At 45.4% G+C, this 72,089-nt stretch overlaps 1 long non-coding RNA gene across 1 annotated transcript; it reads right to left on the minus strand.

Moving 5' to 3' along the window:
* Positions 1 to 12,515: 12,515 nt before the first annotated feature.
* LOC147711241 (uncharacterized) lies at positions 12,516 to 38,238 on the minus strand. Its single transcript, XR_015295672.1, has 4 exons — positions 38,051 to 38,238; positions 27,906 to 27,962; positions 23,029 to 23,371; positions 12,516 to 12,830 (listed from the first exon to the last, which is right to left on the minus strand). It is a non-coding gene; the product is annotated as an uncharacterized LOC147711241 (long non-coding RNA).
* Positions 38,239 to 72,089: the final 33,851 nt, after the last annotated feature.

A 72,089-nucleotide genomic window follows, 5' to 3' on the forward strand; every position in this document is an offset into this window, starting at 1 on the left:
TCCCGATTGACACAATCAAAAGCGGAGGAAAGATCCATGAACGCCATGTAGATCGTCCACCGGCGGGCAACCGTGTACTTCCCGAGGATCAAGTATAGGTTGAGGCATTGTGCTAGGGTAGAGTGCCCTGGTCGGAACCCATATTGAATATCAGAAAACATGGCTTTTATGGACCGCTCCTCTGCTTTTGATTTAGTGAATAGGTCAAAGCTGTGGAAGGTCCTTTTAGAAATAGGCATCGATCCTCCTCTAGTTGGTTTTTAGCCGACCTTCAGCGTGGTCTCCTAGCCTCAGTTAGAGTCACCCAAGCGGGGAGGTGCACAAGTCACTTTAAGTCAGAGAGGGGGGTCAGACAAGGATGTATCCTGGCCCCCCTTCTCTTTACATTATATATAAACGCCTTAGAGCCAGCACTAGCAGAGGCCACTGTGGACGTACCGCTTGCAGGAGTAACCAATATCCCGGTCCTCCTATACGCGGACGACGCAGTCCTTTTAGCCCGATCGGGGGTTGCCCTGAATAGACTGCTAGCCTCTTTTGGTGACTTTATGTCATCAGTAGATTTGAAAATTAACACCGCTAAATCCCAGGTAATGGTGGTGGGAGCCTGTAGTAGGAAAAGGAGATGTAGATCTTTCTTTTGTGAGTGGGAAGAAGTAAAGAGGGTTCCCAATTTCTCTTATGTGGGTGTCATCTTTGATGACAAAGGAACCTGGGGTCCCCAACAGACGTCTAAAAGCAACGCAGTCGCCAGGTCGTCTGCGGCCTTGCTGGGATTCGCCAAACGGCTGGGAGCCAGACCAATGGAGGCTATACTTAAAGTTTACAAAGCCAGATGCCTGGCAATAGCCACCTACGGCTCCGCTATTTGGGGATATATAAATCAAGATAACATCCAGAAGGTGGAGAATAAATTCTTAAGATCTCTCCTCTCTGTTCCACAGTCCTCCCCCACCTTCTCAACTCATTCAGAGTTAGGGCTGGGCTTTGTCACAGATCTACTGAAATCCGCCCCTGTAAACTGCTGGATTAAAACCTGGCTTAACCAGGAAATCTCCCTAAACCACCTGATTCTCAAGGATTGCCTTGCTCTGGATAAAGCTCATAAGATCCCACGGTTGGCCTATATTAAGGTTATGCTCATGAAATTAGGCAGACCAGAGCTTTTTCACTCTCCAGGATGTATTAAAAGAGAAGATGTGAGGGAGATTAAAATTGCTCTGTTAAATGTATTTACTGTTGAGCGGGAGGCAACGGAGGTGGAGAAACTACTTGTAAGAAGAAACTATGCACTATTAACTGCCCCTGGTCTCGAACCCTATCTTAGTCTGGTAACGAGACCGTTTCACCGGTTTCTTTTAACTAGATTTCGTTTTACCTAATACATTTTATGCTTGGCTCCATCCCTACATAGGTCAATCCAGATAAGGCTAAACCCTGTGACTGTGACAATTTGTCAACACAGGACACACTACATTTTATGATGTTTTGTGACCACTACGCAGAAATTAGGAAAAAATACCTCTTGCCAATTTTGAGGGAGGCGGGTTTCATCCAGGTGAGGCCCGCTCTATTGTTTTTGCAACTCCTATCTAGCGCACGAGTCACTTTTCATGTAGCAAGTTACTTGGTAGCGGGTGTCCGTGTTAATAACAGCCGCCGCAGGTTTCAGGGCATTCTCCCCTAGCACATGAATTAATTGTCTGTTTTTAAATGTAACGCTGAGAAATATTTTAACTGTGTTTTAATTAAGTGTTATTTATATTAATGTCATATTTGTTCCCATTGGACTGGTGCAGTTTATTCCCTGTGATGTATCTGTATTCATGTCTTTTTTTTATTTTTATTAATCGAATAAAAGTATTTTGACTGACTGACTGAATATCAGAAAAGAACTTATTATCTTCGGCCCAGGCGGCCAATCTGTTCAATACAACTCCCCCCACAACCATAACTTCGGAATCAATAAGGGAAAATCAGTATGTAGCACGAGATGCAATTGCGGTTGCCCTTCTTGAATACCGGTACGATTGTTAAGGTGCCCCAGGACTCCTGGCACCCGGCCTTTGCCGCCGCATTAAGCACGGCCACCAAAACCGGAGCCCAGAGGGAAAGGCTTGATTTTAAAAGGTCCAGCGGAATACCATCCGGACCTGGAGTCTTATCACACGACAGCCCGAGGTTACTTTTCTCCACCTCATTCTGGGTTAATAGAACCATGGTATCATTTTGAGCTCTAGCTTGAGGTGGATGTTGAATTGTGGCACTCTTAAATATAGAACAGAAATGAGACACCCATTCATCTTCGGTTATGTTGGCACCTATATCTTCTGCCCCATCCCGCTCAAATAAGGGTCTATTAATGATTCCCCAAAATCTTGTGCTACTACCTAACGTGCTTGGATCTAGTAGTTCCCTCCATGTCGCTTCCTTCAATTCCATCTTACCCCTTGCCAAGAAAGCTACATTGAATTCATCCTTGAGGTAGCATAGATTTGCTTCTCCTTAGATAGATGATATAAAATATTAAAAGGGTTCACAGTTTATGAATGATTGGTATCAGACTCACCCGAAGATGTGATGTTTTCACATAAGGTAGGCGATAAGTGATGGATTTTGCAATTTTAATATGGATTGGCCCCACCAATTTGCTGGGGATTACCTACTCTTCATATTTTTGCAAAACTATATTTAAAAAAAAAAAAATCTTTATTAACATGAAGGCAGAAGATGAATTCACAATTTCACAATCAGAGGTCATTTTCGCATTTCTTACAGGTGTTATCAATTGTATTGTAGAAGGGCAATTCCCACTCTGGCGTGCTATAGTCATCAAGTTAACAAGGCATGAAGGAATGCTGTTAGCGGCCGTTCGACACGGAATGTACAGTACAATACAATTAAGCCGCTGTGAACCCTAAGACTCGTCTACCTTCAGTACAGTTATCTGTTCCCACTAAAGTTAACTAAATTACAATAAACCCAAAAAAAGTCATCGCTTAACGATAGGTATCACTTGCACAAATCTAGTCTATCGCCACTACATCTGTCTAGAATGTCAACATTGGTATCGCTGCGTTCATGCACCATTTCACCACCCTCATGTTCCCATCACCTATGCTCGCTCCCCCTAGTCTTCCTCCCCCTCAGAGTCCAATTCCTCGTCTTCCGGTAGAGGGTCACATGGTTCTCCCCTGTAGATGTTCCATGGTGTCCAAATCTTATTCCATTTACGGGGACAGGCCCTTAATACTAAGACCGCCCTTTCCTTCACCATTAGCATATCCATATTCCCAGTCCACCTAGCCACCGTAGGAAGTTCTGGGACACCCCATTTTTGTGCAATGTCTCGCTTGGCCACTGTCACAGCCAACGTGACCCAAAGCAATCCGTATCTGTCCAGGTCATTAGGGTCCCAAATGTTCAACAAGAATTTACGGGGTTCAGGCAGCACTGAAAGTTTAAGGGCCTGAGAGATCGTGCGCATAACTTGCTTCCAAAATTCTTGGATCCGTGGGCATTCCCATAATGTGTGGAACAGTGTCCCTTCCTCCCCGCAGCCTCTGAGGCAGAATGGGTGTGGGGCCCTCTGAATTCTGTGAAGTAGTGTTCTGGTGTAGTAAGTGCGATGCAGAATCTTGAGTTGCACTAACCTGAACCTAGCCGAGATGCCTACTTCCCTTGGTGATGCAAGCGCCTCGTTCCACTCCGATTCATCCACTTCTCCTAGGTCCCCTACCCATTTCTCTCTAAGCTTCCGTGTGGGGTCTGTTAGGTTGTTAACCAGCTTTTTGTACGTGAGAGAGGTTGCCTTCTGTTCCATAAATTCCGTCAGTAGTCTGTCTTCTAGTGGTGATGACTCGGAGTGTGGTGTTAGGCGGGATTGCTTGTAGTAGCGCGTGACGGATCTGTACATATCTAAATGTGTCGGTGGGGCCCAGACCATATTGTTGCTGGAGCTGTGGAAATGCAAGTACCGTGCCGTTGTCCCAAAGGTCCCCCACCGTGGAAATACCTATGCTGTCCCATTGTGCAAAACCCTTACATGCCCGTAGGTTTCCCAGTGATTTCGTGTCCCACAACGGGGTCATTCTAGTAATTTTCCCCCTCCAACCCAGCCGAGATTGTACTGCATGCCATAGGGCCGCCGTATGATGCGTCGGACCGAGCAGGTTTTTAACCTGCGAAAAATTATACAGCACGGAGAGCATACCATCCATTCCCAACTGTGACCAGTCCGCTTTGTACGCGGGGTCTCCTCTGGGGACGTGGATCCAATGCTTAATCACTTTGAGTTGGGACGCCCAGTAATACAATTGGATATTAGGTAGTGCGATCCCCCCTTCATACCAGCTTTTAACTAATTTATCATGTGCTATACGAGCCGGACCGTTGTTCCACAGCAGGTTGGAGACCAATGCTGCGACTTGCCTGAAGTAACGCGGCGCCACCATGTAAGGGGTATTTTCAAGCACATAGAGAAACCTGGGGAGGGCCATCATTTTAAACAATGCCGCCCGCCCAAGGAGGGTCAGTGGCAGAGTTGCCCAGTGCTTAACATCTGCACGTAGGCGAGCCAAAGGCGGTACCAAATTTTCGGCATAGAAGTCTACGGCATTATCCGTGATGAAAATACCCAGGTATTTAAAGGAGGTAGTTGCCAGCGTCAGGGGGCAGTCATCTCGTAGTAGTGGCTCTCGGCCATTTAGCACGTAAATTATCGATTTTGACCAGTTGAGGGTGTAACCGGACGATTTCCCATGTTCATCACAAAGTCTCAATAGTGCAGGGATTCTGTCGTTAGGGTTAACCATGTATATCAGCATATCATCTGCATAAAGGGAGATTTTATCCTCCCATCCTGCCTCCCAAGTGATGCCCCGGAACAGTGGCGTTGTTCTGAGCAATATGGCCAGCGGCTCTAGTACTAGCGCAAAGAGTAGGGGCGACAGGGGGCACCCTTGTCTAGTACCGCGTCCCATTGGGAACGTCGGTGAAATATGTCCATTTGCAACCACCTGCGCCACCGGCGACGCATACAGTAACCGCACCCATGCCATATATTTCGGCCCAAAGCCCATACGAGCAAGGACCGCAAACATGTATTCCCACTCCACTAGGTCGAAAGCCATTTTGGCATCAAGGGACAGTATCACCTCTTGTTCTGAGAGGAGATGTCTACGTGCCAGCACGCCATGGACCCTCCGTAGATTCAATGCCGTACTTCTATGTGGCATAAACCCCGACTGATCAGGGTGTATCAGGGTTTGTAGGTGGTGGGTCAGACGTGTGGCCAGGAGTTTTGCCAGGATTTTTGCTTCAACGTTCAGCAAAGAAATGGGTCGGTATGAGGAGCACGCAGTCAGTGGCTTATTTGGTTTAGGAATGGCCACGATTGTGGCTGTTTGCTGGTCAAGTGGGAGCTCCGCCCGTTCCACACTCTCAGTGTACATCTGTAGCAAGGGTTTACTCAATACAGAGGCCATTGCTTTGTACCATTCCACGGGAAGGCCGTTGGGTCCAAGCGCCTTGCCGGACTGCAGCGCTTGTATATTCAATTGGATTTCGTCCTCCGTCAGGTCAATGTCTAGGTCCTGCTGCGCCTCTTGCATAGGCACAGGGATGGCAATGTGTTCGAGTGAAGCCGCCGCTTCTTGTGCAGTAACTGCGCGCCCCGGGGTATATATCTCCTGATAGTGACGTGCCAGGGTGCGCACTATTTGTTCAGGGTGTGTTTGCAGCTGGCCATCATGCGTGTAAAGTCTTTGTATTCCCCTGTGGCTTCCGACCCTTCTATCTAGCCAGGCCAGCATCCTCCCAGCTTTGTCACCCACGTCATAGATTCTATGTGCGGTGTTTGCCAAATGTCCCCTAACCGTCGTCGTGAGGTGAGCCTGGTGTTGCTGCTGCCGGAGCTGCAGTGAATGTGCTGTTTCAGGGGTGGGGTTTGACATGTGGGCGGTGTTAGCGTTGTGTAGTGCCAGTTCTAATTCTGTAAGTTCACGTCTGGAGTCCCGTTTATGCCCTGTGATCGCCGCAATAGCTGCGCCACGTAGGACTACTTTATATGCCTCCCAAAGCACCGAGGGTGAGGACACCGTCCCTTCATTCTCGTTAAAGTAATGTGTTGTCGCTACTTTGAGTTTCTTTCTGATCCCAGGGACTGTTAAATAGTTGGGGTACAATGGATATACTCTAGCGCGTTTTCTCTCTTTGGTAGTAAGGAGGAGTGACACTGGGGAGTGGTCAGATATGCCTCTGGGCAGGATTTCCAGATTGTCCACTGATCCCAGTCCCACCCCTAAAAATAAAAAATAGTCTATACGTGAAAGGCTGTTATGCGTAGCGGAGTAGTACGTATATTGTGTCGCTGTTGGATTTAACTGACGCCACACATCCGTGAGGCCCATTGCGTCCAGAAAACCAGGAAGTGTGGCAGATCCTCCCGGGCGTGCTCGCACGGGAAAGGTGTCCAGTGTGGGGTCCACTATTGCATTGCAGTCCCCCCCAATGATCATGTCACCCTCTGGGAGGTCAAGGAGAAACTGCCCAAGCGCTGGCAAAGCCGTAGAGTGGAGTGCCGGGGGAATGTACACGGACACCACATTGAGGGGCTTTCCCTCCCATTGGCCGTGTATCGCAGCGAATCAGCCCTGGTCGTCCGTCCTACGGCTTTCTACCATGAAGGACGAACTCTTCTTAACAAGTATCCCAGTGCCTCTGGAGCCCGTAGTGAATTCTGCATGAACCGCCATGACATACCCACGTCTGTCAAGCGCTTTACATGTATTGCCTGCTAGGTGTGTTTCTTGAAGCAGCACTAGGTCAGGCCCATGGCGTTTAATGGACTGCATGACCAGACCTCTTTTAATTTTGTCCCCCAGGCCTCTAACGTTCCAAGTGAGCATTTTCAGAGGGGGCACTACCGCCTCGGCAAAGGTGCCCTCAGCGGGTGTATCGTATATCTGCTGTGCCATTAGGGTGTGTTAATACAGGTATCAATGAGTGGCGTTGGGGAACAGCGCATACGCAGCGTTGTGTGCAAGGGTACCAGTACCATATGCCCTGTGTAAGGACCATGTGCCATGTGAAATGAGCGATGACTAAGAACAAAAACTGCAACAATACAATTTTCTCCCCCCACCCCCTCCCTGCTCCCCTGCGCCACGGACCAACTCCCGCCCGCATCCCCAACTTGGCAGAGTGCTTAATCCCATCCCCAACTATCTTACTTGCTCGTGGGGTTGGTAAGCCCCCCATAGGCACCGGCCCGTGCCCACCCTACTCAGCTTCATCAGCTTCAAGGTCCCGAAGCTGCAGGTGTGTTGTCGTACACGCAGCTTAGCAATCAAGTCTTGGCCTGCTTTCCCGAATCAGGTGGGTCCCTTTCAAGATCAGATTCCAGTCCCGCATTGTCTTCTCCGTGCGGGGGATCACTAGACGATTGTTCCGCTGGGCCGCCGTTGCGATGGCTCTGCCGTTCTCTGTGTGGGCGCTGGGGCTTGCCCACCTGTCTCCATCCGTCAAGCCACTCCCGCGCCACCTCCGGCATATCAAAAAACCACGTTTTTCCTTCGACAACAACACGCAGTTTGGCGGGGAACAGCATCGAGTATGGTAGGCCTCTGTCGCGTAACGTCTTTTTTACCTCGGTGAAGGACTTCCGGCGCCTGGCCACCTCCGCTGTGTAGTCCGGGAAGAAGGCTAAGGTTGAGTTCTGGATTTTGACAGGTGGTGAGACCCTTGCCGCCTGCAGGATTGCGTCCCTGTCCCTAAAGTTAAATAGTCTAGCCAGCACAGGTCGTGGCGCTGCTCCCGGCTTGGGTACTCCTCCAGGCACCCGGTGTGCCCTCTCAATGGAGAAGAAGTGTGACAATCCTTTAGGTTGCAGCTTAGTTTTGATGAGGTCCTCGACATGCAAGCCCATCGCCCCCTTTCCTTCCGTTTCCGGCAGGCCAAGGATGCGCACGTTGTTTCTTCGGGAGCGCCCTTCCTGGTCGTCGAGCTTTTCTTGTAGTTGCTTGGTGACTTTCTCCATTCGTTCCATCGCTACCTGCAGGTCTGAGGTGTCCTCAATGAGCGATTTTGTGACCACCTCCACCTGAGACACCCTTTCTGACATTTTCTGAAAATCCGCCCGCAGCAGAGTGACCTCGGAAGAGATGGAGCCCACCGTTTTCTGTACCTCAGAGAGGGTTTTCATAATGTCCTCCAGGGTCACTTTTTTGGTTCCCTCTGTGTCTGGAGCTGCGCCTGTGGAGTTACGGCCACTGCCCTGAGAGTGCCCATGTTGGCTATAGGCAAATTTGTCAAGTTTGGCCTGCGTTGCAGCACTCCTATTACCCTTGCCTGCCATGGTGTCGTGCTCGTGGGTGTATAGCTTGTTCCTAGCGGTATCCCCAGTACCACGCCACAGGGAGCTGTGAGGTTTCTGTAAATGTCAGGGGGATCGCAGGCGGGCAAGTGCCCCACTGATTCAAGGATCCTAGTTCACTGGGCCCTAGCGCGTTTCAAGTGACGGTGGAGTGGCAGTCACCGCGGTCACTGCAATGTTCTGCACTTCGGATCCAGCGCAGCTACCCCAGCTCCTCCTCTGCCTTTCCAGTCGTAGGGCTCCTCACCTGCGTGTAGTTGAGCGGCCAACCACGTGGCCACCTCGCCTCCTCGTGGCCAGTTCACTGCGCCCCGTCTCTATGCCCCACGGCCCCTCCTTCGGACCGCCAGCAGGGCTCACTCCGGTCACCGGTGTTCAGGCCCCCGCTTTGTTGCAGGGGGGGCACCCCTCGGCCGCAGCGCTGTGGTGATACCGCTCGGGTATATGGCGCGCCTCCTGTCAGGATGTGCTCTGCGATGTCTTCCCCCTGTGTGCTCAGAGCCTTCAAGACGGCCCCTCTGGGCTATGCCTCCTCGCTGTGTGACACTTGGTCAGGATTTAGCGGTATAGTACTGTTCCCCCCCGAGACTCACAAGCGGAGGTCCTCGATATTAGCGTCAGTGCAGGGGGCCGCCAGGAATCCCAGCGCGATCGATCTCATCCCGCGATGCGCGCTGCAGCCATCCCTTCCTTCCAACATGGCGCCACACTGAGTCCCCGGGGTACCTCCGATCGCGCCGGAGCCCGCAATGCAGACCACTGTTCTGTGCCTCCAGCACCGACACAACAGGTCTTCCCGTCTCCCCGGGGGCACGCACCTGCAGCGCGCAGCGTCCAATCAGGCCCCGCATCCGGGCCCCGAAGGGGTCGGCTGATGTTGCTGCGGGAGAGCCGGGCCGGTTGCACTTCCGGCGGGGTCCAGCAGTTACGCAAGGCCGGTGCGGCCAGGCAGTTGTAGGCCTCAGTTCGTCGCCCCAGGATAGGTCAGCTCCCGGTTTCCAATCACCGCCGGGACCGGATCAGAAGGTGCCGCTCGGGTCCCCGAGCTGATTCCGCTACTTCGAGCGGGCGATGTAACGGATGGGTATACGGATTTTCACTACAGGCCGATGTGCCTGGAGGAGCTCCCTCTTCAAGCTGCCGCCATACTCGGCAGTCGGCCACGCCCCCCCCGCAAAACTATATTTTTGAATACATTGAATTTACTCACAAACACTGGTGGACAGGTTAGAATAGAGCATTTACTACTAGTAACATGTTTCAAGAACTGTTTAAATACAGCACTGATATTAAGAGTGACTTGGTCACTCATTTAGTACAGTTGACACTAGAACCTGACCCGTACACTGTACTGTAGAATTTTTTACAGGGCCAGTGCCTGAATGGTACGCCTGCATGGCAGACCAACATTTGTACTGGACAATGGAGTTGCTCAAGGACACATTGTATGTAGGAAAAGAAGGTTGTGCCGTGGGCATCAAACTAGGCCCACTAGAAGAGAGATTATTTTAGTGCCAGCTTCAGAAAAACACGTCTATAGCTGAAGAAATAGGTTTTATCCAAAAAATGTGCGCCTCATGATCAATTGCCTTCAGAACTGACAAAGAACTAAGGATATTACATTTCCATTAGGACTTTTGTATGTGTTGAGAGATGACCAATGATGGTGTTAGTCTGCAGTTTGATAAACATATAGGGAATATAGCTTTACAGATGACTAAAAAACACAAGGTTCTAGAACTAGTGAACTGAGAAGTTTGGGGAAAACAAAAAATGCCCTTCCCATAAACTGATATTTGAAAAAAGAGAGGATTGGTAAAAACATGCTGTCCTCATAAAGTGATTACCTTATGAAATTGTGGTTCCCCTAGAGCCTGTTGCGCCTGAGGCCAATACTATATTATCATCTATTACTGTAGAGCAGAGTATTTTTCTCTCCTCAGTGGTTTTTAGCATTAAAGTCTATCCATGGAGTGAGGACCTTTTTGCCATTGTCATAAAAGATACCCCATACACCTCCTTCACTGAGAGTCCCAAGGTCAATGCACAGGTACTAATGAGAGACTTTGACCCCCTATGCCTCGAAGGTGGGAACATCATCTTGCAGTATGCTCCTTGTGGCATATCCATCGCTTGAGTCCTATGAAAAAAAGACACTATCCCTGCTGATCTACCTCCAGGAGAGAGGACACAAAGCTTCATTGTCAAAATTCCAGCGCTGCCAAAAAGAGGTGCCTTTCCTGGGTTATGTGAAACCCCGAGGTACACGCTGCCTGTCACCTGGTAGAATACAATTGATTCAGGGCATGCTGCCCCTTGTCCACCAAGAAAGGAATAATGTCCTTCCTGGGGATGATGAACTATTGCTGCGAGTGGTTACCTAAATACAGACCATGTCGTATTGGACACTGTACACTAAAAGATACCCCAAACAACATTCTATGGACTAATGAACTTGCAAACTGTTTCAAGAAATTGAAAGAGACAATATGTACTGGGAGTGCCTGACTACAAACTGCCCTTCCATCTCTGTTTCAGAGCAAAATGGCATTGCAAATGATGGGGTCTTGAAATGGTGCGCTGACACAGCTACAGAAAACCCCTGTAGGATACTACTGTGTGATTTTGCCTTCAGCAATGACTTGGTGTCGGCACCTGTGACGGTAGAGAGGACGGTTCCCATTGTGTTGGACTATACTTGTATTGTCTAGGTGCCACATTTGGTACAATTGTCATCTGGAGCAGCACAACATTTTTCTGCTGGCAGGCACACAGGTTATGAAGGTACCTAGGGGCATATTAGCAAGAACCTCGTTAAAGTTATCGCTGTTTTAGCGGCAGTTTCCTGCAGCTAAAATGGCAATAATTTTAACAAGGTTCTTGCTAATATGCCACCTTGTGTCTAAATATAATATCATAAAAAGATGCTCACCTGTAAATTTGGCAACAGTATTACCTTCAATAGGTTATTCTGATGAAACCCCTAAGCATGTTGGTGTTGAGACTATAGAAACTGGCACCACACCAAGATCAGACACCATTAGACTAGGCAGTAGACTGTTAGACAGTAATTATAGAGCAGAGTATGCTATAACAATAGCAGACACCATAGTTGAAAGTGCAGCTCTGCTCCCTGGCACATCTACCCAATAAGATGAGCGGTATGCAGTAACAAGAACATTCATCCTACCTGAGTTGATAACTGTTAACATTTACACTGACTCACAGCAAGCCTTTAGAGTGGCCCATAATTTTGGTCAGCTGTGGCATAATCATGATTACATAACAGCATAGTGATAATAAAATGTGATGCCCACACAGGAGCTCATACTAAGATAGCCAGAGGTATCGCCATGGCTGACACCGCAGCAAAAATTGAGCATGTTACAGTCGTACACATGGAGTCTCTAATGAATAAAAGCTTTCCAAAAACGCAGCTCCTTCAGGCACAATTGTTACAAGCTAATGGGAAGAAAGCACAATGTTCTGCAACACCAGATGAAGAGAAAGCGTAGATTGATGCTGGATGTGAGCCGATTGATGAGGGAATTGTGGGTTTACTGGGATAAGAGGCCTATGGCCAAGCAGTATATTCCTTTTTCCTTACATGGCTTGAGCATGGACCCTCTCCTATTGCAGAAGGGGGATCAATGCAGAGATGCATGTTGCTTCCCTGTGAATACTTTGAAATATTGTTAGTGTGTGGGATGAGTTTTCAAAATAGGTGGAAGAGTTTCCAACAAGGAAGAATGATGTAGCAATGGTCGTGCAATGCTTCATGAAAGCGATTTCTCGTAGGTTTGGGGTCCACCAGGGCATAAATAGTGATAAAGGGGGGTGACTTGCTGGCTGCAGTTATGCAAAAGATGGCGTGTTTGGGAATAAAGTGAAAACGGCATGTCCCATACCCCCCACCAAAATTAATGCCAAGGTGAGAGGATGAACTCCAAAACAAAAAATAGATTATTAAAGACAACTGACACAACATTTCTTCCCCCCCCCCCATTTAAATCACTTACTTAGCTAACAGAAAGATGAGATAGAGCAGGATAATCTATTGAGTCTATGTTGTAAAGAGACCACCATGCAATAGCTGATTTGCCTCACAGATTACCTACATAAAAAAACTACGATGGAAACGTGAATTTCATCAGTAAGTTTAATATATTAGAAACAGCAGCAGACAAACCATTTTTTGCAGTGGGGATTTGCTCAGCAATGGTTAATGAGGGGCGTAGACGGCTTGGGTAAGGTGTTTCTATTTCAGGAAAACTGCAGCATAAATTGGTTTCAGTTATCAACTTTTCATTTCCAAACACCTGGAATAGCACGTGCGAGCGGGTGTGCACATTGCTGGTACCAGCCCAGTGTGGAGAGTCTCACTTCTTACACCCACCACCACCGTGAGTGCATTTCCCATGGTCCTGATGCTGAGGAGGGCAGGGATGGCAAGGATCTACAGGTAAGGGAAGGGAAAGAGAACATTAGTCTGCAGGTGCTTACGTGTTATATACAGATTTACACAGAAGTATGCATATTCTAAATAAAACCACCCAATTGGATTCAGACCTAGCATTGATTTGTCCATACGTCAGGAAGGTACACCTCAGCCTAGCAACAGGGCGATGTTTAGTAGACAATCCCAAAGTCTGTGCAAATTATGCTGGTGTAATCTCATGTACATAACTACGTTCACTTATACAAAATATGCAAAATTTGTGGAATTTCAAATCACGTAAAGTTGTATGGGATTTTTTGTGTGCTGGATTGAGACTGGTTCTTGAAATTAATCTTTCTCCAGAACCTGTCTCTTTCTGACATCTGGAATGACTTATCTATGCAAGGTATGTGTTTGCTGAGATTAGTTATGTGAGATACCAGTGAAATATATGTAGTGTAAAACACATAATTTTGCAAAAACTAGGTGTATTTCACAAAATGTGTTTTTGCATATTTCTAACAACCCTGGTTCTTCCTGGCCATGTTAAAACTCTTGTTTGTCCTAACAAATCTGGAGTCCATACAGTTTCTGGTCCTCAATGAAGATTTCAGGAAATCAACCACAAATGGGCTACATTCTGGCTTCAACATTTGTAAAAAGCAAATGGCTGGGCGGAGCTGGATAAAATTCAACTTTTTTAAAAGCAGTTTTTAAAAAGAACCTCCGGGGAGCATCATGGAGGTTACAGAAGAACATAAAGTGCAGCAAATCCTGTGGAGACACTCCGTCGCAGCCACAGGGTGCTAGCGCCTGACCTCTATGGATCCCCTTCGGAACAGCAAGTAAAAAATGGAAATAATCCATACGGAACCTGGTCAATAAAAACCCCTCGTGGGGCGAGAGAGGCCACAAAATATATGGCTCGGTGGATGGAGTAGTTTTGAGCATCACAAATTTAGGGACACTAGTTTTACACAGATCTACCCCATCTCTATTAAGTATTTTGAGCGAAATAAAAGACTTCTTTACAAACTCCATGTCTGCTGCGGTAATAAGATCAGGTCTTAAAAAAAAGTACGGGCGCCCCAGCTCACCAAAACAGACCTTTATATATTTTAGCCATGGTATGTTAATCATGTGATCCAGGCTCAAAACATCTCTCAGTAAGTGTTGATTAAGGCCTAGGTCTTTATTTAACCAACATCCAAAAGAGAAATGGACTCATTGCCAGAATGTCACAGATGAATGTTAACCCTGTTTCTTCATGTACTATTAAGTTAGATGTTTCTCTAGGTACTCCCAGGAGCTGTTTTAGAAAAGTGCTCTCTGCCACCTGGGTACCCTCAGATGCTGAATATCCAAATAATTCACTACCATAACTGGCAATCGCAACGCTTTTTGCCTGCTATATTTTAAGCATTGCCGCAATAGGACGATTAACATGGCTTTTATGGACCTCTCCTCTGCTTTTGATTTAGTCAATAGGTCAAAGCTGTGGAAGGTCCTTTTAGAAATAGGCATCGATCCTCCTCTAGTTGGTTTTTTAGCCGACCTTCACCGTGGTCTCCTAGCCTCAGTTAGAGTCACCCAAGCGGGGAGGTGCACAAGTCACTTTAAGTCAGAGAGGCGGGTCAGACAAGGATGTATCCTGGCCCCCCTTCTCTTTACATTATATATAAACGCCTTAGAGCCAGCACTAGCAGAGGCCACTGTGGACGTACCGCGTGCAGGAGTAACCAATATCCCGGTCCTCCTATACGCGGACAACGCAGTTCTTTTAGCCCGATCGGGGGTTGCCCTGAATAGACTGCTAGCCTCTTTTGGTGACTTTATGTCATCATTAGATTTGAAAATTAACACCGCTAAATCCCAGGTAATGGTGGTGGGAGCCTGTAGTAGGAAAAGGAGATGTAGATCTTTCATTTGTGAGGGTGAAGAAGTAAAGAGGGTTCCCAATTTCTCTTATTTGGGTGTCATCTTTGATGACAAAGGAACCTGGGGTCCCCATCAGGCGTCCAAAAGCAACGCAGTCGCCAGGTCGTCTGCGGCCTTGCTGGGATTCCCCAAAAGGCTGGGAGCCAGACCAATGGAGGCTATACTTAAAGTTTACAAAGCCAGATGCCTGGCAATAGCCACCTACGGCTCCGCTATTTGGGGATATATAAATCAAGATAACATCCAGAAGGTGGAGAATAAATTCTTAAGATCTCTCCTCTCTGTTCCACAGTCCACCCCCACCTTCTCAAATCATTCAGAGTTAAGGCTGGGCTTTGTCACAGATCTACTGAAATCCGCCCCTCTAAACTGCTGGATTAAAACCTGGCTTAACCAGGAAATCTCCCTAAACCACCTGATTCTCAAGGATTGCCTTGCTCTGGATAAAGCTCATAAGATCCCACGGTTGGCCTATATTATATTATATTATATTAAGGTTATGCTCATGAAATTAGGCAGACCAGAGCTTTTTCACTCTCCAGGATGTATTAAAAGAGAAGATGTGAAGGAGATTAAAATTGCTCTGTTAAATGTATTTACTGTTGAGCGGGAGGCAACGGAGATGGAGAAACTACTTGTAAGAAGAAACTATGCACTATTAACTGCCCCCGGTCTCGAACCCTATCTTATTCTGGTAACGAGACCGTTTCACCGGTTTCTTTTAACTAGATTTCGTTTTAACCTAATACATTTTATGCTTGGCTCCATCCCTACATGGGTCAATCCAGATAAGGCTAAACCCTGTGACTGTGACAATTTGTCAACACAGGACACACTACATTTTATGATGTTTTGTGACCACTACGCAGAAATTAGGAAAAAATACCTCTTGCCAATTTTGAGGGAGGCGGGTTTCATCCAGGTGAGGCCCGCTCTATTGTTTTTGCAACTCCTATCTAGCGCACGAGTCACTTTTCATGTAGCAAGTTACTTGGTAGCGTGTGTCTGTGTTAATAACAGCCGCTGCAGGTTTCAGGGCATTCTCCCCTAGCACATGAATTAATTGTCTGTTTTTAAATGTAACGCTGAGAAATATTTTAACTGTGTTTTAATTAAGTGTTATTTATATTAATGTCATATTTGTTCCCATTGGACTGCTGCTGTTTATTCCCTGTGATGTATATGTATTCATGTCTTTTTTTGATTTTTATTAATCGAATAAAAGTATTTTGTCTGACTGACTGAATATCAGAAAAGATCTTATTATCTTCGGCCCAGGCGGCCAATCTGTTCAATACAACTCCCCCCACAACCTTAACTTCGGAATCAATAAGGGAAAATCAGTATGTAGCACGAGATGCAATTGCGGTTGTCCTTCTTGAATACCGGTACGATTGTTAAGGTGCCCCAGGACTCCTGGCACCCGGCCTTTGCCGCCGCATTAAGCACGGCCACCAAAACCGGAGCCCAGAGGGAAAGGTTTGATTTTAAAAGGTCCAGAGGAATACCATCCGGACCTGGAGCCTTATCACACGACAGCCCGAGGTTACCTTTCTCCACCTCATTCTGTGTTAATAAACCATGGTATCGTTTTGAGCTCTAGCTTGAGGTGGATGTTGAATTGTGGCACTCTTAAATATAGAACAGAAATGAGACACCCATTCATCTTCGGTTATGTTGGCACCTATATCTTCTGCCCCATCCCTCTCAAATAAGGGTCTATTAATGATTCCCCAAAATATTGTGCTACTACCTAACGTGCTTGGATCTAGTAGTTCCCTCCATGTCGCTTCCTTCAATTCCATCTTACGCCTTGCCAAGAAAGCTACATTGAATTTATCCTTGAGGTAGCATAGATTTGCTTCTCCTTAGATAGAGGATATAAAATATTAAAAGGGTTCACAGTTTATGAATGATTGGTATCAGACTCACCCGAAGATGTGATGTTTTCACATAAGGTAGGCGATAAGTGATGGATTTAACAATTTTAATATGGATTGGCCCCACCAATTTGCTGGGGATTACCTACTCTTCATATTTTTGCAAAACTATATTTTTGAATAAATTGAATTTACTCACAAACACTGGTGGACAGGTTAGAATAGAGCATTTACTACTAGTAACATGTTTCAAGAACTGTTTAAATACAGCACTGATATTAAGAGTGACTTGGTCACTCATTTAGTACAGTTGACACTAGAACCTGACCCGTACACTGTACTGTAGCATTTTTTACAGGGCCAGTGCCTGAATGGTATGCCTGCATGGCAGACCAACATTTGTACTGGACAATGGAGTTGCTCAAGGACACATTGTATGTAGGAAAAGAAGGTTATGCCGTGGGCATCAAACTAGGCCCACTTGAAGAGAGATTATTTTAGTGCCAGCTTCAGAACAACACATGTCTATAGCTGAAAAAATAGGTTTTATCCAAAAAATGTGCGCCTCATGATCAATTGCCTTCAGAACTGACAAAGAACTAAGGATATTACATTTCCATTAGGACTTTTGTATGTGTTGAGAGATGACCAATGATGGTGTTAGTCTGCAGTTTGATAAACATGAAGGGAATATAGCTTTACAGATGACTAAAAAACACAAGGTTCTAGAACTAGTGAATTGAGAAGTTTGGGGAAAACAAAAAATGCCCTTCCCATAAACTGATATTTGAAAAAAGAGAGGATTGGTGAAAACATGCTGTCCTGATAAAGTGATTACCTTATGAAATTGTGGTTCCCCTAGAGCCTGTTGCGCCTGAGGCCAATACTATATTATCATCTATTAATGTAGTGGCAGAGTATTTTTCTCTCCTCAGTGGTTTTTAGCATTAAAGTCCATGGAGTGAGGACCTTTGTGCCATTGTCATAAAAGATACCCCATACATCTCCTTCACTGAGAATCCCAAGGTCAATGCACAGGTACTAAAGAGAGACTTTGACCCCCTATGCCTGGAAGGTGGGAACATCATCTTGCAGTATGCTGATAACCTCCTTGTGGCATATCCATCGCTTGAGTCCTGTGAAAAAAGACACTAGCCCTGCTGATCTACCTCCAGGAGAGAGGACACAAAGCTTCTTTGTCAAAATTCCAGCGGTGCCAATAAGAGGTGCCTTTCCTGGGTTATGTGAAATCCCGAGGTACACGCTGCCTGTCACCTGACAGAATACAATTTATTCAGGGCATGCTGCCCCTGTCCACCAAGAAAGTAATAATGTCCTTCCTGGGGATGATGAACTATTGCTGCGAGTGGTTACCTGAATGCAGACGATGCCGTATTGAGACACTGTACACTAAAAGATACACCAAACAACATTCTATGGATAATGAACTTGCAAACTGTTTCAAAAAATTGAAAGAGACAATATTCACTGCGCCAGGATGGGGAGTGCCTGACTACAAACTGGCCTTCCATCTCTGTTTCAGAGCAAAATGGCATTGCAAATGATGGAGTCTTGCAAATGGTGTGCTGACACAGCTAAAGAAAACACCTGTAGGATACTACTGTGTGATTTTGCCTTCAGCAGTGACTTGGTGTCGGCACCTGTGACGGTAGAGAGGACGGTTCCCATTGTGTTCGACTATACTTGTATTGTCTAGGTGCCACATTTGGTACAATTGTCATCTGGAGCAGCACAACATTTTTCTGCTGGCAGGCACACAGGTTATGAAGGCACCTAGGGGCATATTAGCAAGAACCTTGTTAAAATTATTGCTGTTTTAGCGGCAGTTTCCTGCCGCTAAAACAGCAATAATTTTAACGAGGTTCTTGCTAATATGCCCCCTTGTGTCTAAATATAATATAAAAATATGCTCACCTGTAAATTTGGAAACAGTATTACCTTCAATAGGTTATTCTGATGAAACCCCTAAGCATGTTGGTGTTGAGACTATAGAAACTGGCACCACACCAAGATCAGACACCATTAGACTAGGCAGTAGACTGTTAGACAAGTCAAGTCAAGTCAAGTCAAGTCAAGTCAGAGAATTTATATAGCGCACTACCTACCCAGAGGGTCTCAAGGCGCTTAGTAAGGGGAGGAGGATTACTTGTCAAATATCCACGTTTTAAGTTGCTTTCTGAATGCTAGGTGGTTCTGGGTGAGGCGAAGGTAAGCGGGGAGTGAGTTCCATGTTTTAGCAGCCAGGTATGAGAAGGATCTGCCTCCCATGGTGGTCTTGTTGATGCGAGGTACAGTGGCGAGGGCTTGGCTGGAAGAACGTAGTTGGCGGGAGGGGGTGTAGAAGGACAGTCGTGAGTTGAGGCATTCTGGTCCGATGTCGTAGAGTGATTTGTGTGCGTGGGTTAGCAGTCGGAAAGTGATTCTCTTATTGACGGGTAGCCAGTGGAGGTCTTTCAGGTGACCAGAGATGTGTTCGTTGCGCGGGATGTCTAATATGATCCTGGCTGAGGCGTTTTGGATTCGTTGGAGTTTCTTCTGGAGTTTAGCGGTAGTACCTGCGTAGAGGGTGTTTCCGTAGTCCAGTCGGCTCGTGACTAGAGCATGGGTGACTGTTTTCCTTGTTTCGGTGTGGATCCAGCGAAATGTCTTCTTGAGCATGCGAAGAATGTTGAAACAGGATGAGGATACGGCACTGACTTGTCTGCTCATTGAGAGTGAAGAGTCCAGGATGACGCCTAGGTTCCGTGCGTGGTCTGTCGGGATGGGTGCTTTTCCAAGGGCTTCCGGCCACCAAGAGTCGTCCCATGCAGAGGGGGATGTACCTAAGATGAGGACTTCTGTTTTGTCTGAGTTCAGTTTCAGACGGCTTTGTTTCATCCATTCGGCAACTTCTTTCATTCCTTCGTGTAGGTTAGTTTTGGCGGTGCTGGGGTCATTGGTGAGAGAAAGGATTAGTTGAGTGTCATCCGCGTAAGAGATGATGTTGAGGTTGTGTTGGCGGGCGATGGCCGCGAGGGGGCTCATGTATACGTTGAAGAGGGTAGGGCTGAGTGAGGATCCTTGTGGTACGCCACAGATGACTTCAGTGGCCTCGGACTTGAAAGGCGGGAGGCGGACTCTCTGGGTTCTTCCGGTGAGGAACGAGGTAATCCATTCAAGTGCTTTTCCTTGTATTCCGATGTTATTGAGGCGTTGTAACAGGGTGCTGTGGCAGACTGTGTCGAAGGCTGCAGAGAGGTCGAGGAGGATGAGGGCGACTGTGTCTCCATTGTCCAGTAGAGTTCGAATGTCGTCTGTTGCTGCGATGAGGGCGGTTTCAGTGCTGTGTTTTGCTCGGAAGCCAGATTGTGAGGGGTCGAGGGATTTGTTGGCTTCGAGGAAAGCGGCGAGCTGGTTGTTGACGGCTTTCTCGATGACTTTGGCCGGGAATGGAAGGAGCGAAATGGGGCGGTAATTTTTGAGTTCGGTGGGGTCCGCTGTGGGTTTTTTCAGAAGGGCGGTGAGTTCAGCGTGTTTCCAGTGTTCCGGGAAGGTGGCGGAGTTGAAGGAGCAGTTGATGACGTCTCGGAGGTGCAGTGCTATGACGGAGTCTGCTTTGTTGAAGATGTGATGAGGACATGGGTCTGTGGGGGATCCTGAGTGGATGGAATTCATCAGGCTGATTGTGTCCTCAGTGGAGATTGGGTTCCAGTCGTTAAGGGTGTTCACGGGGGGAGAATGTTCAGCAAATGGTTGGGTGGGTTGGTCTTCGGGTTTGTTGTCAAAGCTGTTGTGGATGTCTGCAATCTTGTTGTGGAAGAATGAGGCTAGGGAGTCGCAGAGGGCTTGAGAGGGGGTGATGTCGATGGAGTTGGCCGAGGGGTTGGAAAATTCCTTGACGATGTTGAAAAGTTCCTTGCTGTTGTGGGCGTTGTTGTCAAGTCGATCCTTGAATGCTGTTTTCTTGGCCTTTCGGATTAGTTGGTGGTGAGTGCGGGTGGCGTTTTTGAAGGCGTCTTTGGTGCTAGTGGTTGGGTCTTTTTTCCAGGCCTTTTCAAGGGATCGGCAGAGTTTCTTGGACTTCTTAAGATCATCGTTGAACCATGAGGCCTTCTTGCTGCCAGGTTTGCTTTGACGTTTTCTCAGTGGTGCTAAGGTGTCGGCGGTGTTGGATAACCATAGGGTGAGGTTGGCGGCGGCTTGGTTTGGGTTAGAAGAGTGGGCTGGGGTGTTTAGAAGGAGCGATGCGGAGATCTGGTCGGTGGTGATTTTGTTCCAGTTTCTTTGCAGAGTTGGTTGGAGGTGGTTGGTGGGTTTTGGCTTGTTGTAGGTGAAGTGAACGCAGCTGTGGTCAGTCCAGAGGAGATCCGTAGTGTGGCTGAAGGAGACATGATTGCTGGAGGTGAAGATGGGGTCGAGTGTGTGACCTGCGATGTGGGTGGGGGTAGTGACTAGTTGTTTAAGTCCGAGGTTGGCGAGGTTGTCCATGAGGGTGGTGGTGTTGTGGTCGTTGATCTTTTCAAGGTGAAAGTTGAGGTCTCCCAGAAGGATGTAGTCTTTGGAGGGGAGCGCGTGTGGAGTGACGAAGTCCGTGATGTCTTCACTGAATTTTGCACGGGGTCCTGGTGGTCTGTAGAGGAGGGTGCCTCTGAGTGTGGTCTTGGGGTCGATGTGTATTTGGAAGTGAAGGTGTTCGGAGTTGGCGAGGTTGGTGTCAGAGCTGGTTGAGATGCGGATTGATTTCTTATGGACGATAGCGATTCCTCCTCCTGTGTGGCCGGTACGGTCCTTGCGTGTGATCTTATAGTCTTCAGGGATGGCGATGGTGATGTCTGGGGCGGAGGAGGCGTTCATCCATGTTTCTGTTAGGAAGGCGACGTCTGGAGAGATGGTGTCTAGTAGGTTCCATAGGTCAATGGCGTGTCTGTGGACCGAGCGGGTGTTGAGAAGGATGCATTGTAGGTGGTTGGGGTCGGGAGTCTGTGGAGTGGTCGTAGCGGAGATGCAGTTGGTGCCGCTGAATTTGCAGGAGTAGCAGGAGAAAGGTCCATGAGTGTGTCCGGGAGCGGCTTGGACGCAGTTGGGGGCGCGACCGGGGTTGAGGGCTAGGAGGGTGGCGGCGTCGTAGGTGATGCGGGAGGGCAGCGCAGCGCGAGGGGCAGGGGGTATGGCGCTGGGCGCGGTCCAGGCGCGGACGGGCGTAGACGGGCTTACCTTTGGCGCACCTTCGGCGCGAATTGGGCGCGGTCGCTGCGCGTGAACGCTGCGCGTTAGAGGAACTACCATAAGTAGTTAGAGGAGGGGGAGGGGCGAGGGGTGGTCAGCTGGGAGGCGGGATGCGGGGTGGAGCTGCAGGCTGGGCCAAAACAACAACAAAATGGCAGGCAAAGCGGAAGTGACCATAGTTGAAAGTGCAGCTCTGTCCCCTGGCACATCTACCCAATAATATGAGCGGTATGCTGTAACAAGAACATGCATCCTACCTGAGTTGAAAACTGTTAACATTTACAGTGACTCACAGTAAACCTTTAGAGTTGCCCATAATTTTGGTCAGCTGTGGCATAATCATGATTACATAACAGCATAGCGATAATAAAAAGTGATGCCCACATGTGAGCTAATACTAAGATAGCCAGAGGTATCGCCATGGCTGACACCGCAGCAAAAATTGAGCATGTTACAGCCGTACACATGGAGTCTCTAATGAATAAAAGCATTCCAAAAACGCAGCTCCTTCAGGCACAATTGTTGCAAGCTAATGGGAAGAAAGCACAATGGTCTGCAACACCAGATGAAGAGAAAGCGTAGATTGATGCTGGATGTGAGCCGATTGATGAGGGAATTGTGGGATTACTGGGATTACTATGGCCAAGCAGTATATTCCTTTTCCTTACAAGGCTTGAGCATGGACCCTCTCCTATTGCAGAAGGGGGATCAATGCAGAGATGCATGTTGCTTCCCTGTAAATAATTTAAAATATTGTTAGTGTGTGGGATGAGTTTTCAAAATAGGTAGAAGAGTTTCCAACAAGGAAGAATGATGTAGCATGCTTGTGCAATGCTTCATGAAAGCGATTTCCCGTAGGTTTGGGGTCCACCAGGGCATAAATAGTGATAAAGGGGGGTGACTTGCTGGCTGTAGTTATGCAAAAGATGGCATGTTTGGGAATAAAGTGAAAACGGCATGTCCCATACCCCCCACCAAAATGAATGCCAGGGGGAGAGGATGAACTCCAAAACAAAAAATAGATTATTAAAGACAACTGACACAACATTTCTTTTTCCCCCCATTTAAATCACTTACTTGGCTAACAGAAAGATGAGATAGAGCAGGATAATCTATTGAGTCTATGTTGTAAAGAGACCACCATGCAATAGCTGATTTGCCTCACAGATTACCTTCATAAAAAAAACTTCGATGGAAGCGTGAATTTCAACAGCAAGTTTAATATATTAGAAACAGCAGCAGCAAAACCATTTTTTGCAGTGGAGAATTCCTCAGCAATGGTTAATGAGGGGCGTAGACGGCTTGGGTAAGGTGTTTCTATTTCAGGAAAACTGCAGCATAAATTGGTTTCAGTTATCAACTTTTCATTTCCAAACACCTGGAATAGCACGTGCGAGCGGGTGTGCACATTGCTGGTACCAGCCCAGTGTGGAGAGTCTCACTTCTTACACCCACCACCACCGTGAGTGCATTTCCCATGGTCCTGATGCTGAGGAGGGCAGGGATGGCAAGGATCTACAGGTAAGGGAAGGGAAAGAGAACATTAGTCTGCAGGTGCTTACGTGTTATATACAGATTTACACAGAAGTATGCATATTCTAAATAAAACCACCCAATTGGATTCAGACCTAGCATTGATTTGTCCATACGTCAGGAAGGTACACCTCAGCCTAGCAACAGGGCGATGTTTAGTAGACAATCCCAAAGTCTGTGCAAATTATGCTTGTGTAATCTCATGTACATAACTACGTTCAGTTATACAAAATATGCAAAATTTGTGGAATTTAAAATCACGTAAGTTGTATGTGATTTTTTGTGTGCTGGATTGAGACTGGTTCTTGAAATTAATCTTTCTCCAGAACCTGTCTCTTTCTGACATCTGGAATGACTTATCTATGCAAGGTATGTGTTTGCTGAGATTAGTTATGTGCGATACCAGTGAAATATTTTTAGTGTAATACACATAATTTTGCAAAAACTAGGTGTATTTCACAAAATGTGTTTTTGCATATTTCTAACAACCCTGGTTGTTCCTGGCCATGTTAAAACTCTTGTTTGTCCTAACATTAAAAGTAGGCACACTTTTAATTAAAAGAAGACGGGCATTCAAGCAAACGCATTTCTAGTCGGCTCTACTACTTCAGATGTATAATAGGAGACTTTTGAGAGGTTACATAGAGAACAAAGTACATTTCAAGTTAAGCATCATTTTAAATAACATTGTTGTGGCTGTCTGAGGAAATGGAATCTCCCCCAGTACTGGACATGATTCTTTTACATTTTAGAATGAATTCAATAGAACAGGGTTGTTTAAAAGAGACAAAGTAAAAGTATGTAAAATTATGAATTCTGGGTATAATCACGCAATTGGGAAGTGTGATAAAGTATCTCTCCCAAATAGCTCATCATAACATCTATAGTATATATATGTAGATCCGGAAAGTGTTATACAATCTTATCATTGTTGCCAGTGACAAAAAGCCATGACTCACAAGTGGAGAAGCTTTAAGTGAGCCATGGGCCACTTCCTTCCCCCCAAAACAGCTTGTCCAAGATGACTTATTAATTTTCACGAGGTACACAGTATTTACTTTTCTTCTTTGTATTCATCCATGTGAAAAATTATACTACGTTTTTGTGGCTTCAGAGCACCATTGTGCAATATTTATTTATTTCAATAATGAAATAATTTCATATTCATTTGCTCAGTGATTTCATTTCTTGATAAATTGGTTGTTCTAATTGAATTACAAAGTTAGCAATCATTATGCACTAAAGTGTGATACTTTAATTACACCTGTGCGTCTAGTATACCAGTGGTTTTCCACTAGCTGTTGCTCATTTCGCTGGGCTGGCCGCCCATCCACCAGGCAGCACGCATCTTTTGTTTAATTCTGATACACTATCTTGATATACATAGTATGAATAGGGTGTGCACAGACTACACTATTCACTTTTGAAGCTTTAAGTGAGTCATGGGCCACTTCCCTCCCTCCAAAACAGTATAAATAACATATTACACAGAACATTTGCATGTCGAGTTTATGTAATGGTGTGTTTTATGTGGAGTTGTAGTAAAAAAGGCATTTACCGAAATCAGTATGCAAATTGTTTTATTTGTGTAATGTGGTTTAGAGGCCTTGTGACTATTAGAAGATACTTAATTGTGACTGTTAGAAGAGTTGTTTCTATGAGTAGCTGTAACAGTACTCTTTGGGCAAAAAAGGGGGGGGCAGCACAGACCACAGACTAGCTTGTTGGTGTGAAAAAGGCTGCTTTTTTGGAAACAGGTTCACCTTACATACAAGTTTCCTTGGCCTGTGCCGTACAAAACTAAACCTCAGTAAATATTGTCTTCCTACTTTACCCCCACTCCCTCCCCTAAACATGTTACCCCCCTGCAACAATTATAAACACAACTTGCAATTTCCTAACCTTTCTACAACTACCTAACTAGGTAAACTTCTTATGTTCTTTCATAACTGTAACTATACATCATTATACCACAACTGACCTAGGAAAACCGCCCCAAAGAAACATAGCGCACCACACTAGCACCTGTTCCAGCGACAAACCCAATACATAATTCCCCCTGATGCACCTGCTCCCAAGAAAACTACCTAGCTGAAAAAAGAATAAGCTATCCAAAACCAAACCCTGCAAAAACCATCCGGAAGCTCCTTCCCTAGGGAGGGAGGGCGAGACAAAGCTAAACTGCCCAGGTTCCTCCCTGAACGGCTGTTGTGTCACAAACACCAAAATGGTGGCTTGTGACACAAGATGGCTGGTTATAAACCCCCCAAGCCCAAAACTAGCCCAACCCAAGCTTAACAAGCACAATGCCAGCCCAATGGAGCCCAACCAGCTCAATGGGCTCTGGTTGCCCCCGGCCAAAAACCCCCCGGGGGCAGGCCTCCCGCTGGTCGGCCGCTCCCCCAAAGCCCTAGTGAGGAACTAACCTTTGTTTTTCTCTAGCCAATTTTGCTGTATGCCTTTTTAAATGGCAGACCTTCAGAATACAGGAGCACTTTGTACTTCTATCAATGAACATCTCTTCAGTGGTTTGACTTTTTTCCAAAGGGGAGGAAGTGTGTGTTTTTTTTAATAAGAATTAAATATCACACTGTCTCAATTTCACAGCAGTTTTTACAATGAGGCATGTAAAATAAAACATCAACAAACTCTCACCAAAATAAACACATGCTAATCCTGCACTGAATAAATAGTTTTTGCTAGCATATATATATTAAGGGAATCCTTTAGAGCAGGGGTCTCCAGCCATTTCTGTGATAAGAGCTACCCATATTTAATTATCATCATCCGGAGCTGCTAATATTATTAATGTTGTAATAAGGACACATCAGACAAGTTTACATAAAAGAGCACTCAAAGCAAGATTATCCATAGCGTTCACCTCAGTACACCAGGCTGTGTAGCCAGTAGTAATGTAAAATTGTTTTATTAATTTGGAAGTCTGTAGTTTGGTAATACATAATAGTCATAGCTGCATTGTAACAAGGTAATAAGTCTCCCCAAAGCTGCATAATTTATCACTCAAATATCAGCTTAAAAAATAACAAAACATGTATATTTGTGAAGCACGCATTAACTCTAAAAGGTATCTTGATGCTGAAATAACATATGTTTATTGGTACCCAACCCAAGGATTGGAATGGGAATTCAATTGGAAAGTCAACCAATTATCAGGGCATCAGCTAAAAAATCTCGGATTTCCATGTCTTGTATACAGATAAGAAACAACTTAGTTTCTGAAGGAAGAGTTCAGAAACCCATTGCCAGTAGTTTGTCCCCTTCAGGACCCGCTCCTTACGTGCATTGGGAGACAGACTAATAAAGACAGGCCTTCTAACGCTGATCCTTAAGGCTGGCGTTATCCAAGACCTTTTGGTTTTATTAAAATGATATGTATATTATGCTTCATTTTAGAAGACTTTCAGCCAGCCCTCTTTATCCACTGGGCTTTTATTGGGCCATTTTTATTTTAATTCCTTCCAATACAGCATAAATTGGGATAGCCCACTTCAAGTAATTTCTAACTTCATCACTGTGAGTGAAGGCATTCTGCCCTTTCGAAAGGAGCACAACCACACACAAAGTGGTTTCCTTCAGAGCAAGGGACTTCTATGACAATGTGTGCTTTTTGAGACCAAAAAATTATATTTGCTTTCAGTCAATGTGTTTTTTAGCTTACCAAGGGCTTGGCAGCTTCACCAATAATGACGTTTTGCAAGAGCCATAATAAAACAAGCACTGTCAAATCCAAAAGGCTTGCAGCAGAGGACAGACCTCTTGTCTTTGACAATGCTTGTTCATCTTTTTGCATGCCATGCAAAAAATGCCGACCAAGTTGTCATGAAATGGCATGGCCAGCACTACATTTTCAGTGAAAGTTCTCCGCCCATGTCGGGGAAACACTCTGGGCAGCAAAACTCTACCGTATAACTGGGGGAGTTTGGGCCTCCAGCACACCAGCAGTTTGGCAGCTAGTCAGTCTTTAAATGAAGATCAAAATGAGCATAGCTGCTGGCAAATTACCAGGCAATACCTTGCATAGAGCCCTTGTCCTAGGAAGTGGGATGATCGGGTAAGCTTTAGCAGGAAGTCTTCTTGTGCCTCTGTGTTGGGAGTTATGTAACAACTGATCTTTGAGAAGAACTGAACCCTGAGCAGCTCTAGAGCTGGGGGTTGGGCTCTCCTCGGCTAGTTTGAGATTCATTTCCATGGGAGGGACAGCTTAGCAAGGCCTTAAATCTGTGATTCACACTTGCATAAATGAGACTTGAGTTTCCTAGGATTATGTAGAAATTTTGTTGACAACACCCAACTCTCTAAAGTAATTGATTGAATCAGCCATTTTGAAAATTATTCTTACACATAAATACAGCAGACTGGGCTACTAATTGGGATTCCCATTGCAGTATGAAAAGGATATAGTGGGGAGAACCCATTACATGCAGATTGCGAACATGCTTTTTTTAAGCTGTAAGGGGTCATTATAACATATTATACTTGGTTTACTATTCCATACCAGGTTTGTCACACTTGTTGCCGTGGTCGTGGCAGTGGTCTTGCCCCTGTTTGCATGCTGAAAAACAAGATCAATACTTTGAAATGCATCTCTTGTTACATTATCCATTTCTTAGTCAAATCGCAACATCAGCTGCACAATCTTCAATAATAATTCATTCTTTGTCTTCTTATTATTAAAAAAATAGTATAATTGTGGGATAAGATATCTCACCCTAAACTGTCCCACTATAAAGTAAAGCTGCAGTGCCAGCATTATTGAGATTGGAAAGAATGGTGTCTTCTCTGTAAGAAGAAGAATAATACTTTATTTGATTTTTAAAAAATCATAAAAGGGTGGACTTACCACCATGCAAGCGGTATTTACATCATAAAAACAACACAGAATAAACTTTGAGTCGAGTTAAAAATTAATAACATGCTCTGCAAAAGTGGCAGAAAAAAAGGTCTAAGAAGAGAAGAAAAAAGTATAAAAGAATAATGGTTATTCAAACAAGAGGCTCGTTATTATTAACTCATGATGCACAAAAACAACCATTGGAAAAAAAGGGTGGAAAAGTCTGTGGTCTGCCAAAGCACGGCAGGAGACCACAACACATGAAATCATCGAAACAACTTACCTAATTCGATAGAAGAGGTTTTAGAGAAATGAATAAAGAAGGCATCCCTTTAGCAGGGTTCTGATAGTAATGTGCAGGAAAGAAGATATTTTAGGTTTCACCTTGTCCTTTTTACATGGTAACGTTCTTGGAAAATCAAAATGAGCTTGTGCAAACAAAATGAAAACGAGGGACCTCAGGATAAAAATAAGACTAGTGAGAGTGACCATCTATGTTTTAGATAATAATCATGTTACAGATTAATTCAGTTATAAACTTATATTTTTTAGTATTAGTGACCTGGATAATATTTGTAATAGGGTAAGAATAAAGGTAAGCATAGGCATAGAATTACGTTTAGGAATCGCTTCATCGTTAGAAATACGGGTAGTGGAGGATGAGGAAACTGGCAAAATGTGACAGGAGGGCTGCCCGAGGAAGATATTTACTCTACTAGGGTAGATTTCACAGATATTGAAAAGTTTCATGACATGAGAGTTTCTGAGCTTTACACCCACCCCATGTATGCAGCACTTAATGTGTAAAAATTTGCCAGGGCCCAAGTAATTTTTCAGCAGGCTACTGCACATTGCACTCTGGCAGAGCTGCCACATCTTAGTACAGTCACTGCCTTCAAAGCATCACACTCCTAAAAATGTGACAACTTGAACTATTTCAATTCACCCAAAGCTGTAATAATGGCCTTGACGTGAAGGTGTTATTGCTTTTTATTTAGATCAGTCAGTCAAACAACTTTACTAAGTCATCGACCATAAACGTCCAAATCAATCACAATAACAACAGGGTCAAAAAAGCATCTTATTGCAGTAAAACTGTAATACATCAAACACAAAATTTCTTCTCTCCCCATTACAAGACACATAGAATAAAAAGTAATGGTCAATAAATAAAGAAAATGCAATCACAATTCATCATGAAAGGAGCTATCGCCAAGTATACCTCAATATTAAAACACTAACATCACTCAAATTACACAGCACATGTTCGTCTCACTTTCAGCGCTTGCGTGATAAAATTTAACATTGAATAACGCATGGCCAGAGATTTAAGACACTGAAGCCATCCTGATGATTATTAAAAGATCTCCCACTTAATATGGGGCGGCGAAACTGTGACCTAAAAGCGAAATATTGAGAGAAAAACAGCATAAAATGTTTGGTACACTAATGGGATCGCCCATCACAAGGACAACATGATAACCTTGGAAACCAGGTACCAGGCCAGGAAAGTCCACTAGAAAGTGGATCTTATTCATTCAGAGCCGAGTGAAATAAAACCTGAGCTCTGAATCCTTTACCCCTGCCAGGTAGGGCTCCAATCCTTCTGCAGTTAACATTGAAACATATGACTGATCCATAACAGAGTTTAGAAAATTTACAAGCCTAGCCTCCTCCTTGTGCACCATAAGCTTCTCCCTTACTTGTTTTTTCGAAAGAGGGGGAGGCCTTGCAGGGTCAATGAAGTAATTGGTCAATCCTATCTCACACAGGGTATTTTTAATATACCTGAACCAGAGAATTGCTAGAATATTATTCTGCAACAGGCAATCCTTAACTATGCTTCGAGTAAAGCCTACTTCTTTAGCAGACCAGATCTTTGTCCATACTTTGATGGGGGCAATACCTGCCCTGTCTTCCAAGAACCCTACCCAGAGTTCATTAGGAGTAATAAAACTCGGAGTAGCTGTTGGGATCCCTAATGATCTATTCAAAAATGTGTTCTACACTCTCTCCTCTCTTCATATGTTCATGTTGAGAGCTTTACTTTTGTACAAAATGACCATTTCTACAACAGGCGTATGTCCTAGCTTTCTGGTGAACCTAGAAATTGTTGCACAAGAAGCCTCTATCCCCTGTTTCTTCTTGAACATGATGCCTAAATATTTAAAATCTTTAGTTTTTCTAATTTCCGTCCCCCCCGTTAAAACATTTCTTCGAGCAGATATTCTTTGGACCACAAGTCATTACATTTGATTTCTTGTGATTTATCTTGAGCTTTAGCTCTTGCATGAATTGGTTAAAACAACTTAAAAGTAATTGTAGGCCATTTAAGGGTAGCTCGAATAAAACTTCGTCATCAGCATACACTAAGACAGGAACTAAACGAGAGCCAATTTTCGGGACTTCACAAGTATATGTAATTAGAAAGGTTTCTAAAGCATTTATATAAGATAAAAATAGTAAAATGACTAAATAGCAACCTTGCTTGACACCTCGCTTAACCTGGATAGGGGGATTACACTCTCCCTGTTGGGAATACCGAACCCTCAAGTGGGTATGGTGATCTAAACATTTTACAATGTGCAATATTGCGGGATCAATACCTGCCCAACCCAAAATTTCCCAAAGGTTATCCTTGTCCACTAAGTCAAAGGCACAGGAGAGGTCCATAAATGCTATGTGAGGGGCTCCTCTCTAGCCTTGACAAATTTTACCAGGGTTCAAAGTAAGGTTCAAGGCTTGCTCCGTTGTTCCTATAGCTGGTCAAAACCCATATTACCTATCAGTAAAGAAAGATTTATCCACCGCTCCTCTTGTAGTTTTGTCAAGATTACCCTGCCAAATCTTTTAGCTGGGGCTTTCAGCAGCGAGATCGGACTATAATTTTGGGGGTGGAGGGGGATCACTTCGTTCTTTCTTGATTATGGAAACTATTTTAGATTGCCTCCAAGTCTCTAGGGTGTCCCTTCATAAAAATTACTCTAAAAACATTTGTTACCAGAGTGTCCGAAAAGTCAAGATTATGTTAACAAAGATCAGCTGGGACCCCTTCTTGTCCTGTCGCTTTTCCTAAGGTCTATTTATAGGTCAAACAAGGTGGTGATGTGCTCAGTTCAAAAATAGTCCAACACTGCCATCATGTGGTGACCTGGATAAATATGTTCTTGTTTTAAGTATTTAGGGCCTCATTCCGATGGCGATAGGACCACCACCATCAGGCTGTCGGTGGCGGTCCCACCGCCATTGAACCATGATTGTCCGCATACCACATTATAATGGCAGGCTGATGGAGGGCGGTCGGAGAGACCAACCACCACGGATCCAACAGGCTCAAGGAGCCCGTCGGACCATCGGAGGGACAGTAATCCCTTCAACAGGGGCGGTGCCTGCTCAGGCACTGCTGTAGGGATTATAATGTTCCTTTCCTCCAGCCATTTCTCAGCAGTTAACCTGCCTGTCTTCCAAGAACCCTACCCAGAGTTCATTAGGAGTAATAAAACTGCTGCCCGCAGCACACTGCGCAATACAAAATATACACATTGGCGGTCGCATCCTAATGTGAACGATGGGACTGCCGACAGCTAGTCAGGCGGTCCCGTTCCAGACAGGATGGCGGTCCGACGAAAGTCGGACCACCATCATAATGAGTCTCTTAGTGCTGGTGCCAAGCGCCGTAAACACTGCCTACAATTTAAGCACTACCACATGCGGATCGGAAAATCTCTGTGATCCACCACAGACCATGAATGATTGAAATTCCAATCACGTGGGGAAAATGGCGATGATTAGAGTTTGGGTTGCTGCTAGACATAGCAATTGATATTCAGTATAAAAAATTCTAAAGCAAGTGTTACTCATAAATGGTTTGTCCATGTAGGTTTCCTCATTCGTGAATTCTTTATTATTGCAGTTCTCGTTTTCACACAGATCCCATACATTTCTTTGAATGGGACATAATACCGAGTTTCTTATTTTAATGTCACACTTTCTCTACTCTAATTTTTATCAGAAAAGATCTTTCTTCAGTGCCTGTCTAAAACATTTTTTCGGTCAATGTGGGTCAGTCCAGGCCAACGGAATTTCCCTTCAGTATTGAGAGTTTTGAATTATAATGATAACATTATTCTGTTCTTCTTCTTCATCTTTTTCTTCTTCTTCTTATGCAGTCAAGCCTAATCCTGAAAGGGGCCACTTATGATGTAACAAGCATTTACAATGCAATGGTCTCGTCTTTGTTAAAGTTAGAGCTATTGGCATTGCAAATGGCATTTTTTCATTTTTTTTAAAAACATAAATAAATTGTATTGTCATTTACAATGGCAATAGGTGAGTAGTAGTGAGTATTAGCAGACACAGAGCCCAACACACACACACACACACCCACACAGAGACCCCCACACACACAGAGCCACACACACACAGAGCCACATACACACACAGAGCCACACACACACACACACACACACACAGAGCCACACAAACACACACAGAGCCACACACACACAGAGCCAAACACACACAGCCACACACACACAGCCACACACACACACACAGCCACACACACAATCACACAACCACGCACACAGAGCCACACACATAGAGCCACACACACAGAGCCACACACACACAGCCACACACACACAGCCACACACACACACAGCCACACACACACACACACAGCCACACACACAGCCACGCACACAGAGCCACACACAGAGCCACACACAGAGCCACACACACAGAGCCACACACACAGAGCTACACACAGAGCCACACACACACAGCCACTCACACAGAGTCACACACACAGAGCTACGCACACAGAGCCACACACAGAGCCACACACACAGAGCTACACACACAGAGCCACACACACAGAGCCACACACACAGAGCCACGCACACAGAGCCACACACACAGTCAAATGAGCCACCCATGTTTTTAGCAGAATTTAATACTGTGAGCACGAGCAACACTACAATAACGTCTGGCAAGCGAATAACATACCAGCCTAAACGTTTTATTTTTCATGATCAAGCAAAAAAGACGTGATCGCATCTGCAGTAAGTTTTTTTTAGGTTTAAAGCCAATAAAATCCTTACTCGTGAACCTTGAACTGTTTACTCACAATTAAAGTAATGGTTCTGTGCAAATACTCTTTAAAATAGTACTTATGTAATTGTGACATTGACAATCGTTCTTGTAATCACATCTGCAGCGTGTGTATGCTTTTTCATAACGACTGCCATGCCTCCCACACACTGAGTGAGGGCGTCTTCCTGCACTAGAGCCTGTCAATAGCGACTCTTACTTTTCTCCAGCTCCTATCTGGGAAGAAGCTGCACCCGCCCCTCGGAAATCTATCTACCTGAAACAAGAGTACGGGTAGATGAGGAACTTGTCGGCCGCTTTATTACGCCACCTCTCATGATAGACGGCCCCACTGCTCCGCTATAAGACTATCGTGGCCTTCCCCACCACTGGCAGGAAGATCTGCGGCGGAATGTGCCAGAAGCCCATGGCCACCATCAAGCGCGACTCTTCCTCCCTGGCCTCTTGGTCGGTGGCTGTCACCATGCCCCTGAACCACGGCACGTCCAGGATCCGAGTCGTTTCCCTCTTTTTGGGTGGCAACACGTTTTTCGCCAGAAGCCCAGCTGGGCCCACATGCTTTTTGCCACCGGGAAGTGTTATGTGCCCGGGCAGTTTTGTGCCTCGAGTGTGTGTTGGGCGTCCATGGAACAAAGTGCCACTAGCGGTGGCTGTCCCCCCAGGTTGTGCCCTGTTCGTAGAGTCTGTGGTGCCCGCAACAACAGGTACATGTTGCGCCGTGTTTGTAGAGTCTGCGGTGCCAGCAACAAAAGTTACATGATGCCCGGCGGCCCTGCCTTCCTCTCTCGTGTCCCCTGGTGCTTTGCTCACCTCGAGATTCCTCGAGCGATCGACTCCAGCCAGCACCTCCGCCTCTAGTGAACACTAACTTCCGTAAGAGCGTAGGACTGCTGCCTGTGTTCCACAAACGGAAACTATTTAACCGCAACCGTTCGGAATCCAAAGAATGTTCAGAAATAAGGTCGTTGCGCAGCAGTAAAAACGGTTGTTTACCAAGAGGCGGCGAGTGAATGCTCTTTATACCAAAACGTCAAACCCTAATTAACCAGCGAGAAGCACACCATCTTTCTCCAAGGTCCTGCAAAAATGGATCTCCAAAACGCCCTGTCATTTTCGGATTCGGGGGCGTGTTTTTCTTTCTATCCTCTTCCCATTGGCTGGAATGTAAAATTCCAGCCATTGGGAAGAGGAGAGAAAGAAACGAAAAACACCCCCCAAATCCCAAAAAGACGGGGCTTAAATAGACAGACCCCCCTCTCCTCCAATCGCTGGCCTCCATTTAGGAAGCTAGCCAATGGAGAAGAGGGGTGGGTTCAAGCCCCACACTAAGAAACATAAGATCTCGCCGGCGAGACTGCGCAAGCGTAGCCTACGCAGGCCGAGACCTAAAAAGGCAATGCCTGAGCGCAGACAGAGGTGTAACATCGATTTCAGGAAAGAGGCAGGGGGTCAGATAAATTGTGAGCACTGCTAAGGACAGAGCCATCCAAACGGTGGGAGAGGCGAGGGGACATTATGCCCCAGACCCCACACCTTCCAGGCCCCATGCCCCTTCAGCAAAATGTGGAGTTTTTTTATTTAATGCATCCTAATTTCTTTTTTAATATAGACACAGCTTTCTATGCAGTCAGATGCTATGTTTTCTCTTTTTCTGGGTAGGATTATTTTTTTTAACCTAGAAAGAACTACTTATGGCGCCTGGCAAATTTGGAATACGTTTCCAGAAGACTCCCAATTAGGTTTTTGCCCCGTGCCTCAGAAATGACTTCTGCTGAGCTTAGCTAACTGGAAGGGAGCAGTTGGTGCCACTGAGTGTGTGAGGACTGAAGAAAGTGAAAGTTACAAGATCTAAGTTGGAGGGCCATCCTCGGCACCTCTCATTTCCATGACGGTTATGGCCAGGCAGTGCTTACCCAGGGATGGTCCGAGAGAATTGCCAGGGCTCCTTTGGATTCCCAGTCCGGCCCTGTAACTCACCCTTCAAGTGAAAGAAAAGAGAATCTTCATTTCGCAGCAGTACTGCCCTTCACTGACTTTCATCTATCTTTAAAGAGACTCGTTGCAGTTCTTTCAAAGTCTCATCATTTCAAAACTGAAGCATTTTAACTGTTTTAAACAAAGATGCCATTTTTGTTGCAACTAACAACCATTGGCAAAGCCAATAGTCCTGGCTTGCTGTTGGTGTAATGTTGCTTGTAAATATTTATTATATATCTGGATGTAAAGACAAAAAAAAGCATCAAAATATCAGTTGGGTGGCACATAATGCTAATCAGCGAGTTCTAACTTACTGTTTTAAGCCACACCCTTAATTATATCGGGCACACCCCTTTAAGAGACCCTCTGATTTTTTCATCCCACTTAGAGCCCTGGAGGACACTAAAACATTACTGTACCACTGTACTGTAGGTGATGCTTCGTGCGACCTCGGAATCAAATCTCAAGACCAGAGTTAAATTCTTGGCTTTATTTTAAAATTCCATTTTCTTAAAACTAAACTGCTGGATGAATGGACTATGATAACAAGAAGTCTTTTCATTCTGAAGTAAAACCTCTATTGAGCACGAATTTACTCTCTGCTATCACATGATACGCTCTCGGGCTGTACTCGTTTATAAGGCATTCAGGGAGGTTCCTGTGTGGTTATAACAGGTCCGATACAGTGTACATGAAATGCATCTGGCTTTAGATGAGGAAATGTGGGCGTTTGGGAAACTATTGTATTTGGAAAAGGCGACACTGGCTCAATTTTGACTTCCCTGCGGCACCAAATTACGTGAACCAGGGCTGTATCACCATAAGTCAGATGAGTGACATCTTCTGCTGTCCTTCTGGGACACGCACTGCTTTCATAATGCATCTTGGTCACGGTTTGCAACACTCATAGTCACCCTCACTTGCTTAGGGAGACCAGCAATAGCTGGTAAATATATATACTGAAAGTATATGAAAGTGAATTCTTAAACAAGCTTTTGTTTTATTGATAGAATATTGTAACAATTTTAATTAATTGAACAATAAAGATATCTTCTTCCTCAAAAAAAAAAAAAAAAGGTGGGCCCACCGGGGAATAATGGTAACTAGTCCAGCTGCATTCGTTTAAGCAATAAATGCATTCTGGGATCTGTGGTGCTAACATTAGCACTGCAAATTGGGTCTGCTTGTAAGTCTGTAGCGCATGGTGTCTGAATTTAAATATGGTGTATCCATTGGTTGTATTAAATAACGTTATAACTGTAACTGGTCAGTCAGTAAAATGCCAAACATACAAAAAAATGGTATGTTTTGCTCTTTTTACACTGTCCCAATCCTCTGGTTATTCCCGCCTCCTGGTGCTCCATCCACAGTTCCCCTACTTATTTTTCCCACTTCGACCACTGGGGCAGATCACTTCATAACCAAATCTTGTATATTCTAAACATTATCCTCACCCAAAGAAAAGTCAGTTCTCAAAAATGCTTTCAAAAAGGCATCCATTAACACAATGTGATTATAAGAACACAGTAACAGACCACATGGAGGTGTACAAATAAGTGTACCTTATGAGAATACCCCCGGCTGCAAACTGTGTGCTGGGTTTTGTAAATCTCTGCCATGTCATGCTGCTGTAAAAGCCTCCGAGCTGGAGACAGATCGTTGTTGCTCAAACAGTTTCTGGTACCGGCGCATGAAATCATTCACCGCAGCCCTGCAGCACAGCAAGGACGCCACTGGGAAGCTGATGGCGACCAAATGCGAAAAATGCCGCAGTGTTAAAGAAACACACCGTTCTCAACCCAAGAGAGGGTGGATTCTCGCTTACATTACATCTACACTTTACTATTGTACCACCACGAAAGATACTGGAATGGTTAAAGATGCACACCTGGGAAACGGTGCTGCATTCCAGATCTGAGCAAATCTCAGATTAAATACAATATTCACAATTAACAATCAATGTTCCAACCCATGGGGTATAATCTATTTACTAACACACGTGTGCTTGTATACAGAATAAACCTATGCACGTGTTTTAAAATGATCAACTTCCACAGCCTGCATTGCCCCCACCGTCCCCTAACATGACGTGGTCACGGACTGCCTCAAAAACCCAAAGCTTTGGCCTCACAGGTACCAGTACAGCGCGTCGATACGACCAGCGTGGCATACAACGCTATATCTAACTAAAATAAATGAATATTATTCTACAATTTCAACTCAATCTCCTATGATATCACCAGCAGGTTACCTGTTAGCTATTGTCCCTCTCGAAATATATAGTTACACAGCAGCGATTGCCACTGTAGACAGCAAACGTTTAGCTGAAAAGTACAGTTAAAACTTCGTATTATGCTTTTTCATCTAAATATGTGAACATAGTGAGTTATGTGCGCATATTAAATGTGCAACAATTTACAGCGCTGCCAGACACAGGACTGTGGCAGGGAGGGTCACAGAAAATCAAGTTCCGTTTGTTGTTTTTGATACGCATAATTGAATGGCAAGAGCATGTTAAGAATCCTCATAATCGCAGACAGAGTACCTATTACTGACATTAGAGAAGGGGAAACGATCGTAAAAGCCCTCTGATGTTTTTCATGACAGATGTATATTTTTTTATATCTGCGCCAACAGGACCGTAGATGGCGCACTCAGCGCTATACAAATGCACGCAAAGCACGAGAACATAGTAGCAAAATAAAGGAGCCACTTACAGTCCTGACAGGGCGGGTGCTCCTTGTCGCAGGAGTCCTGGCTGTGGGGGCCTTGGCGATGGTGGTGTCCTTGGTGCGACATTGCTGCCTCGGTAGAGCGCGCCTGATAGAATTCCTCAGCAATGGAAAGCCAGCCTGAATTATTTGCTTGTCCCGTTTGTGGCGTCCCACCTCCGGCGATGCTTTATATTATAATCGAGCTGGGGGCCGGCACTAGAGCTCCCTGGGCCTCTGGAGGCTGTGCTCACCCAATCAGATTGCGGTACGGGAAAATTCATTGCTTACTCCGTCATTTGCTTATTGTCTTGCTCCCCGTAATTTATTTTTATATTATTTTTTCTGTTTTGCAAGTTCGTGGACCTGGTCTGGCCGGAGGCTCTCAGCAGTATCCATTAACTAACTAGCAGGGGCTTCAGCTTTCATTGTTCTTGATGAGTAGCGTAGCAAGCCATAATTTACGAGGTGTGACAGTTTTAAAGTGCCATGCTGTAAAAATGTGTGTGTGTGTGTGTGTGTGTGTGTGTGTGTGGGGAGGGGGGGGGGGGGGGGAGAGGGGTGACGGGAGCGGGCGACACAGGATCACTAACACATTCAAAAGGCAAAAATGCCAATGGCAAAAGCACTGAACAAAATATGACTAACCAACTACTCACTTCCAATCGGAAATAACCATTACAACCATTCCTTGTTTTTAGTAGAAAGTATTATATTTAATTATAGTCCATGTCTAACAAAAGATCTAAAAAAACAGTGTTCTCTAATAGTTGTTTATTATGTGTTTTGGAAATCAATTTACCCGACTATGAAAGTATTTCTGTTTATTTCTCAATTTCTTTTGCTCTCCTAGTCTCCTTTTCTGCATTACAATGGAAAATTTGCTAACATTCGTGCCAAGAATTTTCAATTCTATTAAGGACAGGAGGCGAGGATTATGCTTACTCAATTTCTTTACTGAAAATACAGCAGCCAATCAAAATGCAGTAAAGAAAAACAACAACACTACCCAGAACACCAGGTAACCATAGAGTATGAGAAGGTATAAATAGGGTCATAGAGGTGAACACTTCCTCTTTCTTTGTCCATAGTCAATAATAAGAAAAATCAACATCAAGGTAACAGTCCATCAAAGGAGTCCCCCGGAGAGGTCATCGTCCGGCTGACGTGGAGAAGGAACTTCAAAGAACCAGAGGAACAGCAGGAGACCAATTAGGAGAAGAAAATCCCGGCACACCTCATTTAAGGTCGGAGCCTGAGGGAAAGAGACAGAAGCCGTAAAAACTGTTCCCCAAAAGTTGAACATAGTAACCATTACAGGGAGGGAAACATTTCATAAGGAAGAACCAGAGTTATACATTATAAAAAGGTCAGATGCATTTATAAAGACAATCATGAAATAAGGGTGGGATAATCCTCGCCTCCTGTCCTTAATAGAATTGAAAATTCTTGGCACGAATGTTAGCAAATTTTCCATTCTATGTCAGGACGGAGGCTCCGATTATGCTTGTTTAAAGCTTCGCCACCACAACAGATGCCACATCAAGAATAGGCTTAAAGTAATAAGTCTTAAACACAGTTTCAGAAGACCAATCTGCAGCCTTCATGATGTCTTGAAGGCTGGCACCCATGGAGAAAGCTTTAGAAGCCATGGCTCCTCTAGCAGAATGAGCACCAAACAGAGAAATGTCAATGCCCGCTTCATGCATGAGCCACCGTAGCCAACGTGCCAAGGTAGCCGGAGTCACCGGTTTGTAAGGTTTCTGCAATGCAATAAGCAATTGGCCATGTAAATCATGCCGAAAAGGTGCTGTACTTACCTCATAATCTTTAATACACTGAACCACACATAATTGAGGATTGTGGGGAAAAGAAGGGTAAGACACAGAAGGCGTATTACACTTAGTCCTTCTTGAAATAACAAAGGTAACACCTTCAGGAGAAAAAGAACGACCGGCGAGATCTAAGGCCCGCACATCAGAAACTCGTTTGCAAGAGACTAAGCACAAAAGCATAGTGAGCTTGGCTGACAGTTGTTTGCGTGTCAAAAGAATGTTGGAAGGCCAGGCTGACAGAAAACGCAAAACAACCGAGACATCCCAAAGGGCTACATATTTGGGACAAGGAGGTTTTTCCATCCGGATGCCCCTTAACAACTTAGAGATCAGGGGATGTTCCCCCACTGGTTTACCATCAAAAGGCACATGGCCTGCAGAAAGTGCCGAACGGAAGTTATTAACCGTTCTGTAGGCTAGCCCAGAGGATGCCAAGGACGCCAGAAAATTAAGAACTAAAGAAATATCCGCTGAAACGGGATCCACTGACCGCTGTGAGCACCAATCACACCAGCGTTTCCAACATGATGCATAACGCTTGTGTGTGTTGGGTGCCCAAGCCTCATTGATAAATCTGGTAGCGTCGCTCGATAAGCCCTGGATTTGCCAGCGTCCCCCGAAATTCTCCATGCTACCAGAAGGAGTTGACCGGAGAGCACCAGTGGGTGAGGTTCGCAAAGCGGATCCAACAGGAGGTTCCACATGTGAGGAAGAAGAAGCGGCGTTGAGCAGCTCATCTCCAGAAGAACTGGAAACCATGCTTGAGCCCTCCAAAGAGGGGAGATTAGAATCAATTCCGATAAGAATAGACGTGCTCGGGCCAGCACCCGGGGAATCATGAGGAATGGCGGGAATGCATAACACAGTTGGCGAGGCCACTTCTGGAGAAATGCGTCCGTGGCAAACGCCTCCGGATCCGGACGCCAGCTGTAGAATCGGGGAAGCTGGGTATTGAGGCGGGAGGCAAAAAGATCCAGATGACAAGGCCCCCAAAAGCGGGACAGCTTGCGGAACACACGAGGGTGGAGTCTCCAATCGCTGAAATCTCTCAGGTGACGAGAGTTCCAGTCCGCGATCAGATTGCGAGAACCCGGAAGGTATTCTGCAATAATCGTGATCTTGCGCTCGAGACAAAGGTGCCAAAAATCCTTTGCAATCTCCGAGAGAAGCTTGGATCTGGTACCCCCCAGTTTGTTCACATAACGAACCGCCGAAACATTGTCCATTCGGAGAAGAATGCAACAATTCGTCTTCTGAGGGGAGAGGCATCGAATCGCAAAGGAGCCCGCTAGCAGCTCTAGGCAATTGATGTGAAGGGTCAATTCCTCCGGAGACCAACGACCTCCGGTTGATACTGATCCGCAACGGGCTCCCCAGCCCCAAAGGCTGGCATCGGACTCTATCACAACATCGGGAGTCCTCCCAAACAGAGCCCGGCCGTTCCAGGAATCCATGTGGTCCAACCACCACCTCATTTCCGTTTTGGCGTCCTCCGAGAGGAGGATGTGATCTGAATAACGAAGACCCTTCTGCAAATGACGGATTTTGAGGCGCTGAAGAGCCCGATAATGTAGAGGTCCTGGAAAGATCGCTTGGATTGAAGACGATAAGAGACCTACAATCCTGGCTATTGACCTGAGCGAGACCGTCTGTTGAGCAAGAAACGATCTCAAGTCCCTCTTGATGGACCTTATCTTCTGACCTGGCAGAAGAAGCTGACAAGAGACCGAGTCTATCTGAAAACCCAGGAAAGACATAGATTGGGATGGAGAAAAGTCGGACTTCAGGGGATTGATAAGAAAACCCAAGGATTGCAGAAGGTCTATGGTCCAGTGCAAGTGAGACTGCAAAAGAACAGGACATTGAGCCAAAAGGAGAATGTCGTCTAGATAGACAATAAGACGCACTCCGCGTGACCGCAACGACTCCATCACTGGACGAAGGAGCTTTGTGAAACACCACGGAGCGGAGGACAGGCCGAAAGGAAGTACCTTGTACTCGTACCATCTGCCCATCCATTGGAACTGAAGGAATCTGCGATGCGGAGCGTAAATCGGAATTGAAAGATAAGCATCTTTTAGGTCGAGACGTACCATCCAATCTCCTTCTTGAAGAAGATCTCGCAGAAGATGGATGCCCTCCATCTTGAAATGGCGATAAACGACATTGCCGTTGAAGTCCTTTAAATTGAGGACCAAACGAGATCCTCCCCCTTTTTTCTCCACGAGAAAAACTGTGCTGACGAAGCCTTGGGGATGAGGAGAGGTAAGAGTGATGGCTCCCTTTGTTAAAAGAGAGGAGACTTCCGCGGAGATGAAGTTCTGATCTTGTTGGGAAAAAACAAGAGGGCGAGGCCGAAGATCTTGGTGAGGGCGAGAGTAAAATTCTATTTTGTACCCTTTCACCGTCTCCAGAATCCAGGCATCGTTTGAGATCAAATGCCAATTGTCGAGAAAAAACTGAATCCTGCCCCCCAAAATTACATTTGATGCTGAAATCAAGCTCACCTGATGGGGAAGAGTCTTGACGTCCTCCATAACCTCCTGAGTATCCACCTTTGCCTGGTTGACCTCTATTCCTCTTAGAGGGGTAGAAGGAAGACTTGTTTGCAGAATATTGCTGTTGACCACGTTGGGACTTGTTCCCTCGCTGGGGAGCATTGTCGGAACCACGGCCGAACGAACGCCCCCTTCGTCCGGCCCTGCCGAAAACCGGCCGGAAAGCCCTTTTTAAATTAGACTGGGCTTTGTCAAGGCCACTAAAGGTGGAAACAAAGTTTGACAACTCCTTTAGGAAGGGGGTACCAAAAAGTAAACCTTGGGCCATAGGGCCCGACTCCGAAGAGGCCAAATCCGTAAGCCTTGGGTCTAGTTTCATGAGGATAGAGCGCCGGCGCTCAGAGGACAAGGCACAATTTGCGTTGCCAAGCATACAGATTGCCCGCTGAGACCAACCAACCAGAGCATCGGGATCAATAATGGAACCAGTTTCTTTGGCTTGGAAGGCCAAGTTCAAAATTTTTGTAAGAGGGCCCAAGAGATCCAAAAGTTTGTCTTGACACAAATGCCACGATCTATCGAGGCCTTTGGTAGGGTCTTTAGAATATTTCTTCATGTACGTTACCATTGTAGGATCCACATCAGGAGTAGCGGACAACTTGTTTGGTAAATCAGGACGTGGGCACTCAGAACGCAAACGCGCTCTCACATCCTTGTCATAGGAATGACGGATGTGGGACTGAATGTAATCAGCCACCTCTGGAGCAGGCATCCAAGAAGAAGAATTGGGATGGATAATATCAGCGGGATTGAAATTTAACAATTGCGGGGAAGAAGGCGCGTCAACAAAATGCTCCTTACGTGATTTTTTGGAAGGAGGAGGCTTTGTAGTCTCGGAGGAAGAAGATGAGGAAGTATCATCATCCGAGTCAGACGGAGGGTCAGGACGAAAGGACTCCTTGCGCTTCTTTGAAGAAGGAGCAGAAAGGGTTTTCGCAAGTTTTTGAAAATGACTGGAATGTGAAGTTTTGGGCGATTTTTTGGAACGCCCTGAGGCAGGAGGGACCCAGCCATGCTGCGCAGCATAGTCTGACAGATGTTTTTTCAGAGGCGCGATTGCTTGAGAAAGCGCCTGGCCCATGAATTCATCAAAAGAAGTAGAGGATTCCTCCTCCTCATAATATTCATAACCTTCTTCATCACAGTAATCTGCCATGGCGACAATGTCTATCAGAAAAAATGCCCAGTGAAGGTTAAGTTGAAAAAGGCAAAGCCAAACAGTTTGGGGGAGTGGTACCCCTAGCACAAGTCTGATAACACAGAAAAAATCTGTGAAAATACAATGATTTGAATGTGGAGGGAGCAGACCTGTACAATGTCAATATTATAAAAGACAAAAAATTTTTTACACAAAAAATATTTTTTCCCACTCCAGGCAAAGCCTAGTAAAGATTTTACAACCCCAAAACTTTCCTTAGTTTGAGGGCGTCAAGGAGCTCAAGCGGCAGCAAGAAGGGCGCAGTGAATTTAGTCACCAGATCGAAGCTGTGGCGCAGGCGGCGTCTGAGAGAAATACACGCTCGAAGACGTGTAAACAAACCAGCGCGCATGCGCGAACAGCCGCTGCCGCCTAGAAGAGATGCGCGGAAGACGCGCGTCTCTTCAGCCCCGCTCCCGCTCCACACAAAAAACCCGGGTTAAGAGATAACCCTGTCGGGAGGTGTCGCCCACGCTCCCCAAGCACCGGCACAGAAGCCGAGTAAAATTCGAAGACGCGTCAACAACGCACCTAGAAAAACGGAGCGCAAAGCGGCAAGTAATACTGTAATAAGCTTTAACAATAAACCATACAAGTTATTAATGAAGCACTAAGCTAAAATCAAAACACAATAGAAGCGAGTAATGTAAAAGCACTTAACTGGCTGCGAAGCAGCAAAGAAAGAGGAAGTGTTCACCTCTATGACCCTATTTATACCTTCTCATACTCTATGGTTACCTGGTGTTCTGGGTAGTGTTGTTGTTTTTCTTTACTGCATTTTGATTGGCTGCTGTATTTTCAGTAAAGAAATTGAGTAAGCATAATCGGAGCCTCCGTCCTGACATAGAATAAATGACTGTCTAAACCACTCTCTGCAAAGTCCTCATTGCTTAGTGGGCACACGTAGGGCTAACATCTATTCAGACGATGAGCTAGTCACACATTTACATCTATCTGTAGATTCACCAGCTTCAGTTCCTTTACAAGAAAACATCCTTACCTCTCCACAATGTATAGCCCCTATACTAAACCAGCAGTTAAAGATCGTATCTTTGAATGTTGTGGGACTGAATAGCAAACTCCCTCTACCTCACTGGATTGATTTTCTAGGGAATTTTGACTTTTGTATTTTCCAGGAGACGTGGAATCTGATCCTTCTATGTAAACCTGGTTACACCTGTCATTTCATCCCTCCTGCAACATCTGTCGGGAGAGGCCACCCCTTAGGGGGCTTAACCGGACGAGCATTGCTCTTGACTGCCGAATTATCTCCCAGCCAAGCCTTAGTCCAGATATTTTGTGGCTGTATTAGGGGTCCTAGGGGTGGTAGTCAAATTGAGCTCTTTAATGTTTATGTAAGAGGGACAGAATGTGTCAGGCTCTCGAATATAATTTCTGCACTAGAGAATTGCCTAGACAAATGTCCACCATATGCAAGGACAATAGTCACAGTGATTTTAACTGCACCTATGAACCCCTGTGTTGGACTTGGCCCTCATTGTCCTAAAATTTTTCGTTTTCCCCCTAGCCTTTTTACTGACATGGTGTGTCTGAACTGAAAATAATAAATGTTGTACAATGGTGTACGCACCTTTATTTCCACCATTGTAGAAATGCAATTTTGTAAAATGTCACTTTTAAAATGGACGCCATTTCTGTCTGCTTGTTCCGCCTGCCTAAGGTGGGTTGGCGGTCTAGTGTTTGAAGTGACAAGGTGTTCCACACTCTCCCCACAGTGACAGTTGAAGCTGGAACTGCCAGGGACCTGCTAGAAGCTTCCAGCCCTTTCTGGTAGGTGGGAGGAGGGGTGTATATGTAGAGCAGTAGAGATGCCATGTGCTTAGACTGAGCGTGGACTTGAATGAGAGGGGACACTCTGCCAGGAGGTACCGCCGTAAGGGTCTGTGTGCCCATCTGTTCCCCCTCTGCTGTCCACAGGGCCAGTGGGAGCCCTTTGCTGGAGTGGAGACAGCGGTGCCAGGAGGAGTGCCACTTTATGGGAGATGACTGCTTCTAAGAGCTGCTGTCCTGATGAGTGCCCACTGACCTGGCCCAGCATTGCCTGCCTGCTCTCCTGCCCTAGCGCCTCGTGAGCGCCATCGTCTGTCTGCCTGCACTCCAAGGAGGTGAGGAGTGTGGGTGCTACCTTCATCTGTGGGCCCTGGACTTGTGTGGTTCCTAGCGCCTTGGGAGCGCTATATTAGAATGGACTGTGCTTTCCTGCTGCCCTCTAGCGCCGCGTGGGCACCATTCCCTACATTGCTAGAGAGGAGGAGCACTGTCTGTTGTCCCTGGAGCTGTTGGGCCTCTCTAGCGCCTGGTGAGCGCTGCCTCCAGCACCTGCCCAGGAGAAGAAGGTGTGTGGGACTTGCTACACGTACTGCCAGGGAGAGCAGGTTATTGTCAATACAGCGCTGTGCTGCTAAGGCACTATATATTCAATTCCCCGCATTTTTGCTGCAGCTTGATTTTGTGGGACCCTGACGGCATTCCTGGGACCTAGCGCCACATGGGCACTACTGTCTTGTGTGCGACTTGGGATCCTCACCAGCTCCCTAGTGCCTTGAAGGCACTATTTTCTCGGTTGCCAGAGGAGGAGTGATGCCTGCAGCGCTGTGCTGTCAAAGCGATACGTTTGGTGGCCTGTACTTCAAGGATGTGATGAGCTGACGCCTGCAGCGCTGAGCTGCCAGAGCGCTACTTTATTCTGGGGGATCCCGGACTTGGGAGGACTCTAGCCCCTCATGAGCGCTACAGCTGTGCCCCAGAAGGAGGTGAGCGTGGGTGCTACTTTCCTGTGTGCTGTATTTTAACCCCTGCCCCCCAAGGAGAAGGCCTGTGGGACTTCCCAAGTTATTGCCAGAGAGAGCCCTGCTGCCACCGAAGAAGCGGGAATAGTGCGTGCTCCATTCCAGCTGCCCCCATCGCCTGCCAGCAGGAAGGGGCCTATCGGGGCACAGTGCCGGTGCCCAGAGATTGCGCAAGGACTCCAGAGAGCTCGGTGAGTAGGGCTCAGTCCCAGTTTGGTGGGGGTGGTGTCGGGGCACGTTGTCGGTGCTTGCCTCACCCAGTGCCGCTCTGAGGGCACCATGGTGCCTGTGCTGACCTTACAGCAGCCCCGTCTGACAGCGGGCAGCTGCAACCTTGGGGAACACTGTGAATTTCAGGGTCCCGGAGTTTGGCTCCCAACTGCGCAGTGGTGCCAGTGCTTGTTTTTAGGCCTGACTCCCAGCTGCCCTGCGAGTGCGCAGGCAGCTGCAACGTATTGGGGGGCATTGTAGTCCTCAGGAGAAGAGAGAGAGGAGTGAGAGACACTCCTGCCCTGCCCCAGCGCTTTGCGCACTTTGCTTTTGCTGTTTTTGCAGCCAGACCCGACTTTGCGGAACATAGGGCATTTGAGCCCCGGAGAGAGGCCAGTTGGCCTGGGGCCAGTTTCAGAGTGTTGTGCCCCCGAATGGGGCGAACTTCGTTTATGCTGGCGAGGCCTATTGTCCCATATGATTTATTGCGTAATATTGTTGCATAATGCATTTGTACCTAGGATGATACCTAATACTTTACCCTCTGGTTTGCAGTCTTGATTTTAGGCCTATTGTGTTCCTGCAAATGAGGTGTCACATGATAATATGTTTATACCCTAGGATTGGTGCAGAGTATAATTGGCAGGCCTACTGTGGCCTGTATGCTACTGGTGATGCCTTCTACAAATGTAATTCATACCTAAAGCTTTTATGCCTAACAAGGTTTTCAGGCATACTGTTTTCATGCCTAGTGTCATGCCTAAGGGATTTCTAAGCCTAATGTCATATTATGACGTTTTCATAATTTGCCCACTGCCAATAAAGTTTATGCCAATAAGAGGCTGAAGGTCTGCACGTTGTGTTTTTGCGCCCTAGTTGGTGCTGTGATCCTGCCTAATATCTTTTTCCCAAAGGTTGGCGCTGCTGATCCTGGGCCTAAGTGGGGTTTGTGTAAAGTGCACCCACGCTAATATTTTCCTACTTACTGATGCCCTACATGAGGTTCTATGCCCAATGCCTACTCATTATATGCCTAGAGTGATTTATGCAAATATGTTTATCCCTCCATGCTCATATGTTTTGTGTCTATGGTTATGCATAGTGTGCCCCATGTTCATGATTTATACCTATGCTAATGCGGTTTTATGCCCACTTTATGCTGTGGTGGTTTCCATGCCTACTGATGCCTAATGCATTTGAAGTTGCATAATGTCAGGTTTTCATGTTCCAGGTTATGCCTCATGCTAAAGTGATTTATACAAATGTGTTCATACCTATGGTTGTGCTGATGGGCCTAAAGCTTTTTCCTAGGGTGCACATTGTTGATGTTTATGCCAATGATTTCTATTAAGGGCATGGTCTGGCCAGTAACTACTGGCTGTTAGAAGTTTACTTCTTATGGGCTTTCATTTTATCTGTGTACTTGGTGATTATGTTGGCAGTGGCCCAATTGGCCCTGCCCTGTAAATAATCCCCTGTATATGGTTTCCTGGTGCCAGTTGGCACCGTGTTCACAACTGTGATTGCATCCTACTGTGTTTGGTATAATACAAAAGTTATTTTTCATGCAACCTGGTGTGGAGTCTCTTTTTGTAGCGTGCCGGGTGTGTCACCTGTGTGTGCTGTGCGGATGCTTTACACATTTCCTCCGGAGTTTGGCCCGCCCGCTCTGCACCACGCTACCCATTCCTAACATCCTGTCTATAGAGGAATAGATGGACATCGTATCCCAAGATGTTAGGTGGGCAGTACCCCAACTTGATCTTCCCCCGATTAAAAGATGGACTCAGCAGGTACTTCAATTGAATTCCATTACTATGGAATACGCCTAAGAGCAACTAATGGCAGGTCGCCTTCTGACAAGCGAGGGGTCAATACCTACAACAGAGTTAGCTGCCCATCCCGGATCAATTATATCCTCCTCAATATTAGATTATGGGGGCCCTTGATTGATATGCTAGTGGGCTCAACCATAGAAAGTGACCACAATCCTTTGTGCCTAACCCTGAAACCGCTCTGGGAAGTAAATTGTCATCAGCAGAACATTCACCTTCAGGCCGTTACTAGAGAGGTAGTGCAATCAAATTGTAAAAGGACCCTGAAGTGGAAAAATGTAGCACTAAACGAGGGGAAGATTGTCGGTATTAGACAAGAGCTAGCATCTGGCATGGCTGAGCTTCAAGCTGCGGTACGCAGTGCAACAAGATCATTGGATGTATCTAGGACCCATGAGCGCACATTCACCCAAATCACTGCATACTTTTTGACCCCAACTTAAAAAGAAAAACCCTGTGACTATACCAAGGCTCCATACTCTTGGTTCAATAAAGATTGTAGGGAAAAGAGGTCAGCTCTAATCAGGGCAATCAAGGGGAAAGATAAACCACAAATAAAAACCACAAGAAATTTCGACAAAGTGGCCCAACGTGAGGCCTAGGCATCCTGGGACGAATCAAGATGAGAGCAACTGAAAGACACATGCTCATCCAAAGATAATAATCTTTTTTGGAAATTGGTCACCTTAGGCAGTAGGTCAGGTCCACGCCCACCCCCGAGCTATATCACTGGCCAAGTTTGGTTTAACCATTTCAAAGGGCTTTATTCTACTGAAGGGGACGGTCAAGAGGGAAAACCAGTAAAGTATTTTAGGCTCCTGCAAGAGCGGGAGTACTTTACAATCCTGGAGGTAGAAGCTGCAATCAACAAAATAGTCCCTGCGAAAGCTGCAGACCTGGACGGCGTGCCCAGTGACTTATTTGTAGCCGACCGAACTCAATTGGCACATTACATTTTACTATTAACAAATGCCATAGCCGAAGGAGCACCAGTCCCAATGTCATGGAAATTTACTGAAATAGTTCCCATATACAAAAAGGGAGCAAGAGATGACCCCGCCAATTACAAACCAATAAGTCTGATTGATGCTGTGCAGAAGGTCTTTGGCCGGATGCTTCTGCACAGGATCCAGACATGGTCCGAGGACAGGGATATTCTTTCACAGTTGCAGGCAGGCTTCAGAAGAAAGACAGGGACAATATATCAAGTATTCAGATTCCTTCTAATTTATTAGAATGTTGTGGTGGTAGGCAGAAGCAGTCTTTATTTAGCATTTATTGATCTGAAGACTCCCATGACCTGGTTCCTAGGACCAGGCTATGGGATACGCTTGGTGAAATGGGCAACCTCCATTTTTTTCTTACTTTACAAATCTGGCTGCACAAGGGGAACTTTTCCCAGGTCAGGTGGGGTGAGCAGGGTCAACTTACAGAGCCCATCCCTGTCAAGAAAGGAGAAAGGCAGGGATGTGTTCTGCACCAACCCTATTCTCCCTATATGTGAACGGATTAGTGGACTTCCTTCTGGAGGAGCCAGCTGACTCACCTGTTCTGGGGGAGAAAAAGATACCAACTTTGTTGTTCGAGGACGACACGTTGTTGACATCTAAGACCCCAACTGGGCTACAGCGTCTAACTGACAGATTCCATCTTTTTTGTGAGAACCGGGGTTTGATTATAAATGCCAACAAAACCAAACGTATGGCCTTTAATCCCAAATGACATGCAGGAATGGCCCTCTCTAGGTGGGACTCCCCTTGAAAAGGTCGTCACTTTTGATTACCTAGGTGTAAGATTCTCTGATAAAATGTCATGGAAACTCCATCTAGGTAAGATGTTGATGGCCCACAAGCTCATGGCTGGTGCAATAGCAAGAGAACATCGCCTTCCCATACTAGGCCCGTAGCTCCAGCCCTCCAGATATATGACACCAAGGCTGTTAGCACTTCCCTCTATGGAGCTGAAGTCTGGGGATTCGATACTCTTGACGAGCTCCAGAGATCAGAATATAAATTCTTAAGAGATCTAGTAACAGCACCAAACTACACTCCCCTCACGCCGCTACTAATGGATATGGGCAGGCGATCAATAAGCGATGTAGCTAGGTTGCATCCCCTGCTCTTCTGGGCCCATATTAGGAGGACCCCTGAGCTTTCTCCCTACGCAGAGGTCCTTATTGAGGATATCAGCCTTGACTCTGGGGGAAATAGCTGGATACGTGATATCAAGAAAATGTTATCTGCAATTGGGCTTTGTGACTGCTGGGCTAGCCAGGAGCCCCCACGGAGAGAGAAGCCCAAACGCCTGTACAGGGAATGGGTGGACCAACGAGAGATCAGCAGACCCAATGTGGGTAAATTGACAACTGAGTTCTATTCCCATAAACAAAGCAGATACTACGAGCCTTACCATGACCTAATCAAAGTGCCTGGAGACAGAATACTCTACATGCATTTTTGGTACGGCTCCCTTCCAGTGGGTGAAGCGATAGCAAAATGGTCCATAGATAACGGAAAACTCTGCCCTGTTTGCCAAGCCCCTGTGGAAAGCATTGCCCACTTACTATGTGTCTGCCCGCCGTACAAACCACCACAGAGAAAATGGCTGAGCCCAATTTGCCGGCAACTTGGTACACTGGAGCACCATGTTGCACTCTGCATTCTTAAGTCAGAATCTAGACCTTTTTTATCCTGCTGTGTAACAAAGTACCAGAGGCAAGCTTGGCTGATACGGTGGAAAGCACTTGCAAGAAAGAAATAGCTTCTATTGCACAGACAAAAGCCAAGACCTCAAAGCCACAGCATAATTGCCAATAAAATTACCATGCACAAGCACTTTATTATTTTTTTTCATTCTTGATAACTAGCGCAAGTAAATGAAAAGTCTCCCCATGTTTTGCAATGCGTTTAAATAAAAATGATGAAATACGGTTTGTTTTTAACTAGATTTTAGGATGATTAAGTGTATATTTATTATTGTATATTTTACCTATGCTCATTTTATTGGCTATGTTATCTTTGCTCTATGTTGCTTTTATGACTTTTTATGTCGAAATAAAGCGGGTGATGAAAATGATGATGAATAAATGCAGTGCTTTAAATGGAAAAAAATAAGTGCAGGTACTCACCAAAAGGAGCAGTGGGCGGAGTTTAGGGAGGGCACAAGGGGCGGGGTTAGCTTTTTGACCGTGCCAACGTTGTATGCACGAAATCTGCATGCATTGTTTGAATGTGGGATGTATCTGTCCATTAGTTATCTCACAAATAACTATATATATATGGCACTTACTAATAAGTGTTTATTACTATCCAAAGAAACTTTTATTTTTTTAGCAACTTTAAAATAAGAAAGTATTGAGGAAAAAACAGCAAGTTCTAAATATATGCTTTCTTGTTTGAAGTCAGGTCCTTGCTGCAGGTTCATAACTCACTAAGTTATAATACAGGGATGTTAACTTTTGACCTGCAGGTAACACAAGGCTCTATGCAACAACAACAGTAATCAATTAAGCTATCTACATAAAGTAGCTAATCTGTGATTTACATGTTGCATGCTATGCTTTCCAGCAGACACATTGATCCCCTACGCAATATTATGGTGAGTTGAACCTTTGATTAGAATGTACATAGATCTTTCAAGCAAGTGCACTAACCTCCAGAGTTATCCATTTCATTGTCACCTATGGTGCCCCAAGCTCACTTACTTATGCTTTTTGGTTCTCATGATTGGTGAAGGCGCAACTGCGAAAAGCAGGAATTCATCAGGCAGTCTTTTCATTCACGCCACTAGTGAGTGTTTCTGTCAAACCTGGAAACCAGAGTTGCTTTCGAAGAGACATAGTTTGTATAACTTTAGTGAGCAGCATATTGTTTCTCTCTCTCTCTGCCACTAGATGAGAAATCTGGACACACAGACAATAGTGATATTGTTTTTGGTGGTTCAGCCTTTCAACATTCCATTTTATGTGGTTAAAAGGAGTGGTGGAAGGAGTAAACACGCTGCAGATGTGATATCAGAAAGAATAAAGTATCTACTGGGCTCATCTAGATGCACTATGTGTAATAAAAATACACACCATTATCTCACTTGTGTTAATTCAGCTAATAATTGATATTCTGTGACTTACTATAATAAATGTCAAATGCATTCTTGCATTTGCAATTGTCAATTAAATAAATATTAAAAATAACTTTAAATAGTTTTCATCTGCTGCTTACGCTATGATTTAGGTGCTATTTCTTTTACGGTATGACACAGTGAATGCTGGCCACGTCACAGCACTTTTTACCCTTCAGCCGTCCTCCTCCATCTTGTTTGTTTTCCCCCTCCACCTCTCCCCATCCTGTTTCTTCTACCCCCTCACACTGCCATTCCTTGCATGTTTCTTCTGCCCGCTTCATTAAGCTTCTTTTTTAACTGTCCCATTACAAGACCTATTGGCTTTGCCAATGCTTGTCTTTCTTCATTCTCCCAATTTAGTTTATTTGTTTTTTTGCCAACTCAATAACCCCTTTATCTTGGCTCTTAAACCGTTGCACACTCCAATTTCCTTCAGGGTGGTAGGCAGATTTACCCACTCCTGCTCATGTACTGTTAGAAGGTTTCAGCTTTAAATTGCCTCCACTGTCACTTACTATGACTTTCAGTAAACCTTCCTTTCTGAATACAGCATCCACAAAGTTCAACTCTCCAAATATTTCCCATTTACTCCGATTCTGTAATCTATACATAAAAGTAGTACTTTTTAAACAGAACCACTCGTGCTTTCAAACGGTTTGAAGTAAAGTGTGTAATGTGAAGCTTTTCAAAGAAATGAGAACAGTTTATGTATCAAACCTCAAGGTCTGAATACTAATGAAGCAATTGCATAACAGATTTTTCAATAATCTAACTAGAACGCATTCATTTTCTCAACCACCTAAGGATGACATGCTGCTTCAGCCTGCCTTAAATCAAACCGATGATCCACAGCCCACTGAGCCATCTGTCTAGTACACGAGTCTCTCCTGGAATATTTGCAAACCTGAGGGGCCAGAGTTCATAACGTCTTTACTGGGGAACCAGGTGCCAATCTCCACATTTTTTATTGGTCTTAAGGTCTGTCCAGGGTCGATAAAATAGAGATCAGCGAGTGTGGTAACTAGATCCCTTCCTATTTAAACATGCAAGAAAGCAATTCAGATGTGTGGCGATGGTAAAAGCATAAGATAATACACAACTAAAATAATCTAGCTATCGCAAAATGCAATGAAAGGGGTAATAAACAAAGGAACAAAAGTGGAGAAAAGATTACTGTCCTGAAGAAAAAAATAAATACAAATCACTCATTAAGGACTATAAAGCCTTAATCATTACAGAAAAATCTAGATACTTCACAGACAAAATTAATACTGCTAAACACTCCGTCTAGGAGTTATTCAAAACAGTAAAAATCGTATCTACCTGTAACAATAATAATGCCATCAGTCTTGGTTAATCTTTGCATAACAAACTAGCAAAATGTGTACAGTCTAAAATCTTATCTTTATTGAATTTACTACTAATCAAATGTTACACCCATGGAAGTCTACGCTCAAATGGTCATTTCGTCAGACGAATGCTAAAAGCTGTATCGCATCTAATGTCTTTATGGTTTTCCCCCCTCTCTGAAGAGAAAGTTACAAACCTTATTTAAACCACCAAATCTGCACTCCCCAGCCCCCCCCCCCCCCGCCCCCAGACAGTATAACAAGCAAGCATGCAAAGCTAGTCTTGCCCGCTTTCAATCCAGAAGTGTTGCAGAGTTCATAAACAACTGTCCCGTCTGATGCATTTTCGATAAAACAGTCACCAATGACGAAAATACTTTTTAAATTGGAGAAGTTTTCGTTAACAGAAGAATAAACATTTTGACCTTAGAAACATACCTCAGGCCCGTTTCAAAATAGATAGTTAACAGAAGACCGTAAGTTCTTTTGTTATGTTCTGAACAGTGCCTTCCGCCGCCACCCATTAGAGTTTACAGCCCCCTCTTAGCGCCCACTGTGAAAGATCTATGGATAAGCAAATGACTCAGCAAACACACCCCTGCTCCGATGACTTACAAAGCAGCTCATGCTGTGTCCTGGTGACGAGCTCCATTGATTGATGCCGTGACGTGCTTGTTAAAAGTGCTGCCGTGGTATCAGTTGAGGGATGAAGGGAGCGCTGCCTCAGTGAAAGTCAGGTCCCCATGAGTACCGGTACCCTCTTCATTCTAGAAAAAGTGCCGGTACTCAAGGGGAGAAAATGAAGAAGTGCCGGTACTCAGTACCGGTGAGTACCGGCCCATTTAAAGCACTGAATAAATGACATTTCTTATAGCGCGCAGGAGATACACAGTTTTCCGTTTGGCTCCAATGTCTTACACGTACAGAAATGAGCCTCGTCAATGCCTCAAATGCATTAAGAGGAACGGCTGAGGCAATCTGCAGTGATTACAGCTGTAGTCTGCAGGACCCATATTGTTATTAATCTGCCACAGAACTGGATTTGGTAAGATGGTCTTGTTTGGATGATTATTGAAGTGTTAGAGATGATTGTTTCAGTGACAAAGAAGCCAGTGCCCAATTTCTGCTAGTGGTGCAGAGGATGGGCACTGGTACTACATGTATGGGGAAAGGGATCTATTGTTTATCAACACTATGAGCCAGAGCAAGAGAGGGAAGGACAGGAAAAGGTAAAAGAATGAAGAAGAGAAAAAAACGACAACGCTGACAAAAAGAGAAGATGAATGAAAAAGAAGATTTAAGAGAAAGATAAAGAGACAGGAATTGTAGAGTAATAGGAGAAAGAGGCATGAGGTAGAATCTGGATCATGGCATCCAACAGCGCAGTCAACGGGCTTCTAATAAATACTAATTGCTCCTTTACTTTTTCTACTCATTAAGCACAGGAAAAGGCTACATCTACATTTAGAAATTAAATTGTCTGAAAAACATAGACAACCATATACCAGGAACGCTTCTCCAACCACTCTATCTATGACAATATTCCTCAAGAGTAGGATGTTAGGAGCCTATGCTCCGAGTAGAGACAAGCCAAACTTCTGGAGCAGTGAGCCATCGGGCGGCCCCCACCATCACACTCTCCCTAGGCAGAGGCCAGAGGTGGTGGCAGCAGAGGAAAGGCTGTGCTGTGCGATGAAGCCACCACTCCACATCGCCACACAGCCCTGCTTCCAGGATTCTACAGAAGCGGCTAAGGTGCGCATGCTGTGGTCAAGCCTGGGGGCCATCCAGCTTATCTCCCGGCACGCTACTACCTATAGCTGTGGAGCAGAGTATCAGGGTCCACTCTATATACGTCATGTATATACATTTATGCACTCCTATACGACAGTAAATTCAACATGTGGTTTGACCTCGCTAACATGTGCGATGCATTTATATGAATTCACAGTATGTAATCACTGTAATCACTAAGAGTTTATACCTACACTAGCAGCCCGTCCCGACGTTGTCCGGGTATGAATTGCTGCCGGCCAGTAGTATATTGTTTTGTAGGATCTCCTTTAGATAGCATTTCTTATCTGTGACAGGCCTGTGAAACGCTCCGATTCACAGTGCACTGCTGATGCACTTAAGAGTGCGCGTTCGGTAGTGTGTGAACTCGAGTTTCCCTACTTTATTTTTCCTTGCAATATTATATAGCGCGAACTCGACAACATGGCATGAGCACAATTTACATTACAGAAGAACACATTCATTTGTGGTAGGCACGGGGAGACAAAGCGATTTGCCTGGAATCACAGGATGTTGAGCTGATGCTGAGATTCGAACGTAGCTCCCCAGCTCTAAAGTTCGCAACTCTAGAACTTGTGGCGGGAGGTGTGTCTAAAAGTGAATGTCGGTGCTGGTCATTAATGAGAGAGACCTGTGCATTTTTCAAATGGGTGGTGAAAAAATATGAGTATGTTGCTGGAGATGTGGGCCGCCGTGCCACAAATGTACTTACTGGGGGAGGGTAAACACTGATGGAGCGAGATGTTGTTCAAACTCGCAAAGTTAAACTTCCATAATGTAACCGTATTAATGGCATGTGTTGAAATAATTAATCAATCTAGATTAAAATTGCACACACTACATGCGGGACTAATATGCTTTCATGTTGCATTTGCAAGTTTGTGAAAAATAATAAACTAACCTTGTCTATCGTTATTGTCAGTATTAAATGCGGCTGTTTTATTAATAGCATGTGCTATATTTCTGTGCATATGTTTTGTCGTGTCTTTTCTGTGGCAAAAGCTCGTGGAGTATCCTGGTGGCCTAAAAGAAGAAGGTTTTTACACATGCTGCTTATATGTGCCTTGCTAGGTAACATAATTAACTGGGTTAATATTTAGCAAAGGTGAGGGAAACAGAATGGGTTTCAATTCTTTAATTAATTACTGTCTTGTGTTTGTTTAAATACTAGTTCTCGAGTGGGCCTAAGAAAATGGCTGACTGGCAGTGCTGGAAAATGCGAGGCTTGACCAGAGTGAAGCCTTCACTCATATGCAGAAAAAGAGTTTTCTTTCCAAACAATGGAATAATAAACGGAACTGTTTTGGTCGAGTTGTACGTGTTCTTGGAGAAGAGCACCAAGGACAAAAAGCCTGAATCGCCTGCCAAGATTAGGAAGTAAAAAGTTTTTGTGTTCGGTGAAATGTTTCTTTTCCGAGGAAGCTAGAAGGATGGAATCTAAGAACAATAAGGGCTTATGATGTGCCCCGGACTTGGTCAGGAAAGTATGACATGAGGATGTCAGACATCTGTCAACCAATGGGAACCCTGATGGCAAGGAAAAGTGTACTTTGTGAGAAGATTAGCTAGTAAGAAAGGTATAAAAACTGGCCCTACAGGCAGGTGGGGGCTCTTGCTTCCCGATTCCTGAATGACGTGCTGACGGACTCTTGGTGCACGTAAGGATAGCAGCCTTTTACCACTTTATTAGGTGAAGAGTGTTTTAGACAGGGAAATAGAATTTAGGGAATGGAAACTTTATTTTGCTTTATTTCATGCTAAATGATTTACTTTGAAATGTCAGACTAATAAGCCCATCCTTGAATGATGCTTTCAATTTGCTAATAAAATAATGATTTCTGAATAAAGAATACTCTTTCCTTGAATTAAAATAAAGTAAAAAAAAATAGATTTTGAAATGATAAGCTGGTCTTGTTTATTCATGGTCTAGTTATCATTATTAGATCCATTCGTCTATGTGACTTAATTAATGTTGTGTGATCAAAACCATGGTTAAATACAATAAACTGCAGTTGTATATCATTTTGTAAATAGTTTTTGAACAGAGTGTATTAATTAGGTCATATGATTCAGTCGCTCAAAAATTGTCTCCTTAGTTTATGGGCCTAGGTAGTGATTTGTGGTTAATGGTGACGCTGAACGTCTGCATTTTACCATCACACTCAACCCAACCACTTCTCTAACAGGACTCCTCATTTACCGCCCCCCCGGCATCCCAGGCCCCTTCACCTGCTCTCTTCTGGACCTAGTCACAACTCAGGCCCACTCCCTATCAAACTATATGATAGTTGGGGATCTGAACATCCACCTAGAAGACCTGGCCGACGCGGTAGCCAATGATCTGATTCAAGATCTAGCGGCCTTCGATATCCGTCTATTAAACTCCGGAGCCACCCACATCAAGGGCCACTTATTAGACCCCGTATTTACCAGCTCGTCCTCAATGCTAGCAAAGGAGGCCCTCCCCCTTCCTTGGACAGACCACTTCTTGGTCCCTTTCCAATTACCTGGAACCTTCACGAAAAACCGTACTCCCCCTACCTTTAGTAAGGATAGGACCTGGCCCAGACTCTCCACGGACAATTGGGCTCAGACCCTTGAAAAAAACATCCCTGCTCACGCTGAAGATCCAAACACGGCAGACAGAAGATTCAGGGACTGGATCACCGTCTCCCTAGACCTAGTACTCCCACTCAGAAATAGGGAAAATAAAAACGGCAAACATGGCTCAGCACCATGGTACTCCGCAGAACTAAGGACACTTCGCAAAAACTGCAAAAAGGCCGAACGACTCTGGAGAAAGACTTGGCAACATGCCAGCAAAGAAGCCTACCAGGCCACGGTCAAACTTTACAAAGAGGCCATTAAATCAGCCAAAGCTTCTTACTACAACACACGAATACAAGAAGCATCCAATTCAGCCCGAGAATCCTTTTTAATCGTCAAAGAGCTGACCAAGGTCCCCACCACCTCTCTCTCCAACACCCCCAAAGTTGATAGAAGTAACGAGCTAGCTAACTTCTTCAACGAGAAAATCACCCGCATCCTGGCCTCCCTCCCACCCCCCAGCTCCCCTAGCCTCACGGAAAGGAGTACCTCCCTCGAACAGACTGAAAGCATCTGTCGTCCATCGCTTCAGACCTTCCGACCTGTCACCCCCGCAGAGGTTGAGCGAACCCTAGTAAAAATGAAAAGTGGATCCCCTCTGGACCCAGCCCCTATAAGGTTCCTCAAGACCGTAGCATCAGTAATTGTGCCTACCATTACGGACCTTATCAACTGCTCATTCACCCACGGAACCGTCCCCGACAGTTGGAAGAGTGCTGTGGTCAAAGCACTCTTAAAAAAACCCCAGCTAGATCCATCAGACCTGTCCAACTATAGACCAATATCCCTACTCCCGGGCATTAGCAAAGTCACCGAGAAACTGGTAAACATCCAACTGTCCCAGTTCCTTGAAACAAATAAACTGCTCCGACAATCCCAAACCGGATTTCGCCCAGGCCATGGAACAGACACCGCACTCCTCGCAGTTATTGAAGAAGCAAGGGGCTTACTAGATTCAGGAGGATCAGTGGCAGTGATCCTCCTGGATCTAAGTGCAGCCTTTGACACGGTTAACCACCGTGTCCTTCTGCATAGACTGGCAAATGCAGGACTTACCGGGACAGCTATCAAATGGATCGAATCCTTTCTTACAGGACGCACTTTTCAAGTGTGGGACGACAGCCATCATTCATCCACCCTCCCACTCACTAGCGGCGTCCCCCAGGGCTCCTCCCTAAGCCCGACGCTTTTTAATGTCTATATGGCCCCCCTCGAGGATGTGGTAACACCATTTAACATCAAAATGGTGAGTTACGCTGACGACACCCAACTAGTCGTCTCCTTGTCCCAGCTGATTGACCACCCTGAAAATCTAACTAACTGCCTCATAGACATCCACAACTGGATGAATGACTCATCACTGAAATTGAATGGGACTAAGACAGAGGTAATGCTACTCGGCAAGCAATGGACAACTATCCCTCCTACACTATGGCCCGATGTGTTCGGAGAAATTCCCCCCCCTAAATCTGAAATCAAGACACTCGGGGTGTGGCTTGAGCCACAGCTTACGATGAAAACCCAGGCAACCAAGACCTCGGGCACATGTTTTGGACTCATGCGCACGACCCGTAAAATCCTGCCCTTACTCCCACCTATGTCCAGAAAGCTCCTTATCCAGGGTCTAGTGTTGTCCCGTCTGGACTACAGCAATCTGGTCTATCTGGGAGCCCCCGAGGCTACCATCACGAAACTCCAGCGGACTCAGAACGCGGCAGCACGCCTGATTACCAACACCCCCTCCAGAATATCCGCCAAGCCAGCCCTCAAAACCCTGCATTGGCTCCCCGTGCGCCAAAGGGTGCACTTTAAAGCAATGTGTACAACACACAAGCTGTACAACGGATCTGGTCCAGCGATCCTAAGTAAAATGATCACACCAGTGCTCGGCTGAGCGTTGACCGCTTCAGCGGGCTCGCAGCGGCAGGGGCCGCCATCTTGGGCCGGGTTGCTCGGGTGAGGTGGGAGGCGAGGCCAGTGACATCACCGCCACACCCCCGAGTCCCGCCCCTACTTAAACGGTCCATATGTGTCAGCGCAGCGGACGAGCGCAGCGGGCGCGACGAAGGCGCGCCGGAGTTGCGCCTGAGTTAAGCCCGTCTGCGCCCGTCCGCGGCCGACCGGGACCCGGGCCCACCCCCCCTGGCCATTTTTTGAGGTATTCCTCTTTTGATCTATTATCACTACAACCTAGCTCCCCCTCAGGAATAGCCCGCCCTTCACTCCCCTCGCACACCTGCACACGTATTCAAACATTGGGGCTCTCCCGCCTTCCCCTGCTGGCTGATGATACTCAGTCTACTCCACCATTGCCGAATGAACCTAGATCGGCTCCTCTATTAATACATAACATGAGATGCTACTACCTCAACACAAGGTCCCTAATAAAGAACCAGGTCAACATTTTTCTTTTCCTGACGGAAGAAAAACCAGATCTTCTGTTGTTGACCGAAACGTGGACCAACCCTCATTCCTTGCCGGACATTCTGGCATCACTTCCCTCAGACTACTATATTCTGACTGCCAACCGTGCACAAGGGAAGGCTGGAGGTGGGGTAGCAGCAATCATTTTGAAATCTTTTCATTTCCGGGAATTACCTTCTCTCACTCTCCCCAACACAGAGAATTTGGTAATCACACTAGACTCAGAGAGTGGGGCTCTTACCGTAATTCTGTTATACCGCCCTCCCCAATACATGGCCAATTATCCAGTACTTTTGGCAGAACAACTGGCCTCCCATGTAATAAAGCACTCTAAAACTGTCCTAGTGGGGGATTTAAATTATTGGTTCGATAGAACAGACACAGACACCCAAGCTGGAGAACTGAGGGATCTGCTTACAGATCTAAACCTGGTCCAACACATTCACTCTCCCACTCACCAGAAGGGGCGCAGCCTGGACCAAATATGGACATATAACGTACCACCATTCTCTCCTATTATAAGCCCTTGCATTTGGTCAGACCATTATCTTATCCAGTTCCCGCTAGAAATTCAAGGGCAGCACAAGGCCAAACCTCCCATGGGTAAAGAGTTCCGTAAATGGAAATCCATGGACCGCTCTGGGTTCATGGACACGTTGAACAACACCCTTCCCCCATTAGGCGAAGACCTGGAGGTTGACGAGAGGGCACTGTCCTCCTGGCTCCTCCACGCAGCAGATCTGTTCGCCCCCTCTGTATACTTACCTAACATTAGAGGCAATGATGCCCACAAATGGTTCACTCAGGAACTTAGAGCACTTAAATTAGGGGTACGACAGAAAGAAAGACAGTGGAGAGCCACCTACTCCTCACAGGATGGGGAAACCTTCTGCATCACTAGGAAAAATTATCAAAAAATTTTAAATCAACACAAACTTAACTACTTCTCCACAAAAATGTTATCTTCATCCAACAAGTCCAAAGATATTTTTAATATAGTTAATGAACTCTGTGACAATGACAGGACAGCCCCTTCAATAGCTCCTACGCAGAAGCTATGTGATTCCCTGAATAATTTTTTCAGAGAAAAAATTGTCACTATCAAATCGAGCATTGCTAGTTCCCCAACGTCACTTCCTTTGGATGACGTCTTTTATAATCCCTCTGTACTAGATACCTTCCCGGCCATTGATGGCCAAACTTTTTCTTCACTTTTGACGAGGGTAAAGTCCGGATCCCCTAATGACATCTGCCCCCCCCCACATCTTCTCGGAAATCGGTCAGACTATCCCCCAGGGTATTCTACCCCTACTAAATAAATCACTGACCCAGGGCAGGGTACCTACTGGCTTTAAACACGCTCTGCTAATCCCTCTAATAAAAAAACCAGGTCTGGACCCCCAGGACTCATCAAATTATCGTCCTATATCCCTGTTGCCGTTCTTATCCAAGATATTGGAGGCTCACGTCTCCAATTGCCTTTCCAACTTTGTGGAAACCACTGGATTTCTGGAGCCAAATCAAGCTGGGTTCCGTCCAGGCCACTCGACCGAGACGGTAACCCTGGCAGTCCAGAATACACTTCGGTGTAACGCAGACAGGGACGTCCACCAGGCACTGGTGCTTCTTGACCTGTCTGCTGCATTCGACACGGTCAACCACACTATTTTGGTCGGCCGTGTCGAGCAGGCAGGCCTCAGAGGTACTGCCCTGAGCTGGGTGGAATCATTCTTGTCTGACCGGACCCAAGCAGTGAGACTGGGCACCTTCACAGCCCCTAGAATTAAGAACGACTGTGGTGTCCCTCAGGGCTCATCCCTGTCTCCCCTTTTATTTAATTTATACTTGCGTCCCCTCTTGTACTCCTTGAGGAAATTCAAAGTGTGGATCTTTAATTACGCAGATGATCTGCAATTGGTTTTCCCCCTGGGGTCGCCGGATGCTGTCACTGAGTTTAGGGAGGTCATGGCTCATATCCAGAGATGGATGGGCCTTAACCACCTAAAACTTAACCCAGGCAAGACTGAATTGATCTTGCCTGGGAAGAGCGAACTCAGCTGGGGACCTCAATTTTGGCCTCTGGAGATGGGAAATCCCCCCTCCAAATCCCGCACGGTTAAGAGCCTTGGAGTCACCTTCAGTGAAGACCTCTCCTTGAAAAGTCAGGTAGGGTCAGTTGTTTCCGCATGCTTCTTTCAGCTGCGCAAGATTAGAAAGATTGCCCATTTCCTAACCCATGCTGCCCTGATACAGGTGACCATCGCCCTTGTGCTGTCTAGGCTGGACTACTCAAATAGTTTATATTTGGGCCTTCCAGCCGGGCAGCTCAAGAGGCTGCAGCTGGTTCAAAACCAGGCGGCCAGGCTGATCTGTGGGCTTCCTAAATGGCAGTCCATCAGGCCAGGCCTGGCAGATCTGCATTGGCTGCCGGTAGCCCAGAGGGCGGCTTTTAAAACCGGCTGCATTATCTTTAGGGCATTACAAGGCAAAGGCCCCAAATTTATCATCAACTTGCTTGCCAGATACATCCCCTCCCGCAACCTCCGTTCTGGTCACAAAAACTTGCTCACGGTGCCGGTTGTTAGGAAACAACATCAGGGCGGCAGCTCCTTTCATTTTCTTGCTGCCTCCCTCTGGAACTCCTTGCCAGATTCTTTAAGGTCACACGAGGATATTCTAGCCTTTAGACTAGCCTTTAAGACCTGGCTTTTTAGAGAAGCCTATCCTTAGATGTTCTAAGTTGTCCTCCTGTTGTTGTGTTATGCTTCTGAAAACTTCCTACAGCGCCATGAAGCCTACGGGCGTACGTGCGCTTTATAAGCTAAATTTAACATAACATAACATAACCCTATACAGCAACCAGATCACTACGATCTCAAAAGGAGAATCTAGTCTGCATCCCCAGATTCAAAAAAGCCTGCACAGGAGGTCGACAATTCTCCGTTCAGGCGGCTAAGGGCTGGAATGCACTCCCTCGCGCCCTCAGACTGGAATCCAACTACCTTGCTTTCCGCAAAAATCTAAAGACCCATCTGTTTCCCAAATAACACCCTTCGGCCGCCTTCTCTCTCAATAGGATTTCAAGTCACATAGCGCGGGGATGCCCTTGGGTCACCAGGCGCTTTAGAAATCGCTAAAATAAAATAAAAATAAAATAAATTGTGGAGATGAGTTTGTGAGACAGTTTTTCATTAGGAGCGCTGGATCAACACCCATTATTCCGCAACTTTCTTTCTGCATACCATCACTCCGCATACTTTCATTACGAAAGTACCATGACTCTGCAATGCCATTATAACGCATGGCATTACATTTTATATGCTTTTACCACGCATACATTTACAACAAAATTCGTTGTAAATGCATGAATGGTAAAAGCATGTTTTTTAAAATGTTTGGATAAGGTAAGTATGGGTATAGGGGTATATGTTTTGGGGTACTGAGGTATATGTTTTGGGGTGTCTGGGTATTTTAAGGGTTCAGATATAGTTTTGGGTTATGGAGTACAGTGGTAGTTTTAGGGTTTAGGGATACGTATGGGTTTTGGGGTATAGGGGTATTTTTAGGGTTCAGGGGTAGGTTTGGGTTTTGGGGTACAGGGGCATTTTAAGGTTTCAGGGCTAGGTTCAGGTTTTGGGGTACAGGGTTATTTTTATGGTTTAGGGATAGGTTTGGGTTTTGGGGTACAGGGGTATTTTAGGGTTCAGGGGTAGGTTTGGGTTTTGGGGTACAGGGTTATTTTTGGGGTTCAGGGGTAGGTTTGGCTGTTGGGGTACATGGGTATTTTTAGGGTACAGGGGTAGGTTTGGGTTTTGGGGTACAGGGGTATTTTAAGGGTTCAGGGCTAGGTTTGGGGTACAGGGGTATTTTAGGGTTCAGGGGTAGGTTTGGGTTTTGGGTTACAGGGGTATTTTTAGGGTTCAGGACTAGGTTTGGGTTTTGGGGTACAGGGGTATTTTTAGGGTTCAGGGGTAGGTTTGGGTTTTTAGGTACAGGGGTATTTATAGGGTTCAGAGCTAGGTTTGGGTTTTGGGTTCATGGGTATTTTTAGGGTTTAGGGATAGGTTTGGGTTTTGGGGTACAGGGGTATTTTTAGGGTTTAGGGATAGGTTTGGGTTTTGGGGTACAGGGTACATTTATAGGGTTAAGATGGGTTCATGTTTAAGGGTGTTGGGGTATTTTAAGGAGTAAGGGTGGGTTATGATTATGGGGTGCAGGTGTATTTAAAGGAGCAGGGTGGGATTAGCACACGATATGAGACATGGCATGAAGGGCGGAACGTACCACATGCCCCCAGCGTTTATCATGCCCCCAGCAGAACGCAGACACGCCCACAAGGGACTACTTTGCTGGCACGGTTCTTTTACCTTTTATATATATATGGTGGCCATCTGCATAGCCTATGTCCTTCTGCTGCAACTGCCCTTTCCAACGCTGTATTGGGTGTTGTGATTGGTGATGTGGTTCCTGAGATTACCCGCCTCAAAGGTTTGGGCTCACTCTTTATTATATTAGTATGGATGTATTAGGTTCGTCAATAGAAGGAAGAAGATACTTTATTGTTCAGTGAATTAAAACTTACAAAGTAACACTCTTAGATAACCATATGACACTTCATAACTTAATAACATTTTTAAAAGAACCATTTTCAAATACAGTTAAAAATCCTCCTAACATATAAAAAAACTGCAAAGTAAAATTGATTTTTAACCACATCAATCTACAGTTGAATCATTTCATAAAGTCTTATTGCACTTAGTATGCCCATAACGCTTTAAGTGTCCTTTTCATACCATTGTGGTTTAGTCCACTATTCTATTTGTGCAAAACAATCAACAAAGTGCAACGTTCCTAGCATAGATCTTCCTTTATCCAAATACTAAAGAGTTGTCATAGATGAAACGCATATATTAAATTTAAGTGCCAAAAAATCATTGTCAACACACAAGTCTATGGTTTTTACATATCATCAGCCTGCTTATCTATTATAAGGAAGGGAGTAACTGAAATAAAAAATATTCAATTACTAATAAACTTATAATATTCTTGATTTCATATTCGAAACTTAATATCACCTTGTAAAAAAATCTGAAAATGCACTTTAAAGTAGTACAAAGTTTAGAACAAAGCAACAACTATCCAGTTATTCCCCCAACCTATATCTGTTTCCCCTACTTTCTTCTCTAAGTATTATAATGTGCTATGCGCCCATTTTTGTAAGCATCATTGTAATTCCTTACCTTAGAAAATTTACAAAACCTAACATTTTTTCCTCATAAATCCAACCACTCAAGCATTTATCTAAAGAGAAACCCTTACTAGTAGTGTGTCTTGTTCCCCTCTGTTTGAGCTTAGATTAATCAGTATCCTCAATCATTATAAGAGGTATTTAGGCAGTTTACTCTCTGCTACCCTAATGAACTTTAGAAATGTATCAGTAAAAGAAAAATCTTCTCCCAACAGACGATCTATTTCTGCTTGATGACATGTGCAAATGGCATATTTGTTAAAACCCTCTCTTAGTAGGCTTCTGCATTCTCTCAATAGAGTTGGACAACTACAAACTATATGGCATACGTCTTCTTTGTAATAATTACACTGGCTACATGACATTGCGTTGCCTACCCTTTTCCAAACTGGCGAAATTGTTATGAAATTAAAAGGTACGTAGCCAGAGACTGATACGTTTTAGCTTTACTTTTAAACCATGCAACCCCCCCCCCCCCCCGGATAATTGTGAAGTTTAAGTTGGCCATATGATGCAATTACCATCCAAGCATGAGATCTTTTTGCTAGGGCCTCTCTAGCCAACAATGATGATAATCTTTTAGCCCATTCATCACTCTGTTAAATGCGCCTTATGAGAGGGATACAGCCCATAAATGTTCTGAACTATAAGTAGTCATGGCCAAATTAAAATATTAATGGGCTACCGTATTACTAGGATCACTTATATCCCGCCTTACGGTTGTCATCAGAGTAGAGTTAATATCTTTTTTTAGTTTATATTAAAATTTTAGAAATGCCAGAGACTGTTTATATTTTGTCTCTTGAGGCCAAACTCCAATTGAATGTGTGCAGGCGAAGCCTGCTTAGGGAGATTAAATAAGTGACGATAGGTCCCTACCGTAAGCCTATCTATTATTTTATCGGCTTTCCCTCTGAGAGTCTCCACGCCGTAGGCCAGAGACGGGCATGTTTGGCTACCATGATTTGTAATAGTGGGTTAAGGGACAGGCTTCTAAGGCTGCAACTGCAGCTGCTGCCAGTAAGAGCGGTGGAGCTGGTGGGTCTGGCTGGGGGTATTGAGAGACGACCACGAGGGAAAATAAATAATTTATTTAATTTTCCCTTATGGTTGTCTCTTGAAATCCCCCTCCCCCAGCCGGCCCCACTGCTCTTAACTGCAGGGGCCGCAGCTTTAAGGGTGTTCCAGAGTGAGGCAGATGCTACAGTTATTCGAATTTCAAAGCTTTATTCGAGCAACATACTCATAAAAGCACAACATACATTTAAAAGATACAAAAATTATCCATTTTATACATTCAATCAATTCAATGATAAAACCGTTGTGCAAGCTTTAACAAGAGAAAGATAAAAAACAATTAATAACACATTTACTCGAGAATCAATGTTCATTAAAAGAGATAGCCCTCCGTCTGAAAGACCAAGCCCACCCCAAGTATTTAGCTGTTCCCAAAACAATTGGCAGGTCAGTGGAAGTGCAAATAATTCTTAGCGCTTCAACACCACTAGATGTCCCTAGGTTCCTGCAAACGGGAGCTAGCCATACTCTTCGAGGAGTTGCATATGCCTTACAAAGAAATAAGAAGTGGCCTATACTTTCCTTGGCTGCACCACACACCGGGCAGCACGACTTGGTCGTACTCCTCCACCTACCCGTCAAAGATCTCAAGGGGAGAGAACCAGATCTTAGCTGGAACATTAGCTTCCTGTCTCCTGGGACGGTGATACTGTTCCAGTATAATTCTAATAATGGACACTGTTTAATTTCCAAGAAGCGCCCCCCCATCGTGTCAGATTTCGTTCTACTCCAAAGTCTGCCATCAACTTTATCCCAATATAAACTTTTGATGGTACTTTTGCTAGGAAAAACTTCCCCAGAGGGATTATTCCAAAGATTGGAAAGGCCGAGTTCTCCTAAAGCAGCCCTGAGGTGTTTGAGCCAAATTATTTTGTGGAAAACATCTGCTTTAATTATTGCAAGGAATCCATCGGCATAATGCCGTATCTCTGGGGTGGTCCAAAGGCGACGCCAAATTGGGCGCAATCTTACTCGGTCACTGACTGATCTTCTCCCAAGATCAAGACCAAGCGGGATTAGTGGGGTACTTTGGGGGAGTCCCGTTATACCACTGATAAACCTATTCTCTGACATCTGCAAGGGGAGAACCTTATCAAAACCCCATAGTTCCACCCCGTACAGGGCAGACCCAATGGCCTTTGCATCATAAACTGCCAGGACTGGTTTAATAGGTTTAGATTTCGATTTTTTGTGTTCAACCCTTAATGCTCCCGCGATCTGTTGGTGTTTCTGGACCGCCTTTTCTATGTGATAGGACCACTTTAGATTGTTAGCAATCTGGACCCCGAGATAAGTAAATACACTAACCATCTCTAACTCGCAATTGTTCAAAAGTATTTTTGGGCTTTGGACTCTCCGCTTGTGCGAGAAAGTCATCAACTTAGTCTTGCCCACATTCACTTCCAAACCGTGTCCCCCACAAAAATGGTCAAAAATATGTAGGGCACGCTGCAGACCACCCGGTGTTTTGGACAAAATCAATGTATCGTCGGCGAACATCAGGATCGGAACCTTGATGCCCGCCAACGAGGGTGCATCGACACAGGCATCTAACATCCTAGCCACTATACCGTTAATAAATAACGAAAAGAGCAAGGGTGCCATTGCACATCCCTGGCGAACACCACGCTCGACGGGGAAGTCGGCGGAAGATTCACCGTTCGTGCCCCATTGAATCCTAGCAAAATTAGCCTCGTGCAGCCTCATAATTAGGGTGAGTAGCTCGGCTGGGAGACCAATATCATTCAGGACTGCCCCAAGCTCTCCCCTTGGGACCAGGTCGAAGGCAGCCCGCAGGTCGACAAAAGCGACATACAGGCTGCCCTCGCCAAGCACCACCGTCCCCCATTGGAGTAAGGCAAACCGAAACACCTGGTCAACCGTACTTGTGGCCCGCCTAAAACCGGCCTGGTAAGGAGACAATGCGCTGTTCTCTTCCACCCAGTCCATTAACTTGTTTACCACCATTCTCCCTACCACTTTCTGAATGGTGGCAATCAAGCTTATCGGCCTATAGTTAGCCGGGAGGGACCTATCCCCCTTTTTATAAATGGGTATAATGATTGCCCCCTTCCATACTTCTGGGACTTCGGCTCCTTTAGCGATAGAATTTCCCAAGAGGGAAACATACCTGACCCACCGATCCGTGTCATTTTTAAAGACGTCAGAGGGTATCCCATCAAGACCCGGGGCCCTTCCCCCTTGGGCAGCACATATTGTGATTTCAGTTTATTTAAAAGAGAACAGATTTCCAGTTGCAAAAACAACTGGAATCATTTTCACAGACCCAACCTCCTTAGATTCTGCATATTGGGGTTTAAAGTATTCCACCCAGGCACCCTCAGCGACATTATTGTCGGGTTTATTCGGAGTGCCACCTCTACCCCACTTCAATAATCTCCAAAACAACCTGGAGTCCTTGACCCCTGACGCTTCCTTCAACTCTGCCGAATACTCTTCATCCCATATTTTTTTCGCTAGTAATATACTAGCCTTGTAGTGTTTCCTAGCCTTACTAATAGCTTCCCTATCCCTATTCCTAATGGCGCTACCTAAAGCTAGCCTGGCTGCCCTGCACCGGTGGTTGAACCACCTAGCTGGTTTAGGTGGTTGTTTCATGTTTGTCTTGCGTGCTCTAATGAAATGTGGTCTTATAAGGGAAAAGAGCTTGTTATGTATATCCGTTATTTCCCTAGACCCTGGGTTAACAGAATTTTTAGATTCCATTGCAGCGATTGCAGCATCCAACTCGGAACTTATAAAGTCCATTGAATCCGCATTCGCCAGGACACTTGGCCAATTAAGTCTACGCATATCGTTGGTCATAGTGGGCATTTGATCATCATTCAATTACTGGCTAACTGGCGTAGTTAATCACCAATTGTGGGTCACGCAGAGGGGATTGTGGTCACTTTCCAATCTTCCCTCTACTTTCATGTCCCATACCCACTGCCACAGACTCAGGCTGCAAATGACATAGTCTATCCTACTCTGATTAAGACCATTATCAAAGGTACAAGCCCCTTCCCTATCACCTTTCGTTCTCCCATTGAGAGCTCTCAAACCATGTTCCAGGCAGATGGCATTCATTAACAAGATGTCTTTGGTCCATCGTTTAACAGGAGCCTGGGTAAGGATCGGGACACCCCAATGTGTGTCCTCGTCCTGTCCCAGGGGGTCATCTATACTATCCAGTGGCTCAAAGGTCCTGTTTAGGTCCCCCGCCACTATAAGTTTATTCCCCAAAGACTGTGACTCTAGTGAGGTAAACAGAGCCTCAAGAGTGGGGGAGCTTCCTGAGTTGGTACCCCTAGCATAGATATTATAAATATCTATCACTCCCCCCTTTACTGGAGCCAATCTTAGCATTTGAATGTCCCTACAGCCCAGGTCGATCACTTTTGCTTCAATTTGTAGGTTTTGTTTCACCCAAATTGTGAGACCACCCATTGGACGACCCCTGGGACCTTTACTTGCCGGGATTGAAAAGTTTAGATAGCCGGGGAAAAAAATAGGGTCACATGCCCATGTCTCCTGGAATAGACAGACTTCAAAACCATTAACAAAATCCATCCAATCCTGGGACATCAGTTTACCGGCCAGCCCGGCAATATTCCACGAAAAAAACTTCCCTATACTTGGGCTGTCCCTGGGCACTGGTTCTACAGAGGGCCTCGTTGGCAGATTTTTCAGGGTTACATCTTCCCCCACCCTATGTCTTGTTACGACAGCATTATTATGCTCGACCCCCTGGTTACTTAAAATACTTAAAATAGTTGAGTCCTCGCCCCCAATTGTTTGGTTACATTCCCCACATGTTTTCTCCAAAGTCACGAACCCCAAGCCAATATGCATTCCATTTAATTCCACATTTTGGTTCTTAACAAGTTTAACAGAAGTCCCACGGCTAGTCATATCCTTTGCTTTATTCTTTCAATTGTCAAGCTTCTGTCAATACCCCCATCCCGGATCCCTCAGTGCTCCAAAACAATTGGTGTTTTTGCCACCATAATAACTATTCTGTTGGAATGGCACAGTGAAGGGGGCGGGCCCCAGAAGTGGGACACTAATGGATCTTGGGTGAATTGTCATAACTGAATCCACACCCGCTGGTCTAGGATAGAAGAAAGTAAGATCTACGACACCAATTCCCCCACAAGTTGAACTCCCATCATACTTCGTTATAAAACTTGCCACCCGAGGATCTTGAAAATTAACAACTATACATTCACCCCCCACTTTCTTAGAAGTATAACCCACCCACTCCGTCCTTCTTACTCCAACGATCAGACCATCTACTTCCCCAGGCAGTGGTCTATTTACCCTTAACCAATGCATTACCTTGTTTTTAAGCATTTGGAAAGATTCCTTTTGCCCAACCAATAATGGTGGCACATTTATAAGGACAGCCACGTAGGGAAAGGAATCAGGGGTAAGATTCATGTAGGGTATCCTGCGCGGTGCCCTCGTTGGAGGTGGTTTGGGTAGATTATTGGCAGGAACCTCAGAAGAGATGTCATGTGGTAGTTGGGAACTATTTGATAGAGTATTTTTGTTCCCATGGATGTTTCTGCTACTACTAACTGCAGTACCATTACAAGGTGTTGGGTTGGTCAATGGGGCTTGATGGGCGATAGTCGGGGGGGCAATAGTACTAGAACAATCTTTTGTAACCGTAACAACTGTGGCAGGAAGCTTAGCTACTTTGGTAATCTTACTACTTGGGTTATTCATTGGCTCCAAATTAGTCTTTTTAGTTTTCCCTTTACCCTGGAGCCTGCTTGGGGTGCCATCCACAGGTGGGAGGGATACAGCGGCCGACACACCTTTACCCTGCCCACTAGGTCGGTGAGGATTACTACACTCCCCTACCCTTGTGTGGGACTTTATTAATGATTTTGTAGTAAAAAAATTATCCAGGGTTACCTGCTCAAAATGGTCAAGTCTATCCGCTAGTTTTTTTACTTGTTCCTCGAGCGGG

Source organism: Lissotriton vulgaris, chromosome 5, assembly GCF_964263255.1.
Source record: "Lissotriton vulgaris chromosome 5, aLisVul1.2, whole genome shotgun sequence".
Lineage (NCBI taxonomy): Eukaryota > Metazoa > Chordata > Amphibia > Caudata > Salamandridae > Lissotriton > Lissotriton vulgaris.